Source organism: Gymnoscopelus microlampas, assembly GCF_963454915.1.
Source record: "Gymnoscopelus microlampas genome assembly, chromosome: 5".
NCBI classification, from domain to species: Eukaryota; Metazoa; Chordata; class Actinopteri; order Myctophiformes; family Myctophidae; genus Gymnoscopelus; species Gymnoscopelus microlampas.
In genome coordinates, this window is record NC_139942.1 from 56632577 (window position 1) to 56704665 (window position 72089).

The window sequence follows — 72089 nt, forward strand, 5'->3', positions numbered from 1 at the left end:
ATGCCACAAAAACAAAAATAAATCCATGAAATCAAGGCTTCATGGGGTGTGTAATTGATAGAAAATAAGTCATTTTTTGGGTGAACTCCTCCTTTAAGATTTGGAACACATCTGTGTCACTTTAGATTTCTTTGGCTATTCAAAAATAGCAGATATACAAGCTCAGATCTGCTATTTTTGAAAAAAATCTTGATTTTTTTTTTTCAAAAACGTTTTTTTTTTTTTTTAAGAATGGCCTCAGGTCTTAACGGGTTAAAATAATAGAAAAGGAACGGTTGTGGACATGACGATGTCAGGTTTTCCAACCCGACAATGACCAAAGTAAGTTCTTCACTGCTGATTGAACACGGTTTCAACCGATTCCACATCATTTCTGCTCGTTGGAACAGTAGTGACAATCAGACCTCTCACATGAAGTGAAAAAAAAAAAAAGTAATCCAATGTGATCTTGCAGGTTGGTGTACATAAGATCCACCAACGCTGATGACGATGGACACATTAAAATAGTTTATCGACAGCAGTCAGAACTACACGGCTTGAGAATGTTATCATCAGACGTTTCATGAATCATTTGGTCTTTCTCTCAGCATTGATCTCCAAATGCACCTGAAGCCCATTAAAGACCTGGAACGCATCTGTGTGTCATTTTTAGATTTCTCTGGCTATTCAAAAAATAGCAGATATACAGGCTCATAGCGCGGCACCGAATGCTGCTATTTTGGAAAAATCGTGAAAATTCACGGCAAAATCTTGGATTATATATTTTTAAAGCGAACATCTGTCACATATTTAGTTCCAGGAACCCCCAGAAGCAAATATTTGAGTTACAAATGCCAGCAAAAAAAAATAAAAAAATCGAATATTTTCACAACTTTTCATGATTTTTCAAAAATAGCAGATCTACAAGCTCATAGCGCGGCACTCGGTGCCGCGCTATGAGCTTGTAGATCTGCTATTTTTGAATAGCCCAACGAAATCAAAAAATGACACACAGATGCGTTAAAACCGATCTTAAAGAGTTAACAATACAGTAAATGCTGTATTAACATTATTGAAAAACAAACGGTCAAATCTGCTCGTAGAGTGACACGACATTCAAGTCCTTAATAATTAATTAATTAATTAATTAATGTCAATAAAACGAGTTCCTGCCCAAAGCTGAGAAACCCAAAGACTAAACAAACACGGGGGGAAGTAAAACAACACAAACACACAAACCGACAATAGGGTGGGAGGGAGGGGAGGGGGTTCAAGAAACGTTTAGGTAAAGACGGGTCATTTTGCATTTTATTTTTGTCTTGTGCTTTGGCCTTTTTAAAAACAGATAATGCAAACTTACACGTATCTTTTGGCTATAGATGTACCCAGGAGATAGAGCCACACAGGTCGATTATTAACAAACGTCTTGATTTTGACCTAAAAATTATATCATCATTTTTCTCTATTTCAGTCAATAACTTTATTGGAAAAAAAAAGAAGAAAGGAAAGAAAAGACAAAGTCTTTCAAATGACTCATTGTTGTGCAGACTAAAGGTTCTCAGTTTGTTTCCTCTGAAGTGTCTTCAGTACATCTACCATATCCTACCATACAGGACGCACTGCTCAGAGTCTGTTACCACCGCAGTATGCACATGTTGTAGCTCGTTAAAATCAAGGAAGGGGCTTCCATTATTAGACTTCTCTCTCTCTCCCTCAGTGTTCTCAGGCTTTCCTTTAAAAAAAACAGCTGCCAGGGAAAACCCTCCCCCCCAGCAGCACCAGACCCTCTGGTCCCTCTGCCAGACAAACAGGAGCCTGAAGGACCTTCCTCTTCCTCCTACGCAAGACGGTGAAGATAAAGATGCGTCGGGTCTTCAGACCAGCTCAAGTACCTGCAGTGAAAAGGATGGAAACAATATTGTTAAAGACCTCTACACACTGTACGAAATTTGAAATGGTCGGCGAGTGAACAGATCGTTAAGCATTTCACATTGCACGAGTTTCTCTCTTCAAATCGGGCTAAATATATCGTTGTGATTCTCGCACGATTGAGTGGCCGGCGACAGCAGGGGTTCACTGATTACAAGATATTTCACCACGATGTGATCCCGACCCAATACATACATTTGTTTTTATTCCAAACGTCTCGCGAAAACGTGAAAGGCTCCCGTGATATATGAGCGAGACCGAGACAGGCAGCTAATGATTGACATTAAATAATTCTCAATGTCTCTGTATTTCTCTCTCTCTCTCTCTCTCTCTCTCTCTGAAACAAACGTTTCAAAAGTCAACCAGAGTCCAATTCAGATCAGAAGTAGCGTTGCCGTGTTCGCTTATTATAAGCGAGTTGCTCGTAAAAAATATTGGTGGGTGCGTTTTTTTTCTTTTTAGCTTATTTCCAAAGTGTAGTTGCTTATTTGGCTTTATTTCTTAATGTTGCTTTTTGTCTTTGAAAATAGTTGCGACGCGTTGTGAGCTTGTAGATCGGCTATTGTCTTTGTATATAGGTTTAAAGTGCTCATGCAGCCTATAGTCGCTTTTGTTGGGCTTGTTTTCATAGACCTGGTTGCTTATTTCTCGCGCAAAACCTGGCAATACTGTACGTACACACACACACACACACACACACACACACACACACACACACACACACACACACACACACACACACACACACACACACACACACACACACACACACACACCTCTCTCTCTCTGTCTGCAAGCCCTATTCCTCTCTAATAATAAACAGCCCCATCGTCGTGCAGGCTCGCTCACTCTGGTAAATGGTAAATGGTGCATTTATATAGCGCTTCTATCCAAAGCGCTTTACATTGATTGTGCCATTAACCCATTCACACACACATTCATACACCGATGGCGGAGGAAACCATGCAAGGCACCAACCTGCTCATCAGGAGCAATCTGTTCAGCGTCTTGCTCAAGGACACTTCTACACTAACTCTAGGGGAGCGCCCCAGCCCGGGATCGAACTAGGAACCTTGCGGCTTTCCAGTTCACTCTACCCGGCCACTCTACCCCTGAGCCACTGCCGCCCCATCTTTCAAAAAATGATACAATAAGTGAAGAAAATGCAGAGCCAAAAAATACATTGAAAACACAGACCTTGATTGTTCCTTGGCTGTTTGCTGCAATGAGCACGTTTGACTCCTGAAACACAAGAATATCAGAACATTTCATTTACAGGTTTTTATGACTCTTATTTAGGTAGGTGTGCAGTAAAACATGCTTCTTTTGTGATATATAACAATCCTGCCTGGCACTTAAGATTTAAAACATACATGGGCAACTGGCGGTCCCGGGGGCCGCATGCAGCCCCCAACTTCACTTAATGCGGCCCGCAGGTTAATATCAGAATACTGATATATTATTGATTTCAGCTGTTATGATTCATAACATACAAACATGACCCGCTTTAATTACTTCAGTCTATATTAGTAGCTTAATGACTGGTATTAATATTCTATTGTCTTTTTTATGTCCAATGTATTTGTATTTAAGTTCATAAAGTTAAAATAAGTATAATTAAATGCATTTGAAATTAAATAAAAATGTGACTTTTCAGGATTTCAATTAAAAAATAGCAAAACTAAAATCTGGATTCCAATTCAAAAAGATCTTATTTTTTTTTACTGATTTCTGAGCTCCCCTGAAAATGGCCGGCTCCTCCATAGAATATCGTTTCTTGCACTGGCTCACATTTGCCTTTCTGCCTCTACTACTATAATCATAATATAATAATAATAATACTAATCCTCTCACCCCATCAGGCATGGCCCTCCAGCACACGGCGCTGACGAACTCGTTGGTGTCGTCCTCTTTCTTGTCCTTGTCGAGGACGCTCTTCACCGTGTCAAACTTAAAGGTCAGCAGCGTCTTGGACAGGCCCTTGTAGTAGAGGTACAGGGAGTTGTTCTCACTGCCTGTGGACGGACACACACACACACACACACACACACACACACACACACACACACACACACACACACACACACACACACACACACACACACACACACACACACACACACACACACACACACACACACACACACACGAGAACAGATTAGAAGTAAGCTATTAATTAGAAAACAGAATCATGTACATATATATATATAGTGGGAAAAGATGGATCTCTGTCACTCTCACCACAAGCCACATAGTCTCCATTGGAGGCCAGGCCCACAAAGTTCTTCTCGTTGATGTGTCCCTTGAAGGAGCGCAGACAGTGAGGTTTGTTCACGTTCCACAGCTTCAGCTGGCTGTCTGTTGAGCTGGTGGGAAAATGGCACAGACGTTTGTTTATACAACAAAAAAACAAACAGAAACAGCAGATCTACAAACACAAATGTAAATCGTTAATCGCAATTATTTGAGTGACAATTAACACATCGGGTGCCGAACACGGTAAAAACCGTGTTTTCAATCTTTTAGTTTTTTCTGTTTTTTTTCCACAAGGGGGGGCTAGCGCAGCTCTGGAATCACCCACGGTGACTCTGAGAAGGAAGGGACAGATGGATCACCGTGCCAAAAAACTCCATATTTCCTTAACCTTTTACAGTGGGGAAAACGAGTCCCGTTCGATTCGAGATCACTCCGCCCTGGTGACTGGCCTGAGAGATGCTATTGTTCCAGGCGTTAGGACAGGACCATCCACCATCCTGCACGCATATACTGTTTACAATCGGGTGCTCGTCGTGGAGTCTGCAGCTGTAAACAGCGTAGCGTTACAAACGGTGAGATCTCTGGCAGTCAACGTCACGTTTTTGAATAAAACTCTGGCACCGGATGTGTTAATGGTCAACTTAAACATGTAATGGTGACAGCCCTCGTGGCGTGTTTGCAGTTTGTCTGCTTCAGTGAAAACACATCAAACGTCATTTCATGATGCAAGAGGAAGAGCTGACTTACGCCGAGACGATCTCCTCTCCGTTGACAAACTTGGCGTAGGACACGGCCTTCCTGTGGCCTTTGAACACCATGATTGGCTGCTTAGTGTGGCGGAGGTCGTAGTAGTGTACACAGTGGTCTGTGGAGAGAGTAAGACAATCATATGGCTGAGGGACTAAACCCTTATTTACTCAAATGGGTCCATTCAAAGGTCGCAGAGTATGTGAACTAGAGTCTGATGGGTCTGTTGTAGCCTGGTAAACCCTCCCTCCAGAAATCTCATTTGTATTTTATTTCAGCAGTGAGTCTGGCCTGCAGACCTATATGTGCAATTTGGCTGTGGGCTGGAGATGGGCGGGAGTAATGTAGCTTTGATGTCCAATTAAGCCACTTTAGGCTGCAGTGATTATCACCAGGAGTAATTGGTTTGTCTTTGATGTTAATGAGCAGCTTGTATGAAAGGTGTATTGATTAATGATGTGTGAACCACTCGGGTTCCACCTGATTGGCCTACCCCCGCTGTCAATCACAAAACAATGAGCGAGGACGCTGATTGGCTCGGTTATTCGGTAATGCACTAGAAACGCCCATACAAGCCTTCATGCCAGACTCACTCCTGGAATCAAATGGAAATGAGATTTCCGGAGGGAGGGTTTACCAGGCTAGGTCTGTTGTTCCCTGTCCTTTCTTTTGTCTTGAGCTCTAATATTAATTTAGTTTTAGAGCATAGATTTAATATTTCTTGTACAACATTTACAATTTTTTCAATAATACGTTGAAAATTATAGCACTGACGAAGGTCCTACGACCCAAACGTTTGCACATTGTTTTTGCACCCATCCCTTTGAGCACAGAGCAAATTCCGCAGCAAATTCCACACATACAGTACGCACGCTTTGAAAAGTCTGGTGAAGATCAGCCGTGATGCTTAGAAAGCATGGATTAAAGTTAAATTAAATCTCACGACTGAAAATGTCCCAATGTGCGATTTGTGAAACAGTGTGAAAGGATCCCCCCCCCCCCCACACACACACACACACACACACACACACACACACACACACACACTAGTGCCGATTCCTAAACAACGAACATAACATGTAAAATTAGGATGCTTTAGTAATATTGGTCCTGCTGTTCTACATACTGCCAACCATGTGAAGAAATCACAGATTCAGGCTTTAACCTTTGCTTTTATATGAAATATCCGAGACGATTAAGATATTATGGAAGATACTTCTGAACATAATTGCTGGTTTGACCACTTCAAATGCTCTAATCTTAAAATAACTGAAAATAGCCTTTCTACAAGCTCTCAATGCGTCGCAGACGCATTGAGAGCTTGTAGATCGGCTATTTTTGCTGCGCAACATGCTTCCATAGAAGACATGCTGGCTTCCATGGAATCCAAATGACTGAAATCAGTCTTGGCGACAGAGAACTTTAATCCATGCGAAAGTGTAAAGTGATGGAGGAGGAAATGAAAGCTTGGTGTTCTGTACCTGCACAGCCAAAGGCCAGGTGATACCTGGAGGTGGGACTGAACTTCACACAGCACACGTTGGCTTTGGCCTCGATGCTGGCCACAGAGTTGTCCAGGTTAGTGGACCACAGCTTCACTGGAAAACAAACACAGAGTTGTCCGGGTTAGTGGACCACAGCTTCACTGGAAAACAAACACAGAGTTGTCCAGGTTAGTGGACCACAGCTTCACTGGAAAACAAACACAGAGTTGTCCAGGTTAGTGGACCACAGCTTCACTGGAAAACAAACAGAACACGTGATCAGGGTGAGAAAAAAAAAGCAAAACAGCAACAAAACAACGGGAGGACTGTCCCAACAACACCTGATGAAGGAAGGTCAACTGAAATGCTGTTTAGTGTTAAACTCTAGTGATCTTCTAACAACAGCTCTTGAAAAAAATGGACTGGTCCCATGTCCTAAATTGCACCTCTGTGGAGGAGTCCTGGTCCTGTTTCAAAAAAGCTTTTTTGTGTGTACTTGATAACATCGCACCCACAAAGGTGGTGAGGGTCAAAGCTAGCACAGAACCTTGGATGAAGGGTGATATTTTGAATACCATCAAACTCAGGAACAAAAGCTTCTCCGAGTTCAGAAAAAAAACAAAGTGAGGAGCTACTTGAAAAGTGCAGAAAACTACGAAACGTAGTTACTAATTTGATCAGAAATGCCAAAAAGAATTTCTTAAATGAGAACATAGAGGCTAACAAAAGCCACCCACAAAAACTGTGGGAGGCACTAAAACAATTAGGCTGCAACGGAAAAATTCAGACAAAATCTACAAACATTTGCATTATTTCAAGTGGCTCGCTCACTACCGACAAGCAATTGGTAGCGGACTGTTTTAACAGTTTCTTCACCACAGTTGCAACCCAGTTGGTAAGCAAACTCCCTCAGCATTCAGGTCTGTATGGCCCCGACCACATTCAAGCTCACTATGAGAAACTAGGGGCTAAAAAGGATTCTTTCTCTTTCAAACCTGTTTTGACTGTTGATGTGCAAAAAAAACTCCTCGCCCTACAGCCTAATAAGGCCACCGGCCATGACAACATCCCCACCAGATTCCTCAGAGACGCAGCGGTCTCCATTGCTCCCTTAGTAGCCCATATTACAAACTTATCCATAAGTCAGTGTCATGTCCCACAAGAATTCAAGTTGGCAAGAGTAATCCCTCTATTTAAAAAAGGAAGCAAACTAGATCCTGGCAACTATAGGCCTGTTTCCATCCTTTGTTCAATCTCAAAGGTTATAGAGCGATCAATCCAAGAACAAATCAACAGCTACCTCAGCGAGCGTAAGCTGTTGTTTGAATTCCAATCGGGCTTCAGAACATCCCACTCCACTGACACATGCCTACTGTACTTGACCGATCACATCAAACGTGAGGTAGACTCGGGCAAATACTGCGGCATGGTCATGCTGGACCTCCAAAAGGCATTTGACACTGTAAACCACGAAATTCTACTTGATAAGCTGAGGGCGATTGGTTTTGATTGCACATCACTAAATTGGATGAGATCTTACTTGGAGGGTAGAGAACAAGTGGTTGACATCAACGGAACCATGTCCTCATCCCTCCCGGTGAGCTGCGGGGTTCCTCAAGGCAGCATTCTAGGGCCGTTACTGTTTCTTCTATACATTAACGACATGAATGCTGCCTGTAACTGCAAACTGTTCCTGTTCGCTGATGACTCGGCACTCCTGATTTCGGGTGAGGACAAGTTGCAAGTCGAGGAAGCTCTCAGCTCTGAACTCTCAAAAATCCGTACCTGGCTTACCGATAACAAACTGTCACTACACCTTGGGAAAACCGAATCCATCCTATTTGGGACCAAACATTCCCTCAGTAAAATGAAGGTAAATGACTTCAAGGTCAAAGTCGATGACACAATCATCACTAGCAAAGAAGAGATTACCTATTTGGGATGTATTCTTGACAAACACCTGACAGGTGAAAGCATGGCAACAAAGGCGTTCAAAGGAGTAAACTAGAGAACCAGATTTATGGGCAGAGTTTCCTCTTTTGTCAACCCTCAGGCACTCAGGACCCTCTCTGGGGCCCTGATTCAGCCCCTTTTTGACTATGCTAGCTCCTCTTGGTACTCCAACACCTCAGTGTCACTGAAGACTAAGCTTCAAACCTCCCAAAACAAACTGATTCGACTACTTCTCGGACTGGGGCCCATGACCCACCTCTCTCCCACTCACTTTGCCAGCCTAGGCTGGCTCAGGGTGGAAGACAGGGTTATACAATTAAAAATGGGACTGGTCTTCAAAATTGTAAATGCAGATTTGCCCGAAATGCCCCCTATACCTGCATATCTGTATAAGTACCTCGAAAAAGTTAGTGACACCCACAGTCACAAAACTAGAGGGAGCGTAAACAACAATCTGGTAACACCCACCCATAAAACAAACATGGGCAAATTCTCCTTCTATAGCACTGCCACCAAGGAATGGAATAGTCTAACCCCATCCCTCAAAAAATGCAGTTCGCTGGGCTCATTCAAAACAGCCCTAAAAACTCATCTTTCTGGAGGCCTAAAGAGGAGCTAGTACCAGTTTCCCTGTAGACAGACGACCCCCCCCCCCCTCCCCCTTTTTTGTACACACTTTTTATTTTTATTTTGATCATGTTTTGTTTTGTATATATTTCATTATTTTCCCATGACCTTTTTTGTACATAATGGTATATTTTTTTCCCCTCTGTATTCTTATGTTGATTTTTGAACTGTTTGGTTGCTACTATATATGTCTATGAAATTAATTCAAGGACCCCAATGGAAACAAGCCCGCAAGGACTTTTTTGGCCGGACCTTTTAGACAAAAGCATTATAAATGTAACTGTGCTGTTTTACATTCTTTTGCCTAATAAAAATTTCAATCAATCAATCAATCAACTCTTTGCCTTCTGCTAAGGCGCAGCCTGCCATCAGATAGGCTGCGCAGTACCAGGAGATAATGTGATCCAAAGATTTACTGCTTCATTGACTTGCTGTTTATAGCAGTGGTTTTCAACCAGTGGTCCCGGGACCACCAGTGGTCCTTGAGGGAGTACCAGGGGGTCCCCAGCAAAGTTAGTTAACATAGCGTCACAATCATTTTTAACTACTTTAGCTTTGGCTATTTTTGAAAAACCTTGAAAAAGTGTGCATATCTTTGAATATTTATATTTTTTAAAGCGAAAATTAACTCATATCTTTGCTTCTGGCGGTCCCTGGCACAAAACATTTTCAAATGGAGGTCCGCGGCCAAATGTATATCAATTTAGGGGTCCTTGTCATGAAAAAAATTGAAAACCACTGGTTTAAAGTATTTGGGGGAAAAAGCCTGTATCTCGGCTCCTGTGTTTTATGTATTTTTGCCGAAACATGCTATTTTTAACGGCGTATAACAAGCAAATGGGGGGTCGCGATGACATTTTATTTTATTTTTTACGGAAGCACAGTGAAACCCTCAGTGATTAGCAACCATCAGGGGATCGATCATACTGGAGATAAATATTCTGTGACTACTTGAAAAGGTAAGAATATCGAAAAAATCGCTGGCAGTCTGGGCCTTATTTAGTTGTATATACTCTGGCAGTGAAAGAGTTAATAAAACCTTTTTTTTGTTCTCTATGCAAGTGAGGAAGAGTGTGGGAGCTTATTTCTTCCACACATTTCACATAACTGTGTGGTTGCAGCAACAAACAAAACAAAAAAACATGAGAATGTGTTTTCCATTTCTTAAAAAAACTACACGATACAATCTAAGCTTTAGGCTCAATTGGACCTCAGTTTTCTGGCAGTAAAACATCCTTATTGAGCTCCATCTGTCCTGAATATACTGAACATGGTGAAAAAAACTCTTAGATTTAAGCAAACCTTCATCGTCCCTTACCTTTAGCGTCATCAGAACCAGAAGCTAAGAGTTTGGGATCCATCAGGTTGAAGTCGACGCTCCAACATCTTTTTTCATGCTCCTGAAAAGAGGAACACAGCACATCTTAAAGTTTTTTACAATTGCACCAGAGGCAGCTCCACGGATCATGTTCAACCCAGATTTGGCTCAACAAAGGGAATTAAAAACAGGAAACCGGTGCGGTAGTTGCTGGCCAAACAGGAAACCGGTGCATTTCCGTTTCTGTTTTCCGGCCGGATTACGTCATTTTCGCGGGAAGGACGGCCCGCCACCGTTTCAATAGAAAATAGTTTATAAAAGGCTTTCGGGGGTGAAATTCCTGGAGTGGGTGTTGTGAAAAATGTGCTACTCACAAAAGATATACAATTTAACTTTTTTTTGTTTTTTAAAGTTACCTAGTATTACTTTAATGGAAACAATAGTGTGGCACCAAGTGCCGTGCTATGAGCTTGTAGATCTGCTATTTTTGAAGAATCGTGAAAACATGTGCAAATGTTTGAATATATATATATATTTTTAAAGCAAACATTTGTCAAAATATTTTGAACATTTTAGAAAAGTATATTTGGCATGGCCTGGCCATGCCAAATATACTTTTCTATAACTGGGCCTGTCATGCTCGTTTCATTTGGGAATGGCTCCAAGCCTACTTACACAATAAGAACTGTGTGGACTCGTGGGACTGCTCACCAAATTCACTATGGGCCCTTGTAACTGGTAATAAAGATAAAATTCATAGAGAGATACGAGGAAACCCAATCATCTATACTTCTATCAGAATATGGCGACAGATTAGCACCTATGTAGGTAGAGGAGACCTAAGGTCACTGCTAACACCCATTTCTAGTAATCATGAATTTGGCCCAGGATCTAGCTCGGCAATTTTCAAGGCCTGGCATTTTCGAGGGCTTAGATTACTGGGTGACTTATTCAAAGATGGTCTTTGATGTCGTTTCAGCAGGTACAGACGCAATTCAATCTCCCAAGGGAACACTTTTTAGTTTTTTTGCAAATACGTCACTATATTAACACATTACGTTTGCCCCCACAACCCGGATCCCTATATAGCAAAGTGGAGGACCTCCTATGCAAACGTAGTGATGTATCACATTTCATCTCATCGTTCTATTCCTTGTTGTACTCGCTGGATTCCCTGGAGGTACAATCCATCCGCAAGTGGGAGAGCGATTTTAACAATGAATATATCGAGGACGACTGGCAAGAGGCCATTGATTCTGTCAAAAATGTGTTCATCTGTAATAGACTAAGAGAAACACAGTATAAAATCTTTCACAGACTGCACATCACACCTGTGTTACTAAACAAAATGGACCGTTCAAGATCTCCTCTGTGCACTAAATGTCACACAGACCTTGGAACCTACTACCACTACTTTTGGGAATGCAAGTGGATATCTATGTTTTGGGGCTCTGTGGCACGGGAGTTAAGTGATATCTTTAAGGTTAAAATAAAGAAGGATCCGGGAGCCTTCATTCTGGGACTCCCTTCCAAAGAGATTAATCTGACACCCTCACAATTTAAGTTATTTGACAATTTTTTATTATTAGCCCGTAAATGCATTTTAATCAATTGGATTAAGGATAAGCCCCCCACCATACAACTTTGGTATAAAGAGATTTTTGGTGTACTACCCCACTGATACGATGTATCAATGTGACCATGAGCTATATGGAATGTGGTGACCTGTCTTAAATGCCTGGCTATGCTTTCTGTGTTCCTCGCTCTATTTGTTTTTTTACTGATGGTGTTGATGAACAATGGAAATGGAGGACCCCCCCCCCCCATACTTGTTTGACCATGTCTGCCCTGTTTTGTTAAAAGTATGTATGTCAGATGTTGTATGTGGAAAATTAAAAATTCAAAAAAATATAAAATATATAAAAAAATAAAAAATTAAAATTAAAATTCAACATTATGACGACTAATGCAAAAATGATTGTGATTATCTCACATGATTGCGATTAGGGCATTTACGGTACGTAATGACCTGTGACGAGGCTCTTACCTGGTAGACCTTTGAGCGCTGGCCGGTGAAGCCGTCCCACAGGATGACCGTCCCCTCATAGTCACTGCTGGCCAACAGGTTCTTGTGGTAACTGCTCCAGCTGATACAGCTGGTAGAAACGTAAACAACACCAAGGCTGGGATCAGGTTCACTTCTTTAGTTCAGACTGACACACTCCTTTAGTTCAGACTGACACACTTCTTCACTTCAGACTGACACACTTCTTCACTTCAGACTGACACACTTCTTTAGTTCAGACTGACACACTTCTTTAGTTCAGACTGACACACTTCTTTAGTTCAGACTGACACACTTCTTCACTTCAGACTGACACACTTCTTCACTTCAGACTGACACACTTCTTTAGTTCAGACTGACACACTTCTTTAGTTCAGACTGACACACTTCTTTAGTTCAGACTGACACACTTCTTTAGTTCAGACTGACACACTTCTTTAGTTCAGACTGACACACTTCTTTAGTTCAGACTGACACACTTCTTTAGTTCAGACTGACACACTTCTTTAGTTCAGACTGACACACTTCTTCACTTCAGACTGACACACTTCTTTAGTTCAGACTGACACACTTCTTCACTTCAGACTGACACACTTCTTTACTTCAGACTGACACACTTCTTTAGTTCAGACTGACAGACTTCTATAGTTCAGACTGACACACTTCTTCACTTCAGACTGACACACTTCTTTATTTCAGACTGACACACTTCTTTAGTTCAGACTGACAGACTTCTATAGTTCAGACTGACACACTTCTTTACTTCAGACTGACACACTTCTTTAGTTCAGACTGACAGACTTCTATAGTTCAGACTGACACACTTCTTTAGTTCAGACTGACACACTTCTTCACTTCAGACTGACACACTTCTTTAGTTCAGACTGACACACTTCTTTAGTTCAGACTGACACACTTCTTTAGTTCAGACTGACACACTTCTTTAGGAATCACATTTGAATCAGTGTTGATTTTGACAGCACATTTTGATACAGTTTTAGTCTTTCGAATAAAATTCCATTTAGTTTTAGTCTAGTTTTAGTCGACTAAATATCTTAAGATTATAGTCGACTAAAACGTATTGTGGCGGTGCCTTGATGGCGTCGTAATGGCTGATTTTACTCTTGGTTGCATGCTGAAAATAGCAGATCTACAAGCTTACAACGCGTCGCAGCGCGACACGTTGTGAGCTTGTAGATCTGCTATTTTCAGAGAGCAACACCCGAGCGCAACCAAACGTATAATGACTTGTCTTTTAGATCTACTGGATGGATCTCTTCTCCACTAGATCCCTCACTAACATTTTAGTCTAGTTTTTATTTGTTGACAAAATGTTCAATATATTTGTCTTAGTTTTAGTCATCGTAGCTTGGTTGTACCGTGGTAACTCTGAGGACCCACCTAGGGGTCCCGGACCCCCTGCTGAAGACCCCTGCCTTAAGGAGAGATGAGTTCTACCTGATTTTGGAGTTGCAGGTCATCTCGTTGACCGGGTAGTGAATGTCTACGGCGTCCTGGATCACCGTGCCGTACTCAAACACTTTGATCTTCTTGGTTACGCCGGCAATGGCAAAATAGTCACAGTCACGGTCAAACTCAATACTGAAACACAAAGAAAAACATGACAAATTGTTAGTGCTATATTTTCTACAATATCTGTGTCAAAAAGGGTTCAGAAAAAACATTACAGTAATCCTCCTCCTCATGCTCACTGAAGGAAGCATGAGCTCAGTCTGGCGCTCTCCCCAGGCTGGCAGAGGGAGAGTAGCACCCAGGATTACACTTTGGCATTGGCACTGGGTGAAAAAAATGGGTTACAAAATATTTTGTTTTTATTTTTTTAAGATTTCTTTGGGGAGGGGCGCTCTGGTGGCGCAGTGGTAAAGTCCCTGCCCACCGCCACGGAGGATGTGGGTTCAAATCCCACCGTGGTGCATCCGGCTTTGTCCAGCGTCTACACCATACATGGGCAACTGGCGGCCCGGGGGCCACATGCGGCCCCACCTTCACTTAATGTGGCCCGCAGGTTAATATCAGAATACTGATATATTATTGATTTCAGCTGTTATGATTCCAAACATGCAAACATGACCCGCTTTAACACATTCACTGCCAGATTATTATTTTTTTTGCAGTTTTATGCCAAGATTTTTCATTGAAAAAAAAAAGTACTCAGGAGCCGAGATACATCATTTTTAAGTTTTAAGTTAACAAGGAAGTGGATGGGAGTCTAGATCTTCGAAAAATCATATCTCCTTGGTCTTTGGGTCAAAATTTAAAAAAATAAAATACATTTAAAAAATGTTTTGCTAAAATCGAGTTAACTCGATCTAGGCAATCAATGTGTTAATGGAATAAAAACAAGGATTCTGGTGTTCCTCCTCTTCTCCCTCTGCATATTGGGAGGAAGTCTAGGCCAAGTGCCCCCTCTAGTGGTCACAACTGATACATGTTGTTGGGGTTTTTTTTCTACTGCGATCAACACAAAGACATGTTGTGAAATAAAATAAAAGTGAAAATTGGCTCAGTTTCTGGCCGTCCAAACGCAAAGCATTATTTTACACTTTGGACTATTCAAAAACAGCAGCTCTACAAGCTTGTATATCTGCTATTTTTGAAAAATCGTGAAAATGTGTGCAAAACTTTGAATACATATCTGTGGGTGATTCCAGAGCTGCTCCAGCCCCGCCCGTGTGGAAAAAAACGTGTTTGGCACCCGATGTGTTAAGTACAGCTGTACTTGAGTTTATGTATTTATTTATTTACCAGGGACAGTGCACATTAACCAACATGTCAGTTTATCACATCCATGTAAATGAGCCAGAGTTAGCCAGAGTGGGCTAATTTTCATCTGTAGTCCCTGAGCAGGCTGTTAAAAAATGGTGGTATAGCTATTCATACAAAAACAGACATCATCATCAACAATACAAGACATAGTACAAAAGACAAAACAATACAGTAAAATATGAGACACCAGTGATTAGGTGAGATGATAATTACCCATGATTACAAATTTGGTTAGCTTTAAGCCATCTCTTAAGGTTGAATTTGAAGGTTAGATAGTTGGTGGTCTCTCTTACTTCTGTAGGGAGACTGTTCCAGTGATGGGAGGCTCTAACAGAGAAGACTGTTTTACCAAACACATTCTGTCTGAATTAGAGGTGTGCCGATACACTAATTTCACCAAACGATACGATACGATATTTGGCTCACGACTTCGATATGATATCGATACGATACGCACTTTTTTTTATTATGAAAATATATGGGGGAGGAAAAAAGTAAATGCAAACAAATAATTCTGTTTTTGCATTATTCAGACATGCAAACTTGTAGCTTTTCAGCTACAATAGCCGTTTTGAATCCAAATAGGGCAATAGTGTGACACCTGACCCGGGAAAAAAACAACATGTTGTCACCCTTTTCACCTCGGGGCTGTTTGCATGCCTGATTATTATGATTGTAAAAAAAAAAATTAAAACAATTTTTTTTTTTTTTTTTTTAAAACGATTTTTCCCCCCCCCAAAACAATACATATCGTCACGAAAACGTATCGCGATATATCGTGGGACGATATATTGGCACACCCCTAGTCTGAATGGTACCTCACAGTCTCCTCTGGTAGCTGCCCTTGTTGTTCTGTCACCACTTTCCCTTCACACTATGAACTGTTTTAGTGGTGGAGGTGCAAGCCCATTTAAAACATTAAAAATGAGACAAGCATCTGCAAAATGTTTAAAGCTATCAAAATTAAATAAATTATACTTTTGAACTATAAGCCAATGGTGGTAACGGTTGGGTTTTTGATCAAGTGTTTTTAATGTCTGCTTGTAGAGTGATTCTATGGGTTTGAGAGTGGTTAGATTTGTCTGTGACCAGGTTGTGAAGCAGTACATGTACTTAATTACTATCCACCACTGCAGACGTGTGTGTGTGTGTGTGTGTGTGTGTGTGTGTGTGTGTGTGTGTGTGTGTGTGTGTGTGTGTGTGTGTGTGTGTGTGTATGTGTGAGCATGTGCTGATGAGCACATACCTGGAGACGATACTGGATCCGTTGTAGAGGTCACTGGCGTAGGAGAGCGTGGCCAGCGGCCGCACGGAGTTGTAGCGCGTGAACTTGGACAGACACTCCATGAAGTCATCCAGCTGGTTCAGGTTCCTGCCTTCCTCTGAGGTCACACACACACACACACACACACACACACACACACACACACACACACACACACACACACACACACACACACACACACACACACACACACACACACACACACACAGAGACACAGGCACCATTAGACAGTGTTGATTTTGACAGCAAATTTTGCTTTAGTTTTAGTCATATTTTAGTCATCTGAAATGTTTTACTGTTAGTCTAGTTTTAGTCGACTAAATATCATCAGATTATAGTCGACTAAATCTACAGTTGATTTAGTCGACTAAAATGTATGTTGGCGGTGCCTTGATGGCGTCATAATGGCTGATTTTACACTTTGTTGCATGCTGAAAATAGCAGATCTACAAGCTCACAACGTGTCGCACCCGAGCGCAACCAAAGATAAAATGACTTGTCTTTTAGTTCTACTGGATCTCTTCTCCACTAGATCCCTCACTAACACTTTAGTCTAGTTTGTATTTGTTGATGAAATTGTCAATATATTTAGTCTTAGTTTTAGTCATCATAGCTTAGGTTTTATTTATTTCATCAGTGAAAACAGGTAGTCGACCAACATTTTTGGTCATACTTTTAGTCGAGGAAATCAACCCTGCCGTTAGAACACATGCACTGAGAGCAGAGCAGTGGTTCTCAACCTTTTCAGGCCGCCACAAAACGGGGAATCGTGAGCGAAAGCCCCCCCACAGTGATCACCGAGTGCGTTGCTGCGTTCACACAGACAGATACAAAGACACACGGCATGTCTGTCGCTCCGTCGCTTTGTATCCGTGTCGCTCAACCTCGCCTTCTCTGCGTCATCAGAGCTACAGTCCTAGTTTTATATCTTTGTATCTGGAAGTTGAAAACCAACTTCAATGTGTATCTTTATATCTTTTGTAGTGTCAATGTCTTTTGTTAGTATCTATGCATAATTTACTTATAAAGCTGTGTATTATAAGACAGCCCTGTGGTTAACAGAGAGTTAAAGGCTGAGGCCTGAAAGGATAGCCAGAAGTTGAACCTGAGGAGAACACAGTGACTTCGCACTCCTGATTCAGGGCTATTATGGTCCCTTAGTGTGACCACATCTGAAGGCTGCCAACCAGCACCTGACCTAGGCTCCTTAATGTTGGCCCTTGTAAGGTCAAGACGATCGCATGATAGGTGGACTGGTCAGGGGGTGTGATATTAATAGTGAGATATTACGACAGCTGTCATCTGGGGTGTCTTCCGATATTGTGAAATAAGTGCCCATCTGTCTGTATATAGGGAGACACAGAAGGTCTCTGTGTGAGAGAGATATTGCTCCAACGCACCCGATGCCCCAACACGCTGCAAACTACTAACCAACCTGTATACTGTGTTCAATTGTTTGGCAATAAACTCAAGGTTAAGTTAACTCCCAGAAAAGCATTGTCTGGTCTACACATTTCTACAAGTATCCAGGAAATACATCAACAATTGGCGTCCCCGAACAGGATAACGACTGAGCGGAGGCTTGACGGCTGCAACGCTCTCCTCCAATCACGCCTGCCAAGGCATAGGATCCGAAAACAAGTTGAACAGGTCAGAATATTTTTTTTATATATATAAGAAAATGTATATTTTTTTTTAACATTAAAAATTATGAGAGTAGGACAGAGAAAAGGGGCCCTGGTGGATGTGGGAGGGTGGGGGGGGTTGTAGCTCTGCCAGCCGTCCGTTCTGCACGTCGTTAAAATTACTGTAAGGGAGAAAGTATTTCTAGCAGCTGCAAGCTGGGAGTAAAAGGGATAAATTGTACTGACGCTGGGAGCACAAGACAGCAAGTCTCTCTGCAAGTCTCTCTGTTGAGGAGAAATACAGAGTGGTAATTTGAGCGATAAATCCTTCAACAATAGAATAGGAAGGTTGCTGTACACTCTTAAGTAGAAGGTTTTACAAACCTAAATACCTTTAGAAGGTAAATGTACATTTGCAAGGGTAGATAGCATATCTAAGGGATCCCAGACCGTACATTTAAATATTGTAAGGCCATCTGCAAATCTGCAAATTGTAAGATTCGACAAGACTTGCTCGATGTTTAAAAGTAATGTTATGGTTAACAATAACACAAGTGCTATAATGATGTCCACTTTCATTGAGCAGGATGCTCCCAACTCAGTGCATGCATGACAATTGTAACACATGTTGTACAGGAAGCTACAAAGTGACGTCACTGCTTAAATGACTACTAACAGCTTTAACCAGCACTGGGAAGGCATCCCTAATTAAGTTTCGCACAAAGCATCACACATAAACAGACCATTTACACACTCAGCAATTTGGCACCGTGCAAAGAAAAAGTTGATAAAATTAACAAATTGATGTAAAAAATCAATTGGTTGATCAAAAATCAATAACTTGGCACCGCGCCAAATTTCTCAAAAAATATAGTACCAGGGTACTTAGTATAAAAACCCATTTGGGGTAAATACCCACTCAAAATCTGGTAAAAAATGTATTTTTCTAAAAGTGTTAAAAGTAAATCTGACACATAGATGCTCTGTAATTTCATAAATAAGGCATTACAGCCATCTTTGGGACATTTAGAGCAAAAAACACAAGTCTTATTAGCATGTACTGCTAAGGAGCAAGCTGCTATTTGCAGACACCAAGTTGCCTTCTCCAAGTCTGACATTCCATGTTTATAAGTTATACCATGTCACCATATGATGGACAAAGTTAGGAACTGCACACCTAATAGGGCCAATATGGTCACTGATCCAATATAAATGCAAAGTGTTACATGTTACAACTGCGTATAGATAAAATTAAAATATGCAAATTACAGATAACGATGTACTCTTCAAGCAGCATATAAAAAACTGGTAACCGATTGTTTAAAAAATAAATGAATAAATAAATAAATCAGGGAATAATTCATAAGAGATAAAAAATAAACTGAGCAATTGTCCTGAATTTAAGAAACAAGGATATAAATTAATAATAAATGTATATTCTGGACCAAGCTAAGGGTGACAAAAAAGTGTAGATATTGCAAGAGTGTAATGTTTAAGCTTTAAAAATGTTTAACGACCAAACTTACATGCATGTGACATTCCTAAGTATATATGTGACATCCCTAAGTAAAAAGAAATACATAAATATTATAAATATTTCCTGCCCATAGAATAAAAAAGGTATAATCTAATGTTCTAACATTATTGCCAATAATGCAGGAAAAAGGGGCTGACCACTTTTTGTAAAAAACACAACTCCACCACAAAAGGGCACATTAAAGGTTGTGAGTATAAACAGACAGCAAAATAACAAGAGACATTAAGATAAATAAAATTGAAAAATGTGTATTTTTGTATTTTTACCTACAGGGTTGGGGGTAGCTGACATCTGAAATAGAGGCAGAAATACCACCCCACATCGCGACAACAGCTAAGTTACACACACATAAAGCGTTAAGATAACTTCAAATGTATGCAGTTGATTCTTGTAAAAAAAAATATCCACAAAAAAGTCTGTCAGGGGTACGCTGTTGGAAGTGTCTAAAAATTGGCCATACATTAAAAAATTGTAGGAAAATAATCACACCAGTACAGGACACCAAAGCTAGATGGGAATCTAAAGGTTTCCCTCAAAAAAGTGTTACGTCACAACCGGCTCAATGGGAGTCTAGATTTTTTCCTCAAAAAATTGATACGTCACAACCAGATACAAAGTACTGCTACAGCTGTAGGGAGGCTAATTGGGAAATTCATCGGACTAAGCCAAATATTATAATAGGAGATGAGAATGTTCTAAATATAACGACCCCAAAAGATTTTGGAAACGTTCAAATCCAACCGTTTATTGGAATTACGTTCCAAAAACTTGTAGAACTGTTAAAAAACACTAGAATAGATCCTTACGCAGAAACAGTTGTGCTATCAGTAGGAATTCATGATCGTAAAGAATCAGCCACACTCATTTGGGCACATATAGACGCTGCTCACCGTCAGGCGAGAAACGTCTATATAAATGCGGTAATATATATCCCAGTAATTAATTACAGTAACGCATTGTCACCAAAGGTTAAAAACAAACTGGATCAGATCAATTTTCACATACAAAGCCATTACCGATATCTCACTCAACTGCCCACAAGCGAAGTGATAACAAAGTCAGATAATATTACGTGGACCCATTCGACGGCAATACAAATTTTCATACATTGGGATCGTCAGATCAATGCTCTAAGATTTCCTTTTAACCCCGTTTAAAGTATGCCTCACCACAGGGGTAGGACAGGCAAATGTCGTAGAAAAACAAAACATGTACAGAAATCAACAGCCATGTGGGATCAAATTGTAAGTGACAGCTATAAGCCTGCATTATGGGGAAAGGATGAAGACGTTCTATTACAAGATTATTGCTGTGTAGAAAGATTTCTGAAAGCAAATGTGCCCAAGCCCATCATTAACGATGAGTCCAATACGGTTGATTACACCACCAGCTGTAAATGTCAAATACCAGAGGGGTCTGAACTTCAGGACAGTCTGCAAAATGAAAACGTTGAAGAACAGTATGCGGACAAACTTAGTGATGTTAATATCATATCATGTCAGTCAACAGCTGATTTTTGGAAACAGGAAAGGGGGGTAGTGCTCGTGACAACCATAGACGGGCCGGAAAAAACAGCAGTGATGTTCAAGGGAATTATGACAACACATCAACTGTTCAATACATGCGACGACATGATAGCCAACTGCGTGAAAGAAATAAAAGATTAGAAGCAATAATTAACTGTTGAAATGTATACATTTGTGTAAATCTCCCCAGATTATAAAGACCCTTGAAGATCAAAGAAAGAAAACAGCGTCTTCTAAACAGTAAATTACCCCAAGTGTCTCTGGTAAAAATGTAATGTGTGTCGGCAATGTCACATACCAAAGTTAAGGTTAACATACGCTGCTGGAATTGCGGTGAAATAGGACAGGTACAACGCGGTTTCAGAAGACCGCGCACCAAAAAGCCTCCCATAGAGTATTGCAAAATTACAAAGGCTAAACAGCTTAAAGCCGATATGGAAAAAATAAAGTACAAACAGTGTATTAACCAAAGTAAAAATGACGACAGTAAAGATAGTGAGGTTGAAATCATAAGTGTAACACCACCAACAGTAGTCAAACGGGAGCCAGGCGCTGATTGTTTCAAGATAGAAGTAGTTACAACATCTATAGCCACAAAGGAAGTTCACTCAGTACTCACAGGAATCATGACAGAAAGCAATATGCATTTAGCGTGTCATTTCATAGAGTCAATCTGTGAGACATAAACAGTAGGATCAATAGATCAATGATCAAAAATACTGTTTAAATCCCAGTAGGGGGTATTAATACAGAGGCCACCACACAGCACATTAACACTGTTTAGGTAAAAGGTATAATGACTAAAAGGTAAAATAATACAAGAAATGCATGCATCGGCGTTAGTCCCTGATAGATATATAGGCAATAGGATAACTAAATCAGACTAAAAATATCAGTTATAACTTAATTAGTTATAAAGGAGGGATATTAAGATAAAACATTTTGATAAATACTCATGCATGTTAGCTGCAGAACTTAAATCAGGGCTCAATAAGGGGGATGCATTCATCTGAATGCCCATGGTTGACGGACATAAAATGTCATGCTGCTAGTGTAAGTTAGAGATATTTGTTTGTTTGTTTTTTGATTTATGTTTTAAGAGGTGTTCATAGTAAGGTATTTCCGGGAACTTTGCCACATAACAAGGCTAAGTGATAAGCAAGCCCAGAAACATTAACAGCTCTATGGTATTTCCGGGAGCACAGCCAAAAGACATAAGATACCAAAGAGATATATATATATATATATACAAGCATGAAGAGACGACAGAATTGTAAAATGCATTGATGAATTTGACTGAAAACTGTTAATATTAATTAAAAATGGTATAACATAATGCTAGTAACTCTCTCTCTGTCCTCTAGAAAATCTGGGTCAGAGGGACGGTACAAAGAAGACTAAGTGAAAAATTATTGGTGTCCAATACAACATTTTGAGAAATAGTTAAATAAGAATAGAGACTAACAATGTTTCTGATTTGTTTAGGAAAATCATCATATGGGAGAGGAGCTGTAAAACCAACAGACAGACAGGAAACACAATATTCACCAGGAATAAGTAATATCCAATTAAACAAATCAAATACAGAAGGTATATTGATAAAAATAGGATAATGGATCTCTCTGTCTCTCTCCCCTTTTGTTGTTTTTGTTTCTAGATGGTGTCCATACCTCTAATGTGCCACGAATCCTCAAACAGCCCCAGAATGTCAAGGCTTCCGAAGGCTTCCACAAAAGTAGGATAAATATTTACACCCTATATTGGAAGCATTCAATGCACACAGAATAGCGTAATATTTAAGGAATATATATTATGATATTTAATAAATTTGGAAAGGTTGTGAGTCAAGCGCCAGTTTTCCACCTGCTGCCTATAGGTTTTCAAACTATGAAAATCAGATTGCCTGAAGAAATGTAAAGCTGTCTACTACCCAGCGGTCAAGGACAAACACAATGACCTGGGAGGCACATCAGCAAATCATGTGCTGTTATAGGCATCCGACGGAGAAGGTTCGTTTTTAGCCAAGTTCCGTCAAAAGGGGGGCTGCCAACATAGCAAGTCCGTCACTCAAGGACAGAGTGGTTGCACGGGTGGGAAGGAAGAAAGGCCCAAATGATAAGAGGGAGGGGGAAGAGGAGGGGAATGCACAATGCAGGGTTCCCTGGATCATGAGGACTATAGTGTCCCACGTGATCATGCCCAGACTCCCGCCTCTGGCCAGACATACCTGCACAGCCACAAGGTATCCATTACACTTGCTCAAAGCCGGCCTATATAGACAGGGGGATTCTCAGGCAATACAACCCACTGTCATGGTTTGGGCAGTTGACGGAAAACTGGCATTTTGAAAACACCATATGGTAAAGGAAAATGATGTGTTTTTTTTGTGAAAAAAAAAAACATTGACCAGGAGGGTACCCAATTGACACTAGGAGGGTGCCAAGTATTGATAAAGATATTTGGAATAATTGCGAAATTGTGTGTGCATTGATAGGGGGCCAGAGTGATAAATAATATGATAACATTAGGTAAACATCTGGGAAATGGCACACGAGCCAGAGGGGCAATGGGTTGGATTAAGGGGAGGATGGGAGAGCAAACTAAGAAAGCAAGAGAAAACCTAGATAAAAAAATAATAATCAATATATATATGGGACATTAGCTGGTAACGTAAATAATGTTTTTGTTGTTTTTTTTCTTTTGTTTTCAGTCAAATACACATGCGTTCTAGCACAAAATAAAGGTGGATAAAGTTACACCAGAACTAAAGTAAAATGTTATACAGGATTAAAACCTAGAAGAAAAATTAGCCTATATGACGTGAGATAGGTAGGTAGAGTATGGCTAACCGTTTCCAAAGGTACATGATGACATCAAAGCCAGTACCTGAGAGGACAGATCCAACAAGTTGGTGTGGACGTGTCCGCTGTAAAGAGGGTTTGAATCACAAGACCGGACATGGGGCTACAGAAAGGCCTACGGTCATTGGTGACACAGACATCATAAGCAACCCAAGATGGGAGCACCAGGTGCAAGTAACAAAGGACATCACGTGGACAGAAATTCTGTCACGCACACAGGCTCCTACCAGGACCAGGATGGCCTGGTAGTGGAGACTTAAAGACAAGAACTGTCTCCCCAAGGTCAGTGGGTGGATGACACGGATCATCTCACTGTCTCCTCAGAGAGGCTGAGTGGAGGACAAAGAAGATTCCACAGGAAGAGATGTGGTAACAACAGTCGGGACAATCGTTGTCAACAGAACTATGGAACTTCAATCACAGAATCATCAAATCGGAGATAACGAGGGGAGTAATTTTGCGAAGTAAAGCGTTCTTCAGCGCAAGAAAAAGCGTGTTTCAGACCATCGACCTTCCAAGAATGTGATTAATTTATCTGTCATACTAACAGCAAAATGGGACACATGTGGCGAAAAGGTATTTTAGCCAAGGAGGGAGGTGAAAGGAAAGATAGGCAAAACATTTTAAATAAAGAAAATGACATATTAGTTAAGGAAAAATGTAATCCAGGATGTTTTGGATGTGTTGTCTTCATCACAGATTCATGAAGATTATAACACTGGAATTGATGGAAAAGGATACGGCGGGACAGTCAAACCCAAATTGTCACGACTGACCGCCCCCCAAAATTGATTTCTCAGCGATCACCCCACGCGACAAACGGTGAGCTAAACATGCAGCACGAACAAACTAATTGACTTTGTCGTGATTTGTTCCTGTTGCATACCTCTAAGGTGTGCGTCGGTAAGGTCCAGAGTCAGATCACAGGTAAGAGCTTTAACTGCTCAACCTATTTCTGGACAAATGGTTCAACCTTATGAACCCGCGTCCGGATTTGAGCCCCGTCTGGGACTCTCTCCGGAGGGAAAGTGACGCTGAAAAATACTCAAGGTGAACCTGACAATGATAAATGCCAATATCTCAGATTCACGGACATGGATCTGAAAGGGACATAGGAGGGTGTTGGCAAATCATTGTCACACTGAGAGTTTTTGCTATGTTTATGATTTTATGATTTCATTATTTGAAGTGATTGACCCTTAGGGGTATTGTATTATATTACGGGAGGAAATGAGTAATTGCTAAACATAATGTAATAATTTATGCCTAGAAAAAATTGAAACGGCATTGCAGTAAACGCATGGAGTGTAATGTAAGGATTGTATCATATACAAGTGTGAAATAAAAATGTTATTGTTCTATGTAAAATATTGGAATACAGACTAAGATGACGTAAGGCTCAAAATAGGTTAAGGAATTTATTCAGTAAAAAACTTAACATTTATTGAGTAAGACGGTTAAGAAAAGGTATTCAACAGGTAAAACACATCAGCCTCTTTTGGCTGATGAGGTCACAGGTTTTCATCTAAACAAGGAGTACAGTAAGAACAGCAGTTATTAAAATAGTGAAACGTTTTCAATGCTAAACCATGTTTATCGTGGTGCAAGGTGCCCATGAGAAGGATTCTTCTCATGAGCCGCTTATGCCATAGATGCGTAAGAATCCCGGTGGTAACCGGGATTAGGAGGGTATGTCAATGTCTTTTGTTAGTATCTATGCATAATTTACTTATAAAGCTGTGTATTATAAGACAGCCCTGTGGTTAACAGAGAGTTAAAGGCTGAGGCCTGAAAGGATAGCCAGAAGTTGAACCTGAGGAGAACACAGTGACTTCGCACTCCTGATTCAGGGCTATTATGGTCCCTTAGTGTGACCACATCTGAAGGCTGCCAACCAGCACCTGACCTAGGCTCCTTAATGTTGGCCCTTGTAAGGTCAAGACGATCGCATGATAGGTGGACTGGTCAGGGGGTGTGATATTAATAGTGAGATATTACGACAGCTGTCATCTGGGGTGTCTTCCGATATTGTGAAATAAGTGCCCATCTGTCTGTATATAGGGAGACACAGAAGGTCTCTGTGTGAGAGAGATATTGCTCCAACGCACCCGATGCCCCAACACGCTGCAAACTACTAACCAACCTGTATACTGTGTTCAATTGTTTGGCAATAAACTCAAGGTTAAGTTAACTCCCAGAAAAGCATTGTCTGGTCTACACATTTCTACAAGTATCCAGGAAATACATCAACAGTAGCAGATCTACAACTAGTTCAAAATGCGGCAGCCAGAGTTTTAACTAAAACTAAGATGAGAGAACATATTACTCCAGCATCACTACATTGGCTCCCGGTTGTTTTTAGGATTGATTTTTCAAATTATTTTACTAGTTTATAAAAATCTCAATGGTCTGGCCCCCCTCCTCCCTCTATGACCTCCTCCCTAGATAGGTTCCAAACCGCCCCCTCAGGTCGTCTAGTGCAGGCCTACTCGAAAGTGCCTGATATGTCATATAAAAAACACGGCGAAGCAGCATTCTGCTTCTACGGGCCGACGGCTTGGAATAAACTCCCATTACACATAAGACAGGCACCCTCTGTGGACAGTTTTAAAGCACATATTTCTTCACTCTTGCTTTAAGTTGATGTTTTCTCTTCTAAATCTCTGTGTTATTATTCATGTCTGTACTGTTTCACTGCTCACTGCCTGTTATGTATTGTTTTAGCCATTATTTTTATGCCATATTTTTTTGCCACTGTTTTATTGTGTATTTTATACATTTTTTTTTGTTTTTTTTTGTTTTGTGTTTTGCTTGCTCTGTAAAGCATTAGTTCTCAAAGTGGGGTCCGGGGACCCCCAGGGGTACTTGAGGGGGTTCCAGGGGGTCCCCAGCAAAATGTGTGAATATAGCGTCACAATAATTTAAACCTTTTACACTTTGGCCATTCAAAAATAGTAGATATACAAGCTCATAGCGCGGCACCGAGTGCCGCGCTATGAGCTTGTAGATCTGCTATTTTTGAAAAATCTTCTTTTAAAGCGAACATTTTACTACAAATCTTTGCTTCTGGGGGTCCCTGGCACAACATATTTTCAGATGGGGGTCTGCGGGCAAATATATATCAATTTGGGGGTCCCTGGCATGAACAAGTTTGAGAAGCACTGCTGTAAAGCACTTTGAGCTGCATTTATGTCATGAAAGGTGCTATATAAATAAAGTTTATTATTATTATTATTATTATTGTTATTACAAACGTGGGATGTTGCTTTGCCTCTTGGTGTGGCTGGCTTCCATTGTAAATGAATGGTAAGACTGTATGTTTGTATATCTGCCCTGTGTGATTGTTTTCCGTACCCGTGATGCGAGACATTCTGTTGGAGAAGTAGCACTGCTCCAGGTCCTCAAAGTGGGCCGTCAGCCTCTTCCTCCGAGACGCCAGCGTGCTGTTGTACCACGTCTGTCTTTTCCCCTGCTGGTGAACACATGAAGGTACATGAAGACGTTAACGCTACGCATTCATTAAGACCGGGAACGCATCTGTGTCATTTTAAGATTTCTTTGGCTCTTCAAAAAAATAGCAGATCTACAAGCTCATTAGATCTGCTATTTTTGAATAGCCAAAGACATCTAGAATGACATACTGTAGATCAGTGGTTTTCAACCTTTTTTGCGTCAAGGACCCCCAAATTGACACACATTAGCCCAGGGACCCCCATTTGAAAAGTTATGCCAGGGACCCCCAATAAGAGACGATTTTTACGGCTCTAGCAGTGATTCTCAACCATTTCAATTTCAAGGACCCCCAGTTTAACATGCATTAGGGCTACAGACCCCCATTTAATGGCATTTCTATCACTTGGACCCCAATTTATATTATAAAATCAATGTTAATTTAACTCTGAGAGTGTACAAATGGAACCAAATGGACCCGTTAGGGTCCATTTGATTCCATTTGTACACTCTCAGAGTTACAGACCCATAAGGGTCCATTTGGTTCCCATCTATCATTTAGCTGGGGACCCCCTGGAACTCCCTCAAGGACCACTGGTGGTCCCCGGACCACTGGTTGAAAACCACTGCTGTAGATGATGTATTCCCGGATTGAATGGGTTCAAATAAAAACATGTGAGTATAAAAGAGGATATGGACACAAACTGGATCTAATTCATGCATTTCTATATGAGACCATTATGGTCTCTGTCCAAAACTGTTACTCTACAGGATTACAATTTAAAACTAGCAGATCTACAAGCTCGACTGTGTGACGCTGTTGTATATAGGGCGTTAATTTACCCCCAAAAAACACAAACACTTAGAATATGGAGATAGAAGGTTTCTGCCCTACAGCAACGGATATGATAGATATATAGGCCTGTCACAAGTATTACATCATCGTCTAATCACAATTATTTCATATAATCGTCATAATCAATTCCATGTTAAAAAATGACATATTTTCAAAAAATGTCAAAAATAGTGGAAATAGCAGATCTATAAGCTCAAAACGCGTTGTGATGCGACGCGTTTTGAGCTTATAGATCGGCTATTTCCACTATTAATGTTTATTTTTAAGGATAAAGTCATTAAATATGTGTTATTTATCATATCTGCCCTGTGCAACCTTTGTTTCTGAAAGCTAAAAGCCAAACAGAAATGTAATTTTCATTCATAATGTTCCATTAATTTTCAACGACAGAAACACAATTAAATTGTTAATTAAATCACAATTATCTGAGTGATAATTAATGGTCAACTTAAATGTGTAATGGTGACAGCCCTATAGATATACGTGTATGAATAGAGAAATAAAGAGAGGGTGCATTCCTTACCTGACTGACCTGGGACGTCCCTCCAAAGCCTGGAGGCTGGCTGTAGTCTGTCACATCCAGAATACTACTGCTGCTGTTCATCAGAGAAACATCACAAAACACAACATAATGTAGTCTGTCACATCCAGAATACTACTGCTGCTGCTCATCAGAGAAACACCACAAAACACAACATACTGTAGTCTGTCACATCCAGAATACTACTGCTGCTGCTCCTCAGAGAAACACCACAAAACACAACATACTGTAAGCACTAGACAGATAAATACATAGAATACTTTATTTTGACGCACACACACACACCGCATTGACGTAATTTAACGTATGCTGGTGTTTTCAGTGTTTTTGTGAACACAACTAGACTTAGAACTTAGAACCGGTGTTGATTTCGGCGACTAAAACTTTGACGAAAAATGTTGGTCGACCACCTTTTTCACTGACCAAAACTAAATCAAAACTAAATCAAAACTAAGCTATGATGACTAAAACTATGAATAATATATATATATATATATATATATATATATATATATATATATATATATATATATATATATATATATATATATATATATATATTATATATATATATATATATATATATATATATATATATATATATATATATATATATATATATATATATATATATATATATATATATATATATTATATATATATATATATATATTGATTATTTCATCAACGAATACAAACTAGACTAAAATGTTAGTGAGGGATCTAGTGGAGAAGAGATCCAGTAGAACTAAAAGACAAGTCATTTTATGTTTGGTTGCGCTCGGGTGTTGAGCTCTGAAAATAACAGATCTACAAGCTCACAACACGTCGCAGCGCGACGCGTTGTGAGCTTGTAGATCTGCTGTTTTCAGCATGCAGCCAAGTGTAAAATCAGCCATTACGACGCCATGATCAAGGCACCACCAACATACAATTTTAGTCGACAATAATCTTATGATATTTAGTCGACTAAAACTAGACAAAAACTAAATCATTTCAGATGACTAAAATATGACTAAAACTAAATAGAATGTTATTCAAAAGACTATGACTAAAACTGAATAAAAAAAATCTGTCAAAATCAACTAGTCAGAACTAGGTCAGTGGTTCTCAAACGTTATTGTGCCAAGGACCTCCAAATTGATATGTATTTGGCCGTGGCGGTTCTTCGCCAACATACAGTATGAGAGATCCTATGACTTCCGGAGAAGAATACTTGCGGAAATAACGTGATCACAACACACCCAGCCCCGTCTGAAATAATGCTAAAGCAGGGGTCTTCAATAGGGGGTCCGGGACCCCTAGGGGGTCCTCAGAGCTACTGTAGGGGGTCCGCCAAATCTTTGTGTGATAGGATTTCGTTTTTTTTACATTAATCACTTGAACCCTAGAAATCCTTTTCTGAGGGGAACATTAGCCGAAAATAGCAGATCTACAAGCTCTCAACTTGTAGATCGGCTATTTTTGGCAAAGAGGCTATAGGTGTAGAGGGGAAAAAAAGAGCAGACTAAGTAAAAGAAAAACTTTAATCTGAAACACAATTTTATACAATATAGAGTAGGGGGTCCCTGCTTCATCTCTCTCTCAGCTAGGGGGTCCTTGGCCTGAAAACGTTGAAGACCCCTGTGCTAAAGGATTTAGGAAAATACATGTTTCTCTGCTTTTTTGTTTTTTTCCTGCGTTTTTGTTTTTGCGAAAACAAGCTATATGTTCAACAGCCAATAACTAAAGAACGGAGGGTCGCAGTGACACGTTTTTTCCCCCCGATGGAAGCAGAGACACTCCTCTGTCTTTTGTGACACTCTGTGTGTCCATCGTCCTGGAGAGAACCTAACTAAAGAACTAAGTGTACCTGGGTGCAGGTGAGAGGGAGCTTCCACATTAATAATAATAATAATACATAAGTGTACCTGGGTGCAGGTGAGGGAGCCTCCACATTGGGCACTGTACACTCCGCCTCCATCAGTGGGGAGTACAGCCCACTCATCTCCTGGGGAACACACACACACACACACACACACACACACACACACACACACACACACACACACACACACACACACACACACACACACACACACACACACACACAAGTGAGTATAGGTCCAGTAAGGTTTCATTCAACAAAATCATGGCATAATGTCTTCATGATACCACAAGCATGTCACTCAGTACTCTATAGGTATACGTAACAGTATAAGTACTCAGTACTCTATAGGTATAAGTAACAGTAAAAGTACTCAGTACTCTATAGGTATACAGTAAGTAACATAGTCTCAGGCAGAGACAGCACAGTACTTTGCCTCCTTTTTGGGGCATCCCAAGTATGACAACCAGTCTGTGGGTATGTCCTAGGCTACCACCCCCCCCCCCCCACACACACACACACACACACAGACACACACACACACACACAGGTCTGTATTTGGTGCTAAAAGAGATTCTTGAGGTTAATGAATGTCAGGTGATCATCACTCATGAATGAAAAGCTGGAGTAATAACAGCGGTGGAGCAAAGCAGCTTTTTATGACTAAACAGGCTCCATCCTGTGATCAAGAAGGACCTTTTTATACCAGTCAATGTGCAACATGGGTGGGCCCTGACATCACTGAGGACACAGATTGGAAATTCAATTCAAATTAAAGGGATAGTTCACCCGCATACAGGGGTCGCGCTAGGATTTTAATCTGTCGGTCCCAATGTCCGGAATGATTCAAATGTATCGGACATCTGATAAAAAATACCGGTCATAACTATATTTATGCATTAATTACAAGCAGGTGCGTAAATACAGCCTAACACTTGAAAGAGAGAGAGAGAGAGCTTGCAAAGCAGAGGATTTGAAATGTGCCTGATTTGCGGTGATAATTAATGAACTGCCGTGTCATTGTCAACCGGTCAGGATGTCCGGAGAGATTAATTTTTTCCGGTCTTTGTCAAAAAATCGGTCAAAATCGGCAATTATCGGACTAACGCGACCTCTGCCCCCAAAATTACTTTTTTCATATGTATTAGTCACTCCATGGAGACTTTTATTAATGGATATTGTTTTAGTTTTTGTCTCATTCCTAAGACAATAATGTGATGACCGGCAGCGGTTCCGGTAGGAGACACAACGAGTCTCCTTTGTGTCTCCTACCGGAACCGCTGCCTACCGGTTCCACTGGTCATCACATTATTGTCTTAGGAATGAGACAACAACTAAAACATATCCATGAATTCAATACATAGGAAAGAAATAAACTATCCCTTTAAGGATTAACAGAAAATAATAAGACAGATTGTCAGTAAGTAATAATGCATGTAAATGCGATGCATTCATATCATTTCATTTAGGGATGTCCGATATTATCGGCCGATATTAGCAAAAAAATGTATATCGGGAAAATATCGGTATCGGTTTTTGAAAATAAATAAATATATATATATATTTTTGCTTTATAAATAAGTTACAGGAGTTCTTACTGTATATGGTGTGTGTGATATAAAATTTGAGCTTACCCTAATCACAATAATCCCCGCATATATCGGTATCGGTTGATATCGGTATCGGTAATTAAGAGTTGGACAATATCGGTATATCGGTTATCGGTAAAAAAGCCAATATCGGACAACCCTGATTTCATTCATACATCTTCAATTAGCATAATGAGTGCCTCAGTGTGTAGTACCTCAACACGCTTGATGTCCTCTTCCAGAAAGTTGAGCTCCTTCTGCAGCTGTTCCAGTTGCTGACGATGGAATGACAAAGAGACAGACGTTTAAATGAACAGCCCTGTATGCCAGGGGTCTTCAACAGGGGGTCTACAAGCTCACAGGGGGTCTACAAGGGGGTCTACAAGCTATGAGCTTGTAGACCTGCTATTTATGAGCTTGTAGATCTGCTATTTTTGAATAGCCAACGTATAAAAGGTTAAAGTGGTTCAAATTATCGTGATGCTATACAACAGGTAGTTCCGACTCCGACCAAGCAATCTGATTGGTTGAAATAGCTATCTAGCCGTGCTTCAAACCAGCATGATAGCACGGGCCTAATCACATTAATAAATCACTCCGCACTGCAGTCCGCACCTGATTAGACCATATATGACACAGCTGTGCTGTGACGTCACGCTGTCCCACGGTAGGAAAACAAGATCTACAAGTTCACAACGCGTCGCCAGGTATCGCACAGCGAAAATAGCCGATCTACAAGTTCACAACGCGTCGCCATCACGACGCGTTGTCAGCTTGTAGATCAGTTATTTTGGCCACGTGACACGGTCGTACGACGGAGCATATAGCCTACTGGAGTTCATTCCACTGCGCAAGCATTGATAGCTCAGCTGTGTTGATGAGACGGTGCCTCAGAGCGCTGCTACAGGGACTATTTAATGTCTCAGTCAAAAACTCTTCTCTTTACAGGGAAACAGATAATAGCGAAACATTTTTATTATGAATTGCCCCACAATATGAATACATTTGGATGTGTTTTGTTGGTAACTGTTGTATAATCGCAATATTACACTCGAGGGTGTGCTTTACCGTCATTATTGGCACGCCAGTGATGCGGTCAGGAACGAGGCGAAGCCGAGTTCCGCCAATAATCGTGTAATATTGCTAAATTAACACATTTTGCTGGGGACCCCTGGAACCCCCCCTCAGGACCGCTGCGGGTCCCTGGACCCAACTTTGAGAACCCAAATGAGTGAAATCAGTCGTGGGGGCGACTGAGAACTGTAATCCATGTAGCGTATTGGTTGTGCAATGTGCCATCATGTGAGGATGAAACATGTTGAAAGCTTTGATAAATCAAACAGTGAGGTAAACATAATGAACACAGAGACATACTTCTCTCTTGTTCCTCCTGGCTTCTTTGAGGAACTCCATGAGGATCTGTCTCTGAGCTGCTTGGGATTCCTTGTGGGAGAGAAGAGACACACATGTAATCCATAAGGTTTTGACATAATGGTCCTTGACATGTGAGAACCACTGATATTATAGAACATTTTTTTTTCTTCAAATACCCTAACTGTTTACAAGACATTTGTAGAATCCCCCAGAAGCAAAGATTTGAGTTACAAATGTTCGCTTAAAATATATATATTCAAAGATTTGCACATATTTTAAAGATTTTTCAAAAATAGCAGATCTACAAGCTCATAGCGCTATGAGCTTGTAGATCTGCTATTTTTTGGGGGGGAAATAAATAACACATCTTTGAATATAGAGTATATTTTTTTTTAAACAGAACATTTGTGACTCAAATCTTTGCTTCTGAGCTGCTTGGGATTCCTTGAGGTTTGTTTGAACCACAATGAAAAAAAAAGAAACACTGTACGAACAGACAAACAAACGGACATAAAATAAAGCATACCTCTGGCACACACAGGGCTTTCCCTGGCTGTGTGTACAGGGCCTGGGTGGTAAAAGTTGCCCACAGGGTGATTTGTTTTAGTTAGGAAGGAGTCTGAAAAAGGGCCTCATGATCACATAAAAAAAGGCTTAATGTAGCTATTGGAAACAGGGTTTCCTCTTGTGTTTTTATGGAGCAGAGTGTGGGTGCTTGGGGCTGATCTGTAAGTGTTTGGGAGAAACATCTGTTGGACATTTATGTTACCATAATAATAAAAACACAATGATGTACATTATCACCAGGAGTCCTTGTGTTCCAGGGGGCGGGGTTGGGTTGTAAACTGAAATTGTAGTGATTATTTGAACTAGTCCATAACCGGTGTAGTGTGCAGGACAAAGGAGATGCAAACGTGGGGGTTATCCCCCATTCCGCCCAAAAGTAAAAGTTATGGGTGTGCCGATATATCGTCCCGCGATGTATCGCGATACGTTTTCGTGACGATATGTATCGTTTTGGAAAAAAGAAATATCGTTTTGAAAAAACTGTTTTATTTTAGTTTTTTTTTACAATCATCCCTTTTACAATCATTCGGGGGCATTTACAGTCTAATACATTGGTTCTCAAAGTGGGGTCCGGGGACCCCTAGGGGTACTTGAGGGGGTTCCAGGGGTCCCCAGCTATATGATGGACAGGAACCAAATGGACCCTTATGGGTCAGTAACTCTGAGAGTGTACAAATGGAACCAAATGGACCCTAACGGGTCCATTTGGTTCCATTTGTACACTCTCAGAGTTAAATTAACATTGATTTTAAAATATGAATTGGGGTCCCAGAGGTATAAATGCCATTAAATGGGGGTCCGTAGCCTAATGCATGGTAAACTGGGGGTCCTTGAAATTAAAATGGTTGAGAATCACTGCTAGAGAGCCATAAAAACCTTCTCTTATTGGGGTCCCTGGCTGATCTTTTCAAATGGGGGTCCGGGGGGTAATAAGCGTCTATTTGGGGGTCCTTGACATGAAAACGTTTGAGAACCACTGGTCTAATACAGACAAAAACCCTAGCATTCCAACTGGACTCGTGGCGTGCCTCACTAGGCGTTAAGCTGCCGACCCTCAGGCTCGAGTTCGACTCCCGCTGGAGGCACGTTTTTTCCAACAACTGCAGACAACTTTTTTTTGGCTAATAAAGTATAGTTTTGGACCGGACCGCGACGGAGGGGCGCAGTCTCAAGCGAACTCGAGCCACTAGAGGCTAAAGCGCGCGAGTTGCCGTGCCGAACGTTGCGAAGTTCGCTTTGAGCCTACTCAGCCCCGTCCAAGTTATGTACCGATAGAGTTATGTACCGATAGGCACAGAATAGTAAATGATGCTGTGGGGACTGCGTTTGCCCCAACTGTCACTCAAAGTGACCACTGGCCAATCGCAGCGTGACTTTTCGGGTCTGGGGCGGGTCTTGGCAGAATGTTGTTGCATATCACTATCGCGCGCGCGCGACACCTTCTCGGGGCGGAGCATAAATTAGGCTTGACGGGGTGCAGCTGCGCGAGCCAAGCCGTGTTCTGGTGCCGTGATCATATGATCATATGACCCTCCGTCTACAAGCTCACAACGCCTCGCAGCGCGAGGCATTGTGAGCTTGTAGATCTGCTATTTTTGGCTAAAGTTCTCCTCAGAAAAGGAATGCTAGGTTTCGAGTGGTTATGGTAAAAAGAAAAATCACGTCCCTGCACACAACAAAAACACAAGGATTATATATTTCAAGAGCGAGAGATCACACAGTAAAGATCCCAAGCATTCTTCCTCCATACTGGGAGAGAAAAACAGCATCTGACAGTTTGATGGGATGCATTTTTACACGTGAGGCTGTGACCACTTTAACACTGCATCTAATGAGCGGTGGGGTTCATTTGGTGCCGGCCTGCGCGCGCTCTTATGGGTGTGACGTCGTCTGATAATAAGGGCGAAATCGCATATTATCGGCTGCCGTGGTTAACACATTGAGTGCCAAAAATGGTCCGGACTGTTTTTCATAATCCAAACGAGGTGTGCCAAAAACGGTTATGGCCGTTTTTGGACAAAAATATGAAAAGAAAAAAAAAAAGTTTATTTTTTTTTTTTTTTTTTTTTTTTTTCCCTTCACAGCACCAGGAGATATCATTTTACGAAGATTTAGACTCCAATCCACTTCCTGGTTAACTTATGACTTCAAAAGCCTGTATCTCGGCTCCTGTGTACTTTTTCTTTTTACAATGTATTTTCGACTATTTTCAACTGGCTGCAACTATGGAACGGATTACCGAATGTTTTTAATCTTTTCCCCACGATTGTACGAGACCTCTATGTGTGTAATGAGGGGATCACCGTGAGGACGGTGATCCCTGAAAATATTTTGTGACTACTTGAAAAAGGTTCAAAAATGGTTAAAATTCCAGGCACTCAACGTACATTTTTTTAAAACACCCCTGGCACTCAATGTGTTAAGCGCTCAGATGGGTTTTGGGCCGCGATGCACTTTTTCACAACCAGTTTATCATACGTCTTCTTCTTCTTCTTCTATGCTTACCGCCTCCAGCTGTTTCTTCTTCTGCACCAGGAGCTCCAGCATCAGGTTGACGTTGGCCAGGTCCAGGTTCTCCTGGTCTGGGCTCAACACGTCCTGAAACAGCCACCTGGAGCCATTCTGGGGGGGGGGCAAGACACAGGGGGGGGTTTAAGAGACATACGGTGTTGATTTCGTCGACTAAAACTATGACGAAAAATGTTGGTCGACTACTTTTTATCACTGAAGAAAACTAAATAAAAATTAAATAAAAACTAAGCTATGATGACTAAAACTATGACTAAATATATTGACAATTTCATCAACAAATAAAAACTAGACTAAAATGTTAGTGAGGGATCTAGTGGAGAAGAGATCCAGTAGAACTAAAAGACAAGTCATTTTACAGTTTGGTTGCGCTTGGGTGTTGTGCTCTGAAAATAGCAGATCTACAAGCTCACAACATGTCGCGCTGCGACGCGTTGTGAGCTTGTAGATCTGCTATTTTCAGCATGCAACCAAGTGTAAAATCAGCCATTACGACGCCATCAAGGCACCGCCAACATACATTTTAGTCGACTAAAACTAGACAAAAACTAAAACATTTCAGATGACTAAAATATGACTAAAACTACAGGGTGTCTGATCGCAGACAGAGAGACAGACAGACAGACAGACAGACAGACAGACGGACAGACAGACAGACAGACAGACAGACAGACAGACAGACAGTAAGAGATAAAAACAGAGTATATGGTCTCTGTCAGGGTGTAAACCTCATAATGTCCAAAACCGTTACTTTCCAGCGTTCAAATTCAAAGGCTACAAACGTAGCAGATCTACAAACGTAGCAGATCTACAAACGTAGCAGATCTACACACGTAGCAGATCTACAAACGTAGATCTACAAACGTAGCAGATCTACACACGTAGCAGATCTACAAACGTAGATCTACAAACGTAGCAGATCTACAAACGTAGCAGATCTACAAGGCTCCAAATATCTGCAATCCAATATCTGCTACTTTTGAAGCTTTCTGTGTGACGCTGTGGTACCATCAAGTAACGACATCCATTCATGGAAAAAACACTAACTGTTAGATGTGTTGCGATGCTGAGTTGGAACGTGGTTGCACTGTATTTTAATGACGTGACACTCACGTGGCTTAACACCTATCACACAGGTCACACAATGGACCATTGATATGCATCTATAGGCTCATTCCTATTACATTACATTACTTTACATTACATTTATCAGACACTTTTATCCAAAGCGACTTACAATAAGTGCATTCAACATAAGTAGGGAACGAAACTACTAATCACCAGAAGTCTGAAGTGCATTCTCTTCTAAAACAAGTAACTAAGAGTATACCTAGCGCTAAGGTAAAAGTGCAATATATCAGCTACCTACTGTGACATATAGGAAAATCAAATGAGAACTCAAAAAAGAAATCAAAGTGTACCGAATAAACAAGATCCAATAAAACAAGAGTTCGTACAACTAGCTGACAACAAGTAGGCCAGGCAGAGAGGAATGGTAGTGTTTCCTGAAGAGATGGGTTTTCAGCCTGCGGTGAAAGATGGGCAGTGACTCTGCTGTCCTGACATCAGTGTCTCTGCTGTCCTGACATCAGTGTCTCTGCTGTCCTGACATCAGTGACTCTGCTGTCCTGACATCAGTGTCTCTGCTGTCCTGACATCAGTGACTCTGCTGTCCTGACATCAGTGTCTCTGCTGTCCTGACATCAGTGACTCTGCTGTCCTGACATCAGTGTCTCTGCTGTCCTGACATCAGTGACTCTGCTGTCCTGACATCAGTGTCTCTGCTGTCCTGACATCAGTGACTCTGCTGTCCTGACATCAGTGTCTCTGCTGTCCTGACATCAGTGACTCTGCTGTCCTGACATCAGTGTCTCTGCTGTCCTGACATCAGTGACTCTGCTGTCCTGACATCAGTGTCTCTGCTGTCCTGACATCAGTGACTCTGCTGTCCTGACATCAGTGACTCTGCTGTCCTGACATCAGTGTCTCTGCTGTCCTGACATCAGTGACTCTGCTGTCCTGACATCAGTGACTCTGCTGTCCTGACATCAGTGACTCTGCTGTCCTGACATCAGTGACTCTGCTGTCCTGACATCAGTGACTCTGCTGTCCTGACATCAGTGGGGAGTTCATTCCTATGTTAATCCACCTGGTGTGAGTCGGGAGCCTTTGTAAACTTTGTTGAGGTGTGAATTTAAAGTAGTTTTAAATCTATGTGTGTGCCTGCACCGTGCTCCTGGTCAAACAAGTTCCTGCACGGCGTGCAAAGCCGTCCAGTGAGCAATGCAACCCTGGTGGAGATAAGAGGTTTTACCTGCCCCGACAGGGACAATATATTCAACTATGGTGTGTGTGTGTGTGTGTGTGTGTGTGTGTGTGTGTGTGTGTGTGTGTGTGTGTGTGTGTGTGTGTGTGTGTGGGTGGGTGTGTGTGTGTGTGTGCGTGCGTGCGTGCGTGCGTGCGTGCGTGCGTGTGTAGGATCTTACGGGATGGTCCAACTTTAGTCTCTTCTCCTCAGACCTCTGCTTCTGTTTGAGGATCAGTTCATTCACTGGAACACAGAGAGGAAAGAGACACAGGGTCCAGGTCAGAGGCTCAGTCACTTTAACCCAGAGGTCTTCAACAGGGGGTCCTGGGACCCCTAAGGGGTCCTCAGAGTTACTACAGGGGGTCTACAAATCTTTGTGTGATATGATTTGTTTTTTGTTTTTACCTTAACCTCTTGAACTCTAGCAACCGTTTTCTGAGGAGAACTTTAGCCAAAAAATAGCAGATCTACAAGCTCACAACGCCTCACGCTGCGAGGCGTTGTGAGCTTGTAGATCTGCTATTTTTGGCAAAGAGGTATAGGTGTAGAGGGGAAAAAAAGAGCAGACCACGTAAACAAAAAAAGTTGAATCTGAAACTCAATTGTATACAGTATAGAGGGGGTCCCTGCTTCATCCCTCTCTCAGCTAGGGGGTCCTTGGGCTGAAAACGTTGAAGACCCCTGGTTTAATGTTTTGAGTTATTTATTTATGTTCCATCTTCCATGTTCAATATTTATCATAATTTAACTTTCTGTTCCCAGGAGAGAGAGAGAGAGAGAGAGAGAGAGAGAGAGAGAGAGAGAGAGAGAGAGAGAGAGAGAGAGATAGAGAGATAGAGAGAAAGGATTTTTCTCCTTTTTTTTAACAGGACCTCGTGCCTACCAAGGAAGTTTGGGTAAAGCTGATCCACATTGTCAACGATGTAGTTACACTTAGGACATCTGTTGCTGTCCTCCAGGCTCTGACGGATGCACTTAAAGCTGCAGAGAGAGACAACAGAGAGCATCATGGGATATTATCACTGCAGAGAGAGGCAGAACAGAGAGCATCATGGGACATTATCGCCGAGCTTGGAAGGATTTCACAAGAAAAACTACATTCCCTATAGTGCAGTGGTTTTCAACCTTTTTCATGCCAAGGACCCCTAAATTGATATACATTTGGCCGCGGACCCCCATCTGAAAATGTTCTGTGCCAGGGACCCCCATAAGAGAAGATTTGTGTTAAAAAAAAGAGCAAAATTCTACAAAATTATTCAAACACTTTCAAGATTTTTCGAAAAAGTTAAAAAATAGCAGATCTACAACCTCGCAGCACGGCACGAAGTGACGTGCTGCGAGGTTGTAGATCTGCTATTTTTGAATAGCCAATATACAATATGGATAAAGGAGGGGTGAAAATGTATTAACTCCTTTTGCTGTGGACCCCCTGGAAACCCCCTCAAGGACCACTGACTGGTGGTCCCCGGACCACTGGTTGACAACCACTGCTCTAGAGCACCGAAGTCCCGATGTCACTGCCACAAGAGGGCGCTCTGTCCCCCTGGGTCGTGGCTTTATTGTTAGTGTTGATATCCCCATGGGGGGAATCTGAGATCACGTGACATAAGAACTGTGTTCCAAACATAATCACACCGCCCCGGTGACCCCGGTGACCCCGGTGACCCCGGTGACCCCGGTGAGACATGGATATGAAGCATGGACTGAAGGTGTAAATGTACACATTTACCCACAGAGTGGGGTACCTACCCTAGGACATTGGTTCTCAAAGTGGGGTCCGGGGACCCCCAGGGGTCCTTGAGGGAGTTCCAGGGGGTCCCCAGCTAAATGATAGATTAGGCACCAAATGGACCCTTAAGGGTCTGTAACTCTGAGAGTGTACAAATGGAACCAAATGGACCCTAACGGGTCCATTTGGTTCCATTTGTACACTCTCAGAGTTAATTTGAAATAGATTTTACAATATGAATTGTGGTCCAAGTGATATAAATGCCATTAAATGGGGGTCTGTAGCCCTAATGCATGTCAAACTGGGGGTCCTTGAAATTAAAATGGTTGAGAATCACTGCTAGAGCCGTAAAAATCTTCTCTTATGGGGGTCCCTGGCTTATCTTTTCAAATGGGGGTCCGCGGGCTAATAAGTGTCAATTTGGGGGTCCTTGACATGAAAAAGTTTGAGAAGCACTGCCCTATGAGACACGGGGAGAACATGCAAACTCCACAGAGAAAGGCCCTTTCGACCAAACCCCACCTAGGGTATGGGCACTGATGACGCGGAGGAGAAGACACGCCCCCCCAGCGGGAATCGAACCCAGGGCCTTCTAGCTGTGAGAAGACAGTGCTACCGACTGCACCACCGTGCCCCCATAACGGACGGAATTTATACGTTGGATGATGTGAGTTATGTTCAGGGGTGCACATAACAGGTGCGCATGAGCACCCAAAATAAATAATGCGCACCACATCAGACGACGCAAGGCGCTTTTGCGTACCAACAGCTGGGACAGGAATTTCCAAGCTTTTATTTTTTTAGCAAAACTAAAATATAAAAGCCTGGAGATCGAGGCTAGGAATTTACTTCCTGAAGCCACACTCACACACTCACGCTAAAGCACGCGTCGGCCCCATGTACAGCCATTAGGAGCAGGGGAAGGGGACGCATGCTGCACGTGATTGTGTGATTGTTGCCTCGCCTCGCATCGCCTCGCTGCGTGCACGCAGCGGCTGTTGGAGGCACTCGTCACCGATGATGAACGCACCGTAACGGTGCAAAAATATGCCGTGAACGTCCAAATCTGGCGGATAAAATCAGACAGTGCAGCACAGGACACCAAGCTTGGGGGCTTCTCCTAACGGCGTGTGAGAAAAAAAAAACGGCGAAAATTGGCGGAATTTGGAAGCAGAGCGTCATTTTTTCTCGCGCAGCAACACCCCTGGTTATGTTAGTCTTCCACCAACACAAAAGGTGCAAACAGCCGTCACCTATATATATATATCACTCACACGTTTCGCTGTACAACTCTTACATTGTACAGTATAATGGCCTGTTTATGCACTTCAATAAACTATATTTCATTCCTTCCTTCAGGTATGTTGCTTTGATGAAGGCGGGCGCCCAGGCTGCATATTGTGAACACATGCTCTCCAAGCCCAGTCGTATCATTCAGCATAAGCCAGATTTTCTAAAAGATCATTGATCAACATCAAACTGAGTGATAAAATATAGGAAAGCTGTAGTTTTAGTAGGTTGGAAAGTAGATTGTGATTGTGGTGGAAGGGCTGTTCACACCCAGCATATGATACCTGTAATAATTAATAATGATATTAACAATGTGAGCAGCAGCATCATACCCTGAAAGGTTTTACCCATTAAGACCGGGAACGCATCTGTGTCATTTGAAAAATAAACATTTGTAACTCATTCTTTGGCTATTCAAAAATAGCAGATCTACAAGCTCATAGTGCGGCACCAAGTGCCGCGGGCTGGGCTGCAGAAGAGACTCCACCCCGATCGGAATGTTTGTTGTCTTGAGCGGCGTGCACGTATCGCCGGTGTGTTTAGAAACGATTGGACTTGCGATCATGATGGGAAAAAAAAAACTGTGACATTTTTAAAGTTATAAAAAAACGCTAAATCGCTGGCAGTGGGCAAACACAGCCAGAAATAAGTCTGGCAGTGAATGAGTTTTAAAAACCCAGCAAAGCGCTGGGAATCAGACATCAGACAACAAGACATGCTATAGCAAGTGTCACTTACCAGAAACTGTGTCCACACTTTGTCATGTGCGCCTCTTCTATCATTTCGAAGCAGATGGGACTGGAGGAAACAGGATAGAAAACCACGTTATGTTAATCATGTGCTTGGTCTTTATCCGTTTGTAACTCTGCGAGGGTACAGATTAGGGGTGTGCCGATACAGGAAGACATACATGGGCCACTGGGGGCCCGGGGGCCACATGCGGCCCCCACCTTGACTTAATGCGGCCCGCAGGTTAATATCAGAATACTGATATATTATTGATTACAGCTGTTATGATTCCAAACATGCAAACATGACCCGCTTTAATGACTTCAGTCTATATTAGTAGCTTAATGACTAGTATTACAATTCTATAGTCTTTTTATGTCCAATGTATTTGTATTTAAGTTCAAAAGGTTAACATAAGTATAACTAAATGCATTTGGAATTAAATAAAAATGTTACTTTTCAGGATTCCAATTGAAAAATAGCGAAAGAAAATCAGGATTTCAATTCAAAAATATCAAAAACAGCAGATCTACAAGCTCAAAACGCGTCGCGCCGCGACGCGTTTTGAGCTTGTAGATCGGCTATTTTTGCTACTTTTGTGCGACATAGAATGGCGAAGTACGGCATTCATTTACAAAAAAAGTTGAAACACGGAGATAAGAGTTTTCTGCCCGACAGTATATTATGTAACGTGTCCCTCTGGAGTGAGTGTGGAAATATAGAGGCCCTCTACATCATCAAAGTTGCATCACCCCTGCCCTAGAATGTCTGTGATCTTTTCATGTATTCCAAACACACAGCCATAGATCGGTCCTATCCGCGTCCGGTTAGCAGACTGATCTGGGCGACATGAAACTTAAGGCAGGTACACACTGCAGGACCTTAAAGTGGTCGGGGGGTCATCTGATCGTTAAGCATAACACACTGCAGGAGTTTATTTCTTGAAATGGGCTGTCATAATATCGTTGTGGTCTTCACAACACGATTGATCCCCGACAAGGGCTGACACACTGTAGGATAGTTCACTAGGATGATATCTCCAGAATCAGACCCAATACATACATTTGTGTTTATTCCAATTCATTCTAATCGACGTATCCCGTGATATGCCTCTCTCCCTCTCCCTCCCCCCTCTCTCTCTCCCCCCTCTCTCGCTCTCTCTCTCGCTTGCACGTCAAGAGCGCAGAAGCGGTCAGTGACAGAGTTGCCATGTCCGCTTATTATAAGCGACTTTGGGATTGTTTTTCTGTAGTTGCTTGAAAGTGTAGTTGCTTTTTTGGCCTTGTTTCCTAATGTTGTTTGACCCCCAAATTAATAATAATAATTAATTGTCCACAGAGGCGCAGACCTCCCCCTTCTGAAAACATGTTGTGCCATAGACCCCCATTCAAGATCTGTGTGGATTTTGTAATCAGATCGGGAGGTTTTGTCGGCGAGCGCCAAAAAAGGTCGGCGACAGCAATATCGGACCAAATGTCCTGCAGTGTGTACCTGGCACAGGGTTATACAGCGCTGTGTGTGTAACTCACCCAATAATGAATTCCTAAGACTTGGAGTCAGATATTGTTCCTCTAGTTCAGTGGTTTTCAACCTTTTTCGCGTCAAGGACCCCCAAATTGACACATATTAGCCCACGGACCCCCATTTGAAAAGATATGCCAGAGACCCCCGATAAGAGAAGATTTTTATGGCTCTAGCAGTGATTCTCAACAATTTTAATTTCAAGGACCCCCTGTTTAACATGCGTTAGGCTGCAAACCCCCATTTAATGGCATTTCTATATCTGGGACCCAAATCTATATTATAAAATCAATGTTAATTTAACTCTGAGAGTGTACAAATGGAACCAAACGGACCCGTTAGGGTCCGTTTGGTTCCATTTGTACACTCTCAGAGTTACAGACCCATAAGGGTCCATTAGGTTCCTATCCATCATTTAGCTGGGGACCCCCTGGAACCCCCTCAAGGACCACTGGTGGTCCCCGGACCACTGAACCCCTGCTCTAGTTTCATATCCATTTGAAGGTTCTGGCAGAAAAACGTGTGTTTAGTCAAATATCTCCACTTCTCCACGAGATTCACACGGACAACATTGTCTGTCAGCGACGAGGCCGGACCTGCAATAACTGCTGAACTACTGAACATACGAAAACCTTCCTTTGGAAACGGTCCATGTTTGGGAAGCACAAACGCATGGGGCACGCAATTGACGGGTGCGTTGCGATTGGTGCGGTGGTAATGAATAACACCACCTGCCAATTGTGTGCCCCAAAACATTTGTGCTTCCCAAAAAGGAAAGGTTTTGATTCTGTTCGGTCCTGCACTCATCCCGGGGCCTTCGCCCTCGGACAGAACGTCGCCAGTCGTGCTGCTCGTGGAGAAGTGGAGATATTTGACTAAACACACGTTTTCTGCCAGAACTTACAAATGGATATGAAACTAGAGGACAATATCTGACTCCCAAGTTTTAGGAGTTAATTATTGGGTGAGTAATGTAGACCGGTGTTGATTTCGTCGACTAAAACTATGACGAAAAATGTTGGTCGACTAACTTTTTTCACTGACGAAAACTAAATAAAAACTAAATAAAAACTAAGCTATGATAACTAAAACTAAGACTAAATACATTGACAATTTCGTCAACAAATAAAACTAGACTAAAATGTTAGTGAGGGATCTAGTGGAGAAAAGATCCAGTAGAACTAAAAGACAAGTCATTTTATGTTTGGTTGCGCTCGGGTGTTGTGCTCTGAAAATAGAAGATCTACAAGCTCACAACGCGTCGCGCTGCGACGCGTTGTGAGCTTGTAGATCGGCTATTTTCAGCATGCAGCCAAGTGTAAAATCAGCCATTACGACGCCATCAAGGCACCGCCAACATACATTTTAGTCGACTAAATCAACTGTAGATTTAGTCGACTATAATCTCATGATATTTAATCAACTAAAACTAGACAAAAACTAAAACACTTCAAATGACTAAAATATGACTAAAACTAAATCAAAATGTGCTGTCAAAATCAACACATGTAGGATCACAGAGACATTCACGGGTCAAACCCTCACCAGACAAAGTCGTTGCTCTTGTCCTCGTAGGAGTTGAGCAGGCCGTTGTACAGCGGCGCCTGATGGAGGGGTCTCTTCCTGCTGAGGACCCCCGACGAGGAGGACGAAGAGGAGGAGGCAGCGGGTCTGCTGCTGCTCAGCCCTCCTCCTCTGGAGGAGGAGCTCTGCTGCACGGGGGCCGGGGAGGAGGTGGAGGAGGAGGTGGGCACCGACATCAAGCCGCCGCCGCCCCCCTGCTGCTGCTGCTGTTCGGTGCCGTTGCTCCCAGTGCCGTTGCCGTTGCTCCCAGTAGAACCAGTGGTACCACCGCCGGCACCGCCACCATTGGAGCTGCCTGATGGATCGATTGATTGATTGATTGATTAAATGATTACTTTATTAGCGGTTTGCAAAAAGAAAGCAAAGGAAAGTACAGTTCAATACAGCATTACATTTGGCCGCGGACCCCCATCTGAAGATGTTTCGTGCCAGGGACCCCCCAGAAGCGAAGATATCAGTAAATATTTTGCTTTAAAAAATATAAATGTTCAAAGATTTGCACACTTTTTCAAGATTTTTCAAAAAATAGCAGATCTACAAGCTCATAGCGCGGCACTCGGTGCCGCGCTATGAGCTTGTATATCTGCTATTTTTGAATAGCCAAAGCTAAGTGGTGAAAAATGATTGTGACGCTATTAACTAATTTTGCTGGGGGACCCCCTGGTACTCCCTCAAGGACCAGTGGTGGTCCCCGGACCACTGGTTGAACACCACTGCAATAACAACACAGAAGTCCTGACGTGTTTACTACCCATAGACGTATTTAATATCGCGTCAAATAAGAACTGTGTTCCAAAAATAAACAAATGATCCCACGGTGGTTTGACTCTTATGGATATGAAGTATCAACTGACGGTGAGAAAACTATAATGTTACTGCCGCCAAATTAGTTACTGTAGACTGTATCAAATATAAGTGACTGACTATCAGGCAGAAGGCCGCCACCCTAGAACCTAGGGTCTGCCTGACGTTTCTTCCAGTTAAGAGGGAGTTTTTCGTTGCCACTGTCGCAAAAATTGCTTGTTCAGGGTGGGATTGTCGGGTCTCTTCTCTACATGTAAAGTGTCTTGAGACAACTTGTTGTGATTTGACACTTTAATAAAATTGAATTGAATTGAATTATCATAAACCATACAGAACCTCCTCCCTGACAATATCACAGAGACAGTTTGTTTACTTTTGGACCACAATTCTTATATGAGACGATTGTAAGATGACCCAATGTTATTCTCCATAGAGAAATGACTTTACGCCCCAGGGGATGAACGAGTGACGTCAGGACTTCTGTACTCTATAAGAAGTGTGGTCCAAAAACAAACAAACTGTCTCTGCAATATTGTCATGGAGGAGGTTCTGTATCGTTTATGATAGTCAGTCACTTTATATTTGATACAGTCTGTTTCTGGAGAAAATGTAACTAATTCGGCGGAAGAAACATTATCGTTTTCTCACCGTCAGTTGATGCTCCACATCCATAAGAGTCAAACCATCATTTGTTTATGTTTGGAACACAGTTCTTATTTGACGCGATATTAAACACGTCTATGTCTATTCAGGTATTAAGGTATTAAGGGTATATACCCTCAAGGACCCCCAGGGGTCCTTAATTTTGCATTCAGTTGCACTTCAGTTTAATCACTTGAGCACGATATATATTGGCTATTTGAAAATAGCAGATCTACAAGCTCTACAAGCTCACAAAGCTTGTAGATCTGCTCTTTTCAAAAGAATTCTTGCAACAACAAAAAAACACATTTAGAATATATTTTTAAACATATACACACATTATTTTCAGATGGGGGTCCGCACGCAGCCAAATATAAATCATTTTTGGGGTCCTTGACATGAAAAGGTTTGAGAACCTCTGACTTAAGAGGATTTAAACCCCAAGAAAGCACAATGGCTTGTTTCCATTGGGGTGCTGTGTACTCAATTCATCAACACATGTAATGACAGACACAGATATAGATATATCAGTGGTGGAAAAAGTACTCAAATGTTTTACTTGAGTATAAGTATCAATACTGCAATGTAGAAGTACTCTGTTACAAGTAAAAGTCCCTTTACACCGCTGTATACACCACTATGCAAAAACATCATATAAACAGATAGAAAACAGTAATAAGTAAAGTAATAAGTAAAGTAATAGGTACCAGTGGTGTTACTGGTGCTGGGCACAGAGCTGGCACCCTGTTGGGAGGCAACAGGCCGGTTCCCACTGGACATGATATACTATAATAATACTAAATATTATGATTAATAACACTGTGTAGAGTCTCTGTAATGGGAGAGAGACGTTATAGTTAAGCTAGGCTAGGCTAGGCTAGGCTACATGCTAAGCTAGCTGGCTAGCTAGGCTGTGCTAACGTAACATCCTCTGTATAGAAGCAGGAGGAGACACAGAGAGGAGGAACAACAGGAGGCTTTTAATCCCAAGCTTCAACGTCCGTCTTCTGTCTTTAAGGAGTGTTTAACAACATGGCGGACATTATGTTGTTGTTGTTGTTGTTGTTGTTCTCAGAGAGAGAGGATGTTAGCTGTTAGCCTGTTAGCTACACACTGACTGACTGAACTGACTGGCTGACAGTGTTGCGCGAGCGACCATACATTAACACACACATATAAGACTTCCGTTGTTGAACGATCCCTTCAGAATAAGAGTACCCTCTACATCTAGTGGTTCTCAAACTTTCCCATGTCAAGGACCCCCAAATTGACACTTATTAGCCCGCGGACCCCCATTTGAAAAGATATAAGCCAGGGACCCCCATAAGAGAAGATTTTTATGGCTCTAGCAGTGATTCTCAACCATTTTAATTTCAAGGAACCGGCCAGTTTGACATGCATTTAGGCTACGGACCCCCATTTAATGGCATTTATATCACTGGGACCCCAATTGAGTAAGATCAATGTTAATTTAACTCTGAGAGTGTACAAATGGAACCAAATGGACCCTAACGGGTCCATTTGGTTCCATTTGTACACTCTCAGAGTTACAGACCCATAAGGGTCCATTTGGTGCCTAATCTATCATTTAGCTGGGGACCCCCTGGAACTCCCTCAAGTACCCCTTGGGGGTCCCCGGACCCCACTTTGAGAACCAATGATCCAGAGCAGTGGGTTTTCAACCTTTTTCATGCCAAGGACCCCTAAATTGATATACATTTGGCCGCGGACCCCCATCTGCAAATGTTTTGTGCCAGGGACCCCCAGAAGAGAACATTTTAGTTAAAAACGTTCGCTTTAAAAAAATATATATATATAATCAAAGATACGCACACTTTTTCAAAGGTTTTATCAAAAATAGCAGATCTACAAGCTCATAGCGCTATGCTTGTAGATCTGATATTTTTTTAATAGCCAAAGCTAAGCGGTTAAAATGATTGTGACGCTGTGTTAACTCATTTACCTGGGGACCCCCTGGTACCGCCCCAAGGACCACTGGTGGTCCCCGGACCACTGGTTGAAAACCACCGCTCTAGTGCAAAAAGGAGCCGTTGAAAAAAACATTTCATTTGCACATTTTAACTATAAAGCAACACAAATCTTCCCTTCGGGGGGGTCCCTGGCTCATCATATTTTCAGATGGGGGTCCCGCAGACAAATACATATCAATTTGGGGGTCCTTGACATGAAAAGGTTTGAGAACCACTGCTCTAGTATGAGCCATATTTATATAAATATGTGCCTTTTAAAAGAAAACCTGGTACTTATAATTGCTCTAGTAAATAAGACATTTAAATAGACATTTAAAAAAAAAAACATTAAATACGGTGATCTTATTTTGAAGGCAACCAGAAACCTTATATTTGATAGCTCCAGAACTGGATGTCCTATAGTTGTTTACGGAACGGAGCTCTGGCTGGTCTGCGGCTCGCGCAGTGTTGCCAGATCGTGTGAGGGAAATAAGCGGATACATACAGGATAGGTTGGGCACTAATAGGGAAATCTGGGCAACTCTGTGTAGAATTGGCTATTTGTCCAAAACATTTTTCAAGTTAACATAGAACATAGAAAATCAACAATTTTGATGTACTTTATTTAGTAAGACATGAGAACAACAGTACATGGAAATACAAATACACAATACAAGGGTCTACTAAACTGGAAGGCTCATTAAGCACTGAGCTTGTTTAATATGAGATCCCCATACACACAAATCATGATGACATGTATACACACTACTATAGCCTACAGAACGTCATACAATCAGCTACATGTTACTGGTATTAAAAATGAAAAATATAATGCAAGAGAAAAGAAAAAAAGGAAAAGTTCTTAGGTTAAGACTGACAGGGGCCATTTTCGAATTGCAGCCTCCTGAAGGTGTATCTTTAGGGCAGTTTTGAAAGTGAGTAGGGTTTTACTACCAGGGCATCCCACATTTTTGTAGAATAGAATGAGAATATTTGTATATATTTTTTATTTGTCATGCTTTTTTTTGTACATAGTGGTATTTCTTCTCTGTATTTTTATGTTGATTTTTGAACTGTTTGGTTGCTACTATATATGTCTATGAAATTAATTCAAGGACCCCAACGGAAACAAGTCCGTAAAGACTTTTTTGGTCGGACCTTTTAGACAAAAGTATTATGAATGTAACTGTGTTGTTTTACATTATTTTGCCTAATAACAATTTCAATCAATCAATCAATCAATCAATCAATCAAAACGAGTTCATTCCCTTTGCTGAGCCAAATCTGGGTTGAACATGATCAGTGGAGCTGCCTCTGGTGTTATGATCGTGGACTTCATTTACGTTTTGGAAGTATTTTGACAGGGGTATCTCAATGTTGTGGTGTATCTTGTAGACCAGGCCCATTGTAAGTTGCTGTACTCTGTCCTCAACCCTAAGCCATCCAATCCTAGCAAAATGAGCAGGGTTTAGATGGGTTTTGTGATTGAGGCCAAGAGGTAGCCTTACTAGTTTGTTTTGGGATGTTTGGAGCCTTGTTTTTAAGGCCTTAGTGGTGTTGTGATATACCATGAGGAGCAGGCATAATCGAAATGACCGTGTATGAGGGCCCCTGCCAGAATCATCAAGGTATTGTTACTGACTAGAGAGGAAATCCTATACAAAAAGCGTGTTCTTTGGTTGACCTTTTTGATCACTCTTTTGGCCATTTTATCACCGGAGAGGTTTCCTCCATGATGGAACCCAGGTAATTTCCTCCTTTCTTGTGATAACATCATCACCCGCTTTGATTGTGAAGCTCTCAGCCTTGCCAAGGTTAGTACTGGACCCAAAGAGGATGGATTCAACGCCACAAGTCACTGGGAGGGGAGGGGACTGGGTACCGTTTACTTACACCACTTGTAATAGTGTAAATGTGGCCCCTGTCAAAGTCTTAACCTAGCCGCCGTGGACGTGGAAACAACTTAGGGATCTCGTGCACACACTTTAATTAAGACGTGGGAACAACTTAAGGATCTTGTGTGCTCAAGTTAATAAGATGTGGCCACACCATGACGTTACAACTTTAAAAAATGTATCCATACATCCTACTAAACAGAAACCAGCCAATAAGAATCAATGGATGGGACTAGCCGTTTTAGAATGAACTTTTATTCATAGTTACTCAAAACAAAATGATCAAAATGTTTCATTGTGCTTCAAAGAAGTATTACAATTACTCAATCAAGTCAATTTTATAGATATGTTTTCTAATGGAACTTAACAGCAGGTCAACACCGATACACCATTCACCCATTAATTACCCCACGAGCAAGCAGCGTTTATATCAATGTAATATCTCTAGTAACATTGTATTATACATTACTATCAACTTAATATCTCTAGTAACATTGTATTTTCATTATTATCAACTTAATATCTCTAGTAACATTGTATTTTGCATTATCATCAACTTCATATCTCTAGTAACATTGTATTTTCATTATTATCAACTTAATATCTCTAGTAACATTGTATTATACATTATCATCAACTTAATATCTCTAGTAACATTGTATTTTCATTATTATCAACTTAATATCTCTAGTAACATTGTATTATACATTATCATCAACTTAATATCTCTAGTAACATTGTATTTTCATTATTATCAACTTAATATCTCTAGTAACATTGTATTATACATTATCATCAACTTAATATCTCTAGTAACATTGTATTATGCATTACTATCAACTTAATATCTCTAGTAACATTGTATTATGCATTACTATCAACTTAATATCTCTAGTAACATTGTATTATGCATTACTATCAACTTGATATCTCTAGTAACATTGGCAGCAAACTCAGTTACTTGTTAATTACATACAGGTACTTCTAGACATATTTCACAAATTTAGCATCATATCCAGAGGTTGTATTTGTACATGTGACATAGGCCTACTAGTGTCATGTACAGAGGATGAACTTGTACATGTGACATACTAGTGTCATATACAGAGGTTGTACTTGTACATCAAGCCGCCTCACACTACAGAAACAGGAGATAGGCTCCTGCCCTACGGGCCTCATGGCTCAGAAAAGCTTACTTAATTACTTATGAACTACATATTACATGTACTAATGCAATGTGTAAACACACAATTAAAAAAAAAAAAGAATAATAATGCAATATCAGTGGAAGGCCTTTTGTCACAAATGGATTTGGTCAAAATGATCAGGGTCCAGGGTTTCTCATGAGGTGGATCATGGCCCATAAGCGGCTCATGAAACATCACTTATCACTCAATGGAGGGATGTTTTTCATCATTAGTGAAGTCATAATCAACATGATCAATAGACCTGGAGGTATGGGCCTCATCAAACTCATAATCATAATCAACATGATCACTCTTAATCCAGTCCACATATCTGTAGACGTTGGCGTAGACACCAGGGCTGCTTGTCTTACCACATCGAGGACCAAAGCTCACCAAACCAGTGACGTAGTGAATCCCATCCAGTTCACACATCAGAGGACCACCTGAATCACCCTGTTAAGACAAACAAACAGTTTTTAAAAATAACTTTTTCTCTATGGATTACTCACCCCATGGAGACTTGAACAAAATAAAACGTATTATTTTTGTTTTTGTCTCATTCCTATAAGCCAATAATTTGATAACCGGCGGACCGGTAGGCAGCGGTTCCGGTAGGAGACACAGGGCAGGCTATTTGTGTCTCCTACCAGAACCACTTCCGATCATCAAATTATTGGCTTAGGAATGACACAAAAACAAAAAAAACTCCATGAATTCAAGTGTCCATGGGGTGACTAATCCATCGAAAAAAAGTAATTTTTGGGGTGAACTATCCCTTTACAAAGACCTTAATACAATAAGTTTAATATTTAATACATAGTCATTATAGACTTAAATAACCAGTATTAGGACATTGATACAGCCCAAGTTTTAGTTTTTTGATGCCTGAAATAAGGCCTGTTGTTGCCAGCCATTAGAGATGTTCATGTTTTGTTCTACGATATAACATATGTATATAATTTAATCCACACGAACCTAAATATTCAAACATTGTTACAAACAAGGGTTACAATACATTTGCAAACATACAAACAGAGTTACAATGTTACATTGTAATTGTTGCTATTGAGTGTTTTTTCAGTAACAGGAGTCTCCATGTCTCTCTAGTAAACACAATCTGGGAAATGGGCAAGTCATGTTAATAACATCAGTATGTTCCACCAGACACAACAACACACTGGCAATTAATCTAATTGACAGAATCATTGACTAGCCTCCTGATTGTGTGTGGCATCACAGATAATGGTCTGAGAGAGAGAGACTGCTCTGAGAGTCAGATCTGAACCTGGAGAAAGCCTTAGCACTGTGTAGAGCTGCAGAGACAGTGAGATCTCAGGCTAAAGAGCTGTTAAGTGACACTAGTTGCAATGTGGATGCAGTGAAAAAAGACACACACAGAGTCCACAAAAATAAGACCTTTGATGTGAAAAAAGGGGCGGGACAACCCTACAAAAATAAAATGGCCAATCAGAAATCTTGTACTAGATGTGGTACACAACATCCACCTAAGCAGTGTCCTGCATATGGGAAAAAGTGCAATAATTGCAATAAAGGCAACCATTATGCCCGTTGCTGCAAGAACCAAGCACAGAAAGGCAAGGTAGATGCAGTTGATGATGATGATGATGATGAAGTAGAGGAGTTCAATGTGGATGCTTTAAATGATGATGAAAAAGGAGAAAATGGTTGGATCACTACACTGAAAGTGAATGACATACATCTTCCATTCAAATTGGATACTGGAGCAAATGTGAATGTGATGTCAGAGACTGATTTCATGAAAATAAGACCCAGACCAAAAATACATAGAGCAAACATGAAAGTGACAGCCTATGCAGGTGCAGATATACCAAAGAAAGGAAAATGCATTGTCAATGTGACACACAAAGACAAAGTGCACAAGCTATCGTTCATCATAGTACCCAGGGATGTGCAGGCCATACTAGGATTATCAGCCTTTGAGAGACTACACCTAGTGAAGAGAGTCTTTGTGGTGGACAGGAAAAAAGAGACCGTATATGATGAACTCATGGAGGAGTACAAAGACCTGTTTCAGGGTCTAGGCTGCCTGCCATGAGAACACACTGTCAGAGTAGACAAAAGTGTGCCACCAGTCATACATCCATGCAGAAAAGTCCCGGCCATTCGCTCTGCAAAAGCAACTGAAAGCAGAATTGGACAAGATGGAGAGCCTGAACGTGATTCAGAAGATAGATGAGCCGACTGAGTGGGTGAGTTCCCTTGTTGTAGTGGACAAAAAGAATGAAAACTCGTGTTCAACGCCTACTCGTGAAGACATCATGGCACAGTTTGCAAATGCAAAGTATTTTAGCAAGCTAGATGCATCTTCAGGATTTTGGCAGATGAAGCTGGACGAGCCAAGTTCAAAACTGTGCATGTTTAACAGCCCATTTGGCAACATGATCTATGAGCATGTAGAAGGAGTTGATACCTCAATGGATGACATCATGATACGGGGTGCCACCAGAGCTGAGCATGATGAAAGACTGAAAGCCGTGCTAGAAGCAACAAAGAAAGCAAACCTGAGGCTGAATAAAAAGAAATGTCAGCTGGGTGTGACAGAGTTGACATTCGTGGGAGACATTCTCAGCAGAGAAGGTGTCAGACCAGACCCACGAAAGGCTATCGAAAACATGCCAAGGCCGCAAAATAACTGAAGAACCTCTTTCCCCCCTTGCCCCCCCCCCCCCCCCCCCCCCCGTCTTCTTCTTCCCTTCTTTTTGAGTGGCGCCAACCACTCCTATACATGACTTTGTCTGTGTGTCCGTATGTATGTATGTATGTATGTATGTATGTATGTATGTATGTATGTCTGTCCAATAAACAAACATTGATGACAACATCAATACGGGGATCAATACGGGGCTCATCAAAGGCACCACTCTCTTCACACAGGGTGTGATTATTGAGTGGTGCCAACCACTCCTATATCTGGCTTTGTCCGTGTGTCCGTATGTATGTATGTATGTATGTCTGTCCAATAAACAAACATTGATGACAACATCAATACGGGGCTCATCAAAGGCACCACTCTCTTCACACAGGGTGTGATTTTTTTCTTTCAATGGAAATAACGATACGATGGCAACTGTGCATTTACTTCTGTAAACCTGTAATGTGACAATAAAGATGATTCTGATTAACCACAGTTAACACCCTGAAAAGCAATCGTTGTTGTTGTTGTAGTAGCGTAGCTGTCCAAGGGGCTTACACTCTTTAAGGTCAAGAAACAAATTAGTAACTCTATGAAATGGCAAAACCAGAGTTACAACTTCTGCTATCGTGTGCTTCAAAATAAGCCGGTATATGAAAACAAGTCCAAATTGTGCGGTTAAAATAAGCAGACTTGGCAACATTGCCAAATAATTTCCTGAGAACGGACAAAACCGCTGTGGGGATTATACACGGGGGAGATAAAATAAATCATTCAAAAAGCATTGTATTTGAGTGGGAAGGATTTCTAAATTATATTAAATAAGTAAGTAAGTAATTATTATTTATGTATTTATTATTCTAAATGACTAATCTGATGTTTGGACCAGTGGTGTGTTCTAGGTTCCTTCAGAGGGATATGATAATCACTCCCTGCACGACATGCGCGTGGCTGTGGAGATACGCTAGTGTGTTTTCAATGGATGAAATGGTTAGTAAAGGGTTACGCTTGGTTACGAAAATGTTCTGCAGGTCACACTGTATATCATTGGTTCTCAAAGTGGGGTCCGGGGACCCCCAGGGGTACTTGAGGGGGTTCCAGGGGGTCCCCAGCTAAATGATGGACAGGGACCAAATGGACCCTTATGGGTCTGTAACTCTGAGAGTGTACAAATGGAACCAAATGGACCCTAACGGGTCCATTTGGTTCCATTTGTACACTCTCAGAGTTAAATTGACATTGATTTTACTATGAATTGGGGTCCCAGAGACATACATGCCAAATGGGGGTCTGTAGCCCTAATGCATGTCAAACTGGGGGTCTTTGAAATTTAAAATGGTTGAAAATCACTGCTAGAGAGCCGTAAAAATCTTCTATTATGGGGGTCCCTGGCTTATCTTCTCAAATGGGGGTCCGCGGGCTAATAAATGTCTATTTGGGGTTCCTTAGCACGAAAAAGTTTGAGAACCACTGCTGTATATAACGTAACACAGTAGAACACACCACTGGAAGGGACATCGCAACCCCCCCCCCCCCCCCCCCCGGGATTGACGCGCCTGCACACATACTCACTTTGCAGGCATCAACTCCTCCCTCCATGTATCCTGCACAGATCATGGTGTCATCCAGTTGGTTTCTATAGGCGGCATCACAGCGTTGATTAGAGATCAAGGGAGCCTTGCCTTCCAACTGCCTGTTTGAAAGCTTGTTATTCCCTGAGTTTCAAGAACAAAGAGAGTGAAAAGAGACAAAGACAGAAAAACTTGACACATGCTGCAAAAATGTTACTTTCATCTTATGTTTCCATTTCCATTTCCAAATCCCCACATTTTCCATTTAAAGTTTGTAAAGTCATCGCCTCACCTGTTCATTCACATTTCACGTTCACACACACACACACACACACACACACACACACACACACACACACACACACACACACACACACACACACACACACACACACACACACAGAAGCAAATCAAATCGTGGTGTGCCATGAAACAACACAACAGTGTGTGTGTGTGTGTGTATGTGTGTGTGTGTGTGTGTGTGTGTGTGTGTGTGTGTGTGTGTGTGTGTGTGTGTGTGTGTGTGTGTGTGTGTGTGTGTGTGTGTGTGTGTGTGCGTGTGCGTGTGCGTGTGCGTGTGTGCGTGTGCGTCTGTGCGCTGGCTGCACCGACTCTGTGCAGGGCAGACAGTGCAGCAGACTATAGAGGCTATGCGCGTTACATCATCGTACATCATCTGACATCATCTTTTTTCTATCTGACTTTGTCATTCTAATCAATGTCCCCAGAACATTTTAGTTTTATCTGTTTAGCCTTAATGTCTGACTGTACCTCATGCTTTTTACATATCTGACTAATAAAGTAAATCAATCAATCAATGATGGACAAAACAACTATCTCCACATTAATGGTCAAAAACCTCCTATCTCCACTTGAGCTGCATTTGGGTAAAGTGATGATAATATAAGGACACATTCAAGTATCTCACAATGTATAAAGTCGTAATACGATCATTGTTTTTTTGTTTTGTTTTTTAATATTTTGGACATAGCTGGTTTCTGCGTGACAGCAGAGAATTCATATTTGTACAATCCATATACTTGGAATTCCCTGTCGTCTACCTACCTACCTCTGGGTTAGATGATTTGACAAATTTGATGTATTGCCATCGCTAACCGACACTTTGTTTAAGCAGAGCTTACAGATTGGTTTATGCACATTAGCTGGCTCTCCATTTTTGTCTGCTAAAACACACTTATTGGGCCTGTAGCGTTTATTTTTTAGCCGTCTCCGGTTATTGCTCTCGTTGATATTATCTCTCTACTGCTTCTTAAACAATAATCATGTGACAGTGTGCACAACGCACATGTCATGTGACATGGTTTTGCTGACAAACTGTCAATATGAGACACCATAAAACTGAGACACAGGCCCAATCTTATTTTGAGACTGACCTGACTCCATAGTCTGCTAGGTAGTTTTAAATAGATACATACCAGTGAATCAGATCAGTGATAATGCGTAGATAGATACATACCAGTGATTCAGATCAGTGATAATGTGTAGATAGATACATACCAGTGATTCAGATCAGTGTAATGTGTAGATAGATACATACCAGTGATTCAGATCAGTGTAATGTGTAGATAGATACATACCAGTGAATCAGATCAGTGATAATGTGTAGATAGATACATACCAGTGATTCAGATCAGTGTAATGTGTAGATAGATACATACCAGTGACGCCCCATCCAGAGACCACACACTCCTTGCCATCAGGGAAGAGCTGGTTTGGCAGACAGGCAGTTTTAACATAGCGGGTTTCCATGGCACAGAGAGGACTTTTGGTGACATTCAGGCGAAGTAAAGCTGACACACAGAATGTTACATTAGCATATCTGACAACAGTTTACAATTTAGGCATTTAGCAGACACTCTTAATCCAGAGCGATTTACAGTAAGCAAGGTAAACACAAGGTAATACATCAAATACATAGAGACAGTGTAGTCGTGCTTCAGTAATCTAGGATCATAGGTAACTGAAGAACCTATCATCAGTACTTCATTATAATCATACATACATTGAAACTTTTCAAAGTATAGGATGCCAGGTCAACATATACAACTAACATACATGTCATTTATGAAGTTAATGTTTATTGAAACATGTATTATTTTTATTTAGTTAACTCACTGAGTGCCATTAACGTGTTTCACGTGTTTTTAGCGCTATGGCTCAACGTGCCATTAACGCGTTTGACGTGTTTTTGAAAAATTAGCATAACATTTTTTTTTTTTTTTAAACATGTTCAGAACCCAAGATATCATCATCTGAAGGTGTGCAGCTCCATCCACTCCTTGTTTAACTTAGAACTGAAAAAGGCAGTATCTCGCTTCCTAAGCACTTTTTGTTTTCTGTGAAAAAAACTCTGGCACTTTTCAAAATCAATTCTGAAATAATTCTGGCAATCCTGGCACTCAATGAGTTAATAATGATCTTTTTTTCTATGTTTTGCAGCCCCACCAATGAGAGCACAGGGTTCTAAGGATGGTGATGTTGGTCAGTTCAAACCACTTTTAGACTATTTTAGACACGGCCCATACTCCTTTCCACCCACCAAACGTGTCTACATAAAAGGAGGTGATGTCTTACAATGAATGCACATAATCTCTGTATGTATGTGTGTTCACATATCTCTGTACTAGGGGTGTGCCGATATATCGTCCCGCGATATATCGCGATACTTTTTCGTGACGATTTTTTTTTTACAATCATAATAATCAGGCATGCAAACAGCCCCGAGGTGTGAAAAGGGTGACAACATGTTGTTTTTTCTTGATAGTTAATCATGTTAATCATGTGTCGTATGTAAATTCATGGCCTTACCAATGTCACTATGAGAAGCGGAGAAATGACCACCGGGCCTTGATTCCCTGTAATCCTCATGAACGATGGCTCTAACCACAGGGATGACCTGTTCAGAGTCTTCCTTTCTCTTAAGGTACACTCCCCCCAAGACAACCCGCATGTCCATGGACCTGTCACTGAACAAACATGTTAAATAAAAGTCAATCTTCTTTCAAATCAGATAGATATATAGATAGCAGAGGTCACATTGAGATGAGATGAGATGAGACTTTATAAACCCAAATTGTGGCGTTACAGCAGCACAGTGTAACAAATAAATAAGTAAACTAGAAAAAGTGCTCCTCGGAGCACAAGTCTCCGCCAGGTCAGGTAGGTTATTGTGGCCTCCTGGTGGCGCTATAATAGGCCAATGTGAAAAGGCTGCCATTTCTTCTTAGGCCTTGCACGACAATCGGACACTGCATTCATGATTTGAGGCATTTTGTTCCAAAAATGTGGTTTGTGCGGAGACAATAACAGACAAACAAAAACACAACAAAACAGATGGACAGATGGTTAACCAGGATGGAGTTATGTTTGTACCTAATCCTCCCCTCTGTGACTGACTGCAGCCCTTCCAACCACAGAGCTGGCCTTCTTGATGATTTTGTTGAGCTTGTTTAGCTCCCCAGCCTTGATGCCCCCACCCCAGCATACCACTGCATAAAATAAAACGCTGGCTACAACAGACCGATAAAACAATAGCCTACTACACACATTGAAGAGGACTTGACACATTAGGTCGATAATTGCCAGTTTTTTTCTTGTAGCCTTTTCTGATGGAACAGCCGGGGGGTCGTTAGAACAATACGACGATGGCGTCGGCCGATGTAAACATTGGAGACGCGACCAGTGCGAGAAAGACAAACCCCTGGATTTGGTCACGAGACACAGGATGTGGGGAGAACCGTCAGTGGTTCTCAGGGGTTTTCCAGGGAAGCAGATTGCGGTAGAAGCGAATGGACGCGCCGTGGAGACACTGTCTGGATTGGTGCGTGAAGTGCGGGGAACTTCCAAGACACAAGAGAAGAACTTCTCTCTTTCAAGGGACATGAACATTCTGTGTCACCCAAGGATGATATTCTTGGTCTGAGGGTTGAAAGGAAAGCGGTAGAAGTTAAATCACGTGAGGGAGAAGCGGGAACAGAGGTAAAAAGATATCTTTGTGATCAAACATTACGTTGTTCATAAATGTACGATCAGTTGGGGACTGGACCAGAGCTGATAAGGACTATGACTATGAATGCAAAGTGAGTGCAAAAAATATCCAGCCTCATTTGCCGTGGTTGGAATCGTGGTTGGATATTGACATATATGTATATATGTACATGCCAGTCTCAGACAGACAGACAGACAGACAGACAGACAGACAGACAGACAGACAGACAGAGAAAAGTAATGGGCTGAAGAAGAAGAGAGGGGGGGCATAGCAAAGTTAACAAAGACTGGTCTTCAGGATATGGAGTAATAAATGGATATGGACTACAGTGTAACTCAGACATAGAGCTATAGACGGGTTTCATGTTTGTAAACATTGAGAGGATATGACCGCGCAGAGGAGGGGGTAAGCCTATGGGTGCGTTTGGAAATTACGCACCGGAGCACACTCGCCTATTAGTTTGTATTGGCCAGTGCGCTCACTGCCGCTCAGGGCTGTATTTTCGAACGCGCCTTTCCCCCAGGCATGCGCAGATTGCGCATTCTGCTCTGTGATGACGTCGCTCGGAAACCCGTCTATAGGTGTCATCCTGTGAGTTCTTGTGCGTTGTCCTGGTGATGGTCTATTGTCCATGCAGCGGTAGTGTCACACTCCCTGTGTGTGCCTTCAACACCGTCCTGCTTGTGGAGAAGCTTGCAGTGATGCAGTGACCACAACATGCTAGTATGGATCACAGACTATACTGCAGGGCTGATGTGCTAGTGAGCAAAATGAGTACAAGGACCTGCTCTGGCCTCCAGGGAGTGTGTTTGCACAGTTTCACGCCGATCGGGCCAACGGTGTCGAAGATTAGCTGTTCACAGACAAATGGATGGACACATGGACACAGACAGACACACGGACGGAGGCAAACACATTGTCTCGGCCACGCCTTAGGCCTGGTGGAGACAATTATGTCCACAACAGACACACATAAGACAATTTTTTTTTCGGGCTTGTAGATCTTCGATTTTCCCATAAGAATTGAATAAGTGTGGAAAACTTCATTGGCTTACGATTGGAGTCATTGGACAAACAGCTATTTCACAAAACTTGAAGAACAAGGCCCTGGAATAAAGCTTGGCTGTTAGCCTGGTCCAACTTCACAGCTAAATTTCCATGGTAATTAAGGTAGGATTGCGTCAATTTTATTTTGTGAAACCGGATCATGGATAAACATATCCAGGTTTACTGGCTAAGTTAATCTGACGAGATAACTCAGCTTTCGTGAAACCGATTCATGGCTGATCCTGGATAATTTAAGCCAGGATAGCGGATTAAACCCGGTTTATCCCTAATCCAGGTTTTGTGAAACAGGCCCCAGGTGTAGTTGATTAAAGGCGCACAGCTTTTTACGTCTGTTTTTTTGTTGTTGCTGCTTCTATTCTGAGTTACATTAAAGTCTCTTTACTTTATGAATGAATGAATTCATTTTATTTAGAACATTATTTAAAAAAAACAAAACAACAACAACAACAATGTCTGAAAAGTTATACAAAAGAGTTATCTCAGTTATCTCAAATTACACAAAAGAAAATCCTCATTTATTTTGTATAATTGTTTGCAGCTCAATGTAAAGAGGTATTCTCAATCAACCACCGCAAGGACAAAAGGTCAAAAGGTCAATACAGATCGTTCCGTCCAGATCTCGCTGGTTGATGAATGCTGAATGACACTCAAAGTCATTATGGCTTCAGGACATATTTGTCTAAAAGAATCCAGACGCAGGATGTTTTCTGTAATTGCATATTACCATACAATAATAATTTATAGGGTTGTCCGATATTGGCTTTTTTACCGATAACCGATATACCGATATTGTCCAACTCTTAATTACCGATACCGATATCAACCGATACCGATATATGCGGGGATTATTGTGATTAGGGTAAGCTCAAATTTCATATCACACACACCATATACAGTAAGAACTCCTGTAACTTATTTATAAAGCGCAAAAAAAAAAAAAAAAAAAACGATACCGATATTTTCCCGATATCAATTTTTATGCTAATATCGGCCGATAATATCGGGAGGCCGATAATATCGGACATCCCTAATAATTTATAGCAGCTTACATGCAGTGAGCAGCAGTGAGGACCCAACAGGATTCAATGAGGACGCCTCCACATACATGGGTGAACCGCTTAGACGAGCCAGTGGGTCTGCGCTGCAGAGACACCTGCCATGGATGATCCCCAGGAAAAGACGGCCTGCCTCCAACGATCCTGGTCGTAAAACCAGGATCAGGTCTGCCACACTGGGAGAACAGGTCTGGACAAGATGGAGACATAACATGAGAGCTAGAGAGAGCAGGATCTGTGTGTGTGTGTGTGTGTGTGTGTGTGTGTGTGTGTGTGCGTGCGTGCGTGCGTGCGTGCGTGCGTGCGTGCGTGCGTGCGTGCGTGCGTGCGTGCGTGCGTGCGTGCGTGCGTGTGACAGATAGATAATAGATAGAATAAGAGACAGTATAGATTTGTGTAAATGTTGAAGTCATGTTTGTTACCTGAACAGATCACCTCCAGTCTGTCCACAGAACTACCAGACTGCATTGTTACACACTCCTTCAGTGAAGATTCAGATCCAACACAGGACGATGTAATCCACCATACAGGTTGACGTGTAGAACCAGAAGTCCAATTTGTGCCAACAGCAGAGCCACAGCCCAGCTGTTTACACACTACAGATGATGAATTCAGGTTCCAGTTAGATGTAGAATCAGCTGCTGGTTTCCAATCTCCCTGGTGTTTCACTTCCAGTCTACCAGTACAGTTACTGGTTCCTTCCACCAACCTGACATCACCATACTCTGTACACAGACAATAGAATAAACAGTTAAATAAAGTCATATTACTTTCATTACAATCTATGTGTATGTGTTTATTGATGTTTGTTTACCTGTTATGGGGAGAGCCTGAGCCACAGCTGAAGAGAAACAATATCAAATGGATGAGTTTGAGCATAACCAGTGGTGTAAGAATTACTAAACGTATCAATACCACAATGTAGAAATACTCTGTAGTAAAAGTATCAATACATATTTTAGAAATACTATGTTACAAGTAAAAGTCAGGTATTCAAAATGTACTTGAGGATAAACAAATATGAAAATAGCAGATCTACAAGCTCAAGGGAAGCCTCCGATGGAAGCCTGTAGCCTGGTGTAGCCTACTCTTGTCTGTGTTGGGGAGCCAATCAGGTGCATTGGGAGCACATGGCCAGTGTTCCCCAATATTAGCCTGGGACCAGACGAATCTGCGAGTGCAAACAAAAATTGCACTCTGCGATTTGGGTCTGGCACTGCTCCCTAGAGAATTCATTTCCTGCTCCAGAAAACGTGGGTGACCAATCAGGGCCCAGTATTCGAATATGGGAGACTGTAATTGGTAGTTGGTTGTAGGTCTAACCAATTGCGTCGAGGGCCATTGTTTTCATTCCGCCCCTTGGTGAAAAAAAACTTCCTCATGGAAGCACCCGACTCATATTCACGCAGTGATATAGTCTGGCTACGCAAGGCTACCCCAGAATGCCCTATAAAAGGCTGGGTGTGGCCTCACTCAGCAACTCTCTCTTTCCCTGATGGCAGCAACACTGCGTTTAGTTTAGTCTTTGTTTGAGTTTGCACCATTCAACACACTACATTTACACTACATCCATACATCTGCTGACACTGATTAACACATCTCATATTATTATTGGTTATATGTTGAAACTTTAAGTTATTGTTTATATTGTAAATAAATATATTGCTTTGTGCACTTTTAACCTTTTTGTTATAGCCTATGAGCCAGGCTGTAACACTAGTTACTTTGTAGATTTTGCAAGAATTACCCACTTCAGCTCTATACAGTGTTGATTTCGTCAGCTATTTTTAATTCTTAGTCCAGTTTCAATGACGGTTATTAGTTTTCATCACATTTAGTCAAACTCATCCTTTTTTTATTTAGTCTAGTTTTAGTCGACTAAAAGTCGAGCACTTTAGTCTTAGTCTTAGTCCAAGAAAACATATTTTTATTAGTCTAGTCTTAGTCGACAAAAACTGTTGACATTTTAGTCAACAGTTTTAGTTTTAGTCATGACAATTATATTAGCCCTTTACTTTTTTTGTCAGCAGATAATATAGAACATTTCCATCTAATCTAAACAATATTTCACATAGCATTTCCTCTCATCCTTTTGATGAAAAACGCACTTTTAAGGAATACATCCAGACATGGAACATGTTCTGATTGAACTTGTATATTTATTTTAAACTATAACAATTCACAGACACACCAATGCGTTCAGATGAAAAAAATAATAATAAAATAAAATAAAGTGCCCCGTGGACTTAACCACTTGAAGTTTAACCCAGCATCTATATTCTAAGGGGAAAACATAAGCCATATAGCTTGTAGATCGGCTATTTCTGGCAAAGATATTTGGAGTAGAAGAAAAAAGCAGTCCAACTAGTACGTACAGACAGAGCCAACTCAGGTCAAGTTTACCAGTAAGTGGTTCTCATTGAGAATGAAAAAGGTGACAGATACCAGGGTAAATATAAACTACTCACAAATCATTCACAGTAGTGTGTGTGTGATTGATTGATTGATTGATTGATTGATTGATTGATTGATTGATTGATTGATTGATTGATTGAATACTGTATTTAGACCTTTACAGAAACAAAGCACATGATAGTACAGTTCCAATACAAGGTCAGGTAAAAATAATTAAAAAAAAAAACAAAAAAAAAACAAATGGCTTGTTTGTGTCCTAATGTTATTTTGGAAACTGTGAATGTGTCACCTAAAGATTACTTGTTTGCATCCATGTATAGCTGCCCACGTGTTTTGTGCACAGCCTGCACACTGGGTTGTTTACTATAGTTAGTAGTTACTATAGTCATATCATGACAGTCATGACGAAACTTCAACCTGTTTTTTGCACTTTCTCCATTTACAGCCCGCACATATACATAAACGTTCGGATTTCAAATATAAAGTGCTTATTCCGTGGCCACGGATGTTACAATTTACTTCAGGTGGACATAAGTACCCGTATCTTCTGTATTGTTCAATAAAAAGCCTTTTAAACCGATTGGCGGTCATTTTCTCACAGAGTTATGGTGTATCAGAGTGCAATTACACCTCCCAACCGATAGGGTCACATAGTTGAAAGCATGGAGAAAATTCGGAGAAAATGGCCACCGATCGGATTAAAATGTTTTTTATTGAACAATACAGAAAATATGGGTACTTATGGGTTACCCGAACACAATTGTAACATCCATGGCCATGAGGTAAGCACTTTATATTTGAAATCTGAACGTTTGTGTAGATGTACGGGCTGTAAATGGAGAAAGTGCAAACACCAGGTGTAAGTTTATCGCTACATGCTAAGAAGCTAACGTAAGTTCGTCAGCATTAGTTTGGGCACTTTGGGGTCGGATTAGTGTTTTTGTTTGAACATTAAGTCCAACATCCCACTACTCCGACTACGTGGCTTCCGCGTGCGGTTAGGGTTAGGGTTAGTGTAACTGCTGTCATCGTTTATAAGTTAATAATTTGTTTTATTTCTCTAAGACCAAGTTCATAATAAGGCTGTATTTAAGTTAATGTGTTTATGTACATTATTTCATGATTATTTTTGAAGTTGTTGTAATGCTTTTATTTTGAAGTGTTAAAGTCACGTTCTGTGTCTCGTTGGTCTGCTCTCATGTGAATGGGGTTCACAGGACTTTGTCATTAAGCAGCAAGCAGCAGCAAGCAGCAAGGTGCAGAAGCTCTGTGTCATGCTGGGCACAAGAGACTGTCTAAACTTAAAAGTTATAAGAAAGGTTAATGTCTAAAGTCATAAGAAAGGGTTATAAGTAAGGACCTGAAGACTGAAGAAGTACTCCCTTTATGTATAGCATGCAGCCAACGAGGTATTTGTTTGTTTGTTTTTATTGTCTGTATTTTACTTGGTAAAATGTGTAATTTACATGCTGTGCGTGACGCCATCTTATGTTATTGTAACATGCTTATTTTTATGTTTATGGTTTATAGTTTTCACGGTGGATTTGGAGGATTGAAGTCACCTTCAAATAAATCAGTAGCAAGGAAACCACTTGTGTCTGTCTGTGCTTGGAGGGAGTAACAGTGAAAACTCGCACTGTTCATCGACGCAGTGGACAACGTTAATTGACGGTCGTTAGGTTAAGAGGACCAGGCAAGCCCCCAGAACCCAGTGCTTGCATTGAAGCGAAATGGACATGCTGGCCATTCGTAGGTACTGCAGCTTAAACGGACGGGGCCACTGCAAATGTACGAGCGAAAACAGTTTCGACCAATGGGCTTGACTCACGAGCTTGCGCACAAGCTTGCGCACGGGGCCGCGCACCTCTGTGACGTAAAACGCGTCACTTCTGTGACGCAGAACGTATCACAGTGGCCCCAAATAGGCTACGCCCATCACACTTTACAACCCGGAAGAAGGGGTGAATTCGCTTCATGCGCTCGGTGAGCAACTCAATGCAAGTGGATGGGAGGCGATATCCGGTGCCCTCTCTATTATTTTTTAACTCTATGGGACCAGGCGCAGCTGAGTGGAGTTATCAAGGACTATCGTCATCAAGGACTGACAGCGCAGCTGCACGGAGTTTTTAGTCATCAAGGAGAAGGACTGACAGATGAGTCCAAAACCAAGCGCCCCCCCCCTCTTGCCCCTCTCTCTCACACACACACACACACACACACACACACACACACACACACACACACACACACACACACACACACACACACACACACACACACACACACACACACACACACACACACACACACACACACACACACACACACACACAGAAGATACAAAGGTAATCACAGCGTTTTCAAGACAAAGCCATAAAGAACTGGACACTTATCATCAGTGGTCTAAGAAGAGAGTTTTGAAGATACGAGTGTGTGGTAAAAGTTTGGAGCTCATTTAATTTAATTGAAGCTCATTTTTACAAGACACATTTAATTTAATTTAATTTTTATATATTGCCAAGTTAAAAAGTGACAATACATTTTCTATTATTTTTCTCTTTTGATCAATCAAGCTAAAAGTGTTCTTTGATTTTGCAAAAATAAGTGAAAGTATTTACCATTTGATATTGAAGTTTTCTAACTGCCATTTGATATTTAAGTTTGATATCTACATCTTTGAAGTGGTTTAAACTGAGTGTTTTGAAAGGTAATATTCAAAAGTTGAATTAAGATTTTTGATTTATTTAAAACTTTAAGATATTTACATATTACATTCAAGTGATATTTACATGGTACAAGCTCATCTAAAAGTTGACCTAGATAATTAATTTACTGCCAATACTTTTGTTGACAATTTTGGACATTTTAAAAATATATTAACAAAGTGGGTTTAATTTAAGAAGTGATTAAAAACTGTCACAGTCTGGTGAGCCTACAGTACAGGTATGGGACAGTAATAGGGATAGTAAGGATTCCCAAACCCAACCTGAAGAAGGTCAAGGGACTGATGCTGAAGAGGAAAAATAGCAAGGAGAAAAAAATCAAGTTCTTCAATATAGGTTCAAATCCAGTTATGCCAAATGGAGATCACAGGCTAAAATGGCTAAGAAGCCATTATCGCAAACAGAGCCTTTGATACAGTGATTAACGACATCATTCAAGAAGTCAAGAGTCTTTCTACAAATGTCACATGTGCTTATGATGACCTACGCCAAGTCTCAGCTCCAGAGAGAGACATACGACGAAAGGTAGATCTGTGTGTAGAGATTTCTACTTTCATTCTTTCCAGAGCTACAAGTCGACTGGATGGAAATATTCCAGAAAAGGAGCCAGAATGGCCAGAAGCAGGCTCTCTCTTTGACTCAAGCTGTAGAACAAGCTCTTTCGCTTCTATCTTGAAAGGCCGCTCAGAGCATTCCTCAAGGTCTTCTGTAAAACGACAAGACGCTGCCGCTGACACTGCTGCAAACCAAGCTGTTCTAAAAGTGATAGAAGAACAAGAAAGAGAACAATTGGAATTAGACCTCCTATGAGGCAGAAGCTAAAAGGAAGTTAGCTGAACACGAGACAACAGTCAGAAAGCGTCGCTTACAGCAAGAGGCAGATGAGCTTGAGTATCGCTTACAAAGAGAAGCAGATGTGGTGAAGCGAAGAATACACAGAGAGGAAGAGGAAGCTAAAATGAAAGCTCAATTAGAAGAAGAGCATGTAGCTCTACAGAGGACACTTGATGAGAAACGGAGAAAGATAAAGAAATTGGAGACAGTGAAAAGTCTTAATGCAGCACAAGCGAGAATGCTGGCATATGATCAAGGGAGCATCAAGGAAGAGCGGAAAGACATACTACTAGAACATGAGATCGTAGCAGATAACCAAGTACCTGCTCCTACAAGTCCTCTGTCCAAGAATATGTCTTCCGTACCACAAGTTGTGACCGCCTCCAATGACAGTACAGCAGAACTTGTTAAGATGCTAACAGGTGCTTTAAGTGCCAACAGAATCCCAATTCCTGAACCTCCAATATTCAGTGGGGATCCATTAAAGTATAACGACTGGAAACTGTCATTTGAAACACTGATAGACCAGAAGAACATACAAGAGAAAGAGAAGATTTACTACCTACGAAGATACATAGGTGGTCAAGCTAAGAAGGCACTTGATGGTTACTTCCTGCTCGGAACCGAATCTGCCTATGTTGCAGCATGGGAGATTCTGGAGGAGAGATACGGAACCCATTTACCATTGCAAAGGCATACAGAGACAAGCTCCAAGCATGGCCTAAGATGGGGTCTAAGGACAGCTTTGAGCTCAGAGAGTTTGCTAATTTTCTTCGCAGTTGTGAGGCTGCCATGGTCCACATCAAGACATTGGAGATCCTGAATGACTGTAATGAGAACAGGAACATTCTTTCTAAGCTACCAGATTGGCTCACGTCGAGATGGAATCGAAAGGTTATTGAAACCGAAGAAGAGAATAACCAATTCCCTTCCTTTAGCCAGTTTGTCAGGTTTGTCAACAAGAGAAGCAAAAATTGCCTGCAACCCTGTTACTTCACTGCAGTCATTGAAACAATGTGAAGCTGACAACCCAAAGTCGCAAAGACAACAAGGTTTTGGAGCGAAGTCACTGAACACAAGTTCCAATGAAGAGACACTGACCACAAGCGCCAATGAAAAGACTGTCATAAAATGCATTCTCTGTGAGAAGACAGGGCATGAGTTGCACAAATGCTGGAAGTTCATGGAGAAAACAGTGTCAGACAGAGTCAAATCTGTTAAAGCTGAAAGACTATGCTTCGGTTGTCTCAAGTCTGGTCACCAATCAAAAAGTTGCAACAGTAGGAGTGTCTGCGACACATGCAAAAGGAAGCATCCTACTTGTCTGCATGAAGAGCGAGCCAAAGATGACCAAAGCACGCCACAAACTAAGCCAAGTACGAGTCAAGAAAGTCAAAGTGATCAATCATCACAATACCAAGAGGTTATTTCAAACAGAGAAATATTTCAAGAAGCTAACGTACAAACAGCTGCAATAATTCCAGTCTGGCTTTCATCCACAACTAAACCAGCACAAGAAATACTTGTACTGTATATGCGCTGTTGGATTCTCAAAGCGACACAACCTTTGTGCTAAGCAACGTAGCAGAAGCTGCGTGTGTGAGCACGAGCTAATACAAAAAGTGTATCGACTAAACAAGATCCAATAAAACAGTACAACAATAAAACAAGAGTTCGTACAACTAGTTAACAACAAGTAGGCCAGGCAAAGAGGAAGGGTAGTGTTTCCTGAAGAGGTGGGTTTTCAGCCTGCGGCGAAAGATGGGCAGTGACTCTGCTGTCCTGACTTCAGTGGGAAGTTCATTCCACCACTGTGGGGCCAGAACAGAAAAAAAGTTGTGACCGTGTCGATCAACCAGAAGGACCCTTGAGCGACGAGGGAATCATGTATCAGCCTTTCTATTCATCATTTTATCGGTTCTCTTCAATAAAACGCTGTACAGCAGCAAACAAACACAGTTGCCATGGTGATTTGGTGACATGGTAACCTTCACCAACAAGGGAGCAGCTCATAGACTGTAAACAATATGGACTAAGAGCCGTGACGTCAGCCATTGGTTTCTACAGACAGGTTTTGAAGCCTCTATCAGTGAAAAATGGCTGTGAGTGAAACCACACCCAGCGAGGGGTGGGTCTTCACTCAGTAGAACCAATAACAAGCCCCGAAAGCATAACCTGCTTTATCATCAATAGAAAGAATGAAGGCAAAAACGCATAAAGAAGATTTGAAACTAGTGACTGAAAACATAACGTCTTTATGAAAAGATTTATTAAGGTAATAAAACCAAGTGCAAAGTCAAGTCACTTCAATGGAATGAAATGCATTAAACAGGCCCCTCCCACACACTTTAGATGGCAATCATAGCCAGTCGGAATGGAACATGAAAAATCTTACTGATACATAATACTGATAGTCAGGCACAAATGTATTTGGGGAGTTGCATCATGTTCCATGCAATCCAGACACAAACATTTTGATGGTCCGACATACGGTTCAAGAATCATAGGCCAAAACGTGAAGTGACTTGCTATAGCGCCACCATGAGGCTGATTGTAAACATTTGGAGAGGCAGTTCTTCCTTTGCCTACTGGGAGTGTAACAATCACCCTTTAACTTTGCAAGGGGAAACATTAAATAAAGGAAAAACAACAGGAATTACTTTATATTCAGCAGCCACAAAATAATAATTGACAAGGCAAATGGCAAATAAAATAATACACTTCAGGATTAAAATACTGCCCCTGCTTCTTTCCCTAACAAACACAATAAGTAAACAAACAATCAATAATGTGTTCACAAATCCCTCCCAACAAAACCTAAACACGCTTCAACAAATGATGCTGTTTTGCTCTCTGTAAAAAAAATAGGAAATAAATAACCTAAAAAGTTTAGTTCACTTACACTGAACATCTAGATCATATGGTGATGATCTCTGTGATCCATGTGTGTTTGTCACCTGACAGAGGTACTGTCCAGAGTCTACAGGAGACACATTGTCCTTCACCAGCTGAGGACCAGTGGAGATAGATCTGATGTCTCTGTACCAGGTGTAGGTGTCTACTGGTGGGTTGGCATCACTGCTGCAGGTCAGAGTCACTTTGCTGCCCTCAACAACTTCTCCTGGTGGATTCACTGATACTGAGGGTTTTTCTGGAGGGTCTATGGAGGAATAAAGATGTTTACTGTAACCTAAAATAACTGCAGTATTTCCTGAGTGTTTATAAGGGATAGAAGACAGTATTGCTCACTAGGAATGATAAAAAAAAAAAAAAACTTTGAATAATGTGGTGTCTAACATTACATCAGCGTTGGTCAAAATAATAAAATA

General features: G+C 41.3%; 1 protein-coding gene across 2 annotated transcripts; it reads right to left on the bottom strand.

Annotated features, from left to right (window-relative positions):
• Positions 1–1193: 1193 nt before the first annotated feature.
• On the bottom strand, positions 1194–48485 carry cop1 (COP1 E3 ubiquitin ligase). 2 transcript variants are annotated; one of them, XM_084057169.1, is made up of 21 exons: positions 48067–48485; positions 45875–46208; positions 42818–42877; positions 39944–40041; positions 39239–39303; positions 36729–36845; positions 33657–33725; positions 32498–32557; positions 30737–30816; positions 28809–28881; positions 27334–27448; positions 16392–16527; positions 13817–13960; positions 12341–12449; positions 10294–10375; positions 6393–6509; positions 4912–5029; positions 4150–4274; positions 3763–3923; positions 3106–3150; positions 1194–1871 (listed from the first exon to the last, which is right to left on the bottom strand). In XM_084057169.1, exons 1-21 carry the CDS (start codon positions 48137–48139, stop codon positions 1854–1856), a joined length of 2199 nt encoding a protein of 732 aa, XP_083913295.1. In that variant the 5' UTR covers positions 48140–48485; the 3' UTR covers positions 1194–1853. The 2 variants fall into 2 exon arrangements, with proteins under 2 accessions (XP_083913295.1, XP_083913294.1); XM_084057168.1 differs by having other exon boundaries at positions 27334–27451.
• Positions 48486–72089: the final 23604 nt, after the last annotated feature.

Coding starts and splice junctions, on each gene's coding strand:
- cop1 (XM_084057168.1), bottom strand. CDS start 48,139: ATGTCCAGTGGGAACCGGCCTGTTGCCTCCCAACAGGGTGCCAGCTCT. Junction 16,528..27,333: donor CAGAATGTCTCGCATCACGG/GTACGGAAAACA, acceptor GTGTGACCTCAG/AGGAAGGCAGGAACCTGAAC. Junction 5,030..6,392: donor CCTGGCCTTTGGCTGTGCAG/GTACAGAACACC, acceptor CTCTCTCCACAG/ACCACTGTGTACACTACTAC.